Source organism: Phyllobates terribilis, unplaced genomic scaffold (assembly GCF_046119375.1).
Source record: "Phyllobates terribilis strain yellow unplaced genomic scaffold, ASM4611937v1 Scaffold_4__5_contigs__length_816908805, whole genome shotgun sequence".
In the NCBI taxonomy this organism is placed as follows: Eukaryota; Metazoa; Chordata; class Amphibia; order Anura; family Dendrobatidae; genus Phyllobates; species Phyllobates terribilis.
The window spans coordinates 12,625,508-12,697,596 of NW_027362764.1; the positions used below are offsets into that span (position 1 = coordinate 12,625,508).

The 72,089-nt window shown below is 43.1% G+C and overlaps 1 protein-coding gene across 1 annotated transcript; it reads left to right on the forward strand.

The window, feature by feature from the left end:
• The first annotated feature begins 31,492 nt into the window (after window positions 1-31,492).
• LOC141264813 (7-alpha-hydroxycholest-4-en-3-one 12-alpha-hydroxylase-like) lies at window positions 31,493-49,685 on the forward strand. The gene is made up of 2 exons (XM_073677154.1): window positions 31,493-31,596; window positions 47,404-49,685. Exon 2 carries the CDS (start codon window positions 47,412-47,414, stop codon window positions 48,945-48,947), a length of 1,536 nt encoding a protein of 511 aa, XP_073533255.1. The 5' UTR covers window positions 31,493-31,596; window positions 47,404-47,411; the 3' UTR covers window positions 48,948-49,685.
• The last annotated feature ends 22,404 nt before the right edge of the window (window positions 49,686-72,089 follow it).

Sequence of the window (72,089 nt, forward strand, 5' to 3'; positions counted from 1 at the left end):
TACACTGTATCTAACCTCACATACACTGTATCTAACCTCACATTCACTGTATCTAACCTCACATGTACTGTATCTATCCTCACATACACTGTATCTAACCTCACATTCACTGTATCTAACCTCACATGTACTGTATCTAACCTCACATGTACTGTATCTAACCTCACATTCACTGTATCTAACCTCACATTCACTGTATCTAACCTAACATACACTGTATCTAACCTCACATACACTGTATCTATCCTCACATGTACTGTATCTAACCTCACATGTACTGTATCTAACCTCACATTCACTGTATCTAACCTCACATTCACTGTATCTAACCTAACATACACTGTATCTAACCTCACATACACTGTATCTAACCTCACATACACTGTATCTAACCTCACATACAATGTATCTAACCTCACATGTACTGTATCTAACCTCACATACACTGTATCTAACCTCACATACACTGTATCTAACCTCACATTCACTGTATCTAACCTCACATGTACTGTATCTATCCTCACATACAATGTATCTAACCTCACATACACTGTATCTAACCTCATATGTACTGTATCTAACCTCACATTCACTGTATCTATCCTCACATGTACTGTATCTAACCTCACATACACTGTATCTAACCTAACATACACTGTATCTAACCTCACATACACTGTATCTAACCTCACATGTACTGTATCTATCCTCACATACAATGTATCTAACCTCACATACACTGTATCTAACCTCACATACACTGTATCTATCCTCACATGTACTGTATCTAACCTCACATACACTGTATCTAACCTCACATACACTGTATCTAACCTCACATTCACTGTATCTAACCTCACATGTACTGTATCTATCCTCACATACAATGTATCTAACCTCACATACACTGTATCTAACCTCACATACACTGTATCTAACCTCACATACAATGTATCTAACCTCACATGTACTGTATCTAACCTCACATACACTGAATCTAACCTCACATACACTGTATCTAACCTCACATTCACTGTATATAACCTCACATGTACTGTATCTATCCTCACATACAATGTATCTAACCTCACATACACTGTATCTAACCTCACATACACTGTATCTATCCTCACATGTACTGTATCTAACCTCACATACACTGTATCTAACCTCACATACAATGTATCTAACCTCACATGTACTGTATCTAACCTCACATACACTGTATCTAACCTCACATACACTGTATCTAACCTCACATACACTGTATCTATCCTCACATGTACTGTATCTAACCTCACATACACTGTATCTAACCTCACATACACTGTATCTAACCTCACATGTACTGTATCTAACCTCACATTCACTGTATCTATCCTCACATGTACTGTATCTAACCTCACATACACTGTATCTAACCTCACATACACTGTATCTAACCTCACATTCACTGTATCTAACCTCACATGTACTGTATCTATCCTCACATACAATGTATCTAACCTCACATACACTGTATCTATCCTGACATGTACTGTATCTAACCTCACATACACTGTATCTAACCTCACATACACTGTATCTAACCTCACATACACTGTATCTATCCTCACATGTACTGTATCTAACCTCACATACACTGTATCTAACCTCACATACACTGTATCTAACCTCACATACAATGTATCTAACCTAACATACACTGTATCTAACCTCACATACACTGTATCTATCCTCACATGTACTGTATCTAACCTCACATACACTGTATCTAACCTCACATACAATGTATCTAACCTCACATACACTGTATCTAACCTCACATGTACTGTATCTAACCTCACATACACTGTATCTAACCTCACATACACTGTATCTATCCTCACATGTACTGTATCTAACCTCACATACACTGTATCTAACCTCACATACACTGTATCTAACCTCACATACAATGTATCTAACCTCACATACACTGTATCTAACCTCACATACAATGTATCTATCCTCACATACAATGTATCTAACCTCACATGTACTGTATTTAACCTCACATACAAAGTATCTAACCTCACATACACTGTATCTAACCTCACATACAATGTATCTAACCTCACATACACTGTATCTAACCTCACATACAATGTATCTAACCTCACATGTACTGTATCTAACCTCACATACACTGTATCTAACCTCACATACACTGTATCTAACCTCACATACACTGTATCTATCCTCACATGTACTGTATCTAACCTCACATACACTGTATCTAACCTCACATACACTGTATCTAACCTCACATACACTGTATCTATCCTCACATACACTGTATCTATCCTCACATGTACTGTATCTAACCTCACATACACTGTATCTATCCTCACATACACTGTATCTAACCTCACATACACTGTATCTATCCTCACATGTACTGTATCTAACCTCACATACACTGTATCTAACCTCACATACACTGTATCTATCCTCACATACACTGTATCTATCCTCACATGTATTGTATCTAACCTCACATACACTGTATCTAACCTCACATACACTGTATCTATCCTCACATACACTGTATCTAACCTCACATACACTGTATCTATCCTCACATGTACTGTATCTAACCTCACATACACTGTATCTAACCTCACATACACTGTATCTATCCTCACATACACTGTATCTATCCTCACATGTACTGTATCTAACCTCACATACACTGTATCTAACCTCACATACACTGTATCTAACCTCACATACACTGTATCTAACCTCACATACACTGTATCTATCCTCACATACACTGTATCTAACCTCACATACACTGTATCTAACCTCACATACACTGTATCTATCCTCACATACACTGTATCTATCCTCACATACACTGTATCTAACCTCACATACACTGTATCTAACCTCACATACACTGTATCTAACCTCACATACACTGTATCTATCCTCACATGTACTGTATCTAACCTCACATACACTGTATCTAACCTCACATACACTGTATCTAACCTCACATACACTGTATCTATCCTCACATACACTGTATCTAACCTCACATACAATGTATCTAACCTCACATGTACTGTATCTAACCTCACATACACTGTATCTATCCTCACATGTACTGTATCTAACCTCACATACACTGTATCTAACCTCACATGTACTGTATCTAACCTCACATGTACTGTATCTATCCTCACATACAATGTATCTAACCTCACATACACTGTATCTAACCTCACATGTACTGTATCTAACCTCACATACAATGTATCTAACCTAACATACACTGTATCTAACCTCACATACACTGTATCTAACCTCACATACTCTGTATCTAACCTCACATTCACTGTATCTAACCTCACATGTACTGTATCTATCCTCACATACAATGTATCTAACCTCACATACACTGTATCTAACCTCACATTCACTGTATCTAACCTCACATGTACTGTATCTATCCTCACATACAATGTATCTAACCTCACATACACTGTATCTAACCTCACATACACTGTATCTAACCTCACATACACTGTATCTAACCTCACATACAATGTATCTAACCTAACATACACTGTATCTAACCTCACATACACTGTATCTATCCTCACATGTACTGTATCTAACCTCACATACACTGTATCTAACCTCACATACAATGTATCTAACCTCACATGTACTGTATCTAACCTCACATACACTGTATCTAACCTCACATTCACTGTATCTAACCTCACATGTACTGTATCTATCCTCACATACAATGTATCTAACCTCACATACACTGTATCTAACCTCACATACACTGTATCTATCCTCACATGTACTGTATCTAACCTCACATACACTGTATCTAACCTAACATACACTGTATCTAACCTCACATACACTGTATCTAACCTCACATGTACTGTATCTATCCTCACATACAATGTATCTAACCTCACATACACTGTATCTAACCTCACATGTACTGTATCTAACCTCACATACACTGTATCTAACCTCACATACAATGTATCTAACCTCACATGTACTGTATCTAACCTCACATACACTGTATCTAACCTCACATTCACTGTATATAACCTCACATGTACTGTATCTATCCTCACATACAATGTATCTAACCTAACATACACTGTATCTAACCTCACATACACTGTATCTATCCTCACATGTACTGTATCTAACCTCACATACACTGTATCTAACCTCACATACAATGTATCTAACCTCACATGTACTGTATCTAACCTCACATACACTGTATCTAACCTCACATACACTGTATCTAACCTCACATACACTGTATCTATCCTCACATGTACTGTATCTAACCTCACATACACTGTATCTAACCTCACATACACTGTATCTAACCTCACATTCACTGTATCTAACCTCACATGTACTGTATCTATCCTCACATACAATGTATCTATCCTCACATACACTGTATCTAACCTCACATTCACTGTATCTAACCTCACATGTACTGTATCTAACCTCACATACACTGTATCTAACCTCACATACACTGTATCTAACCTCACATTCACTGTATCTAACCTCACATGTACTGTATCTAACCTCACATACACTGTATCTATCCTCACATGTACTGTATCTAACCTCACATACACTGTATCTAACCTCACATACAATGTATCTAACCTAACATACACTGTATCTAACCTCACATACACTGTATCTATCCTCACATACAATGTATCTAACCTCACATGTACTGTATCTAACCTCACATACACTGTATCTAACCTCACATACACTGTATCTATCCTCACATGTACTGTATCTAACCTCACATACACTGTATCTAACCTCACATACACTGTATCTATCCTCACATACACTGTATCTATCCTCACATACACTGTATCTAACCTCACATGTACTGTATCTAACCTCACATACAATGTATCTAACCTCACATACACTGTATCTAACCTCACATACAATGTATCTAACCTCACATACACTGTATCTAACTTCACATACAATGTATCTAACCTCACATGTACTGTATCTAACCTCACATACACTGTATCTAACCTCACATACACTGTATCTATCCTCACATGTACTGTATCTAACCTCACATACACTGTATCTAACCTCACATACACTGTATCTATCCTCACATACACTGTATCTATCCTCACATACACTGTATCTAACCTCACATGTACTGTATCTAACCTCACATACAATGTATCTAACCTCACATACACTGTATCTAACCTCACATACAATGTATCTAACCTCACATACACTGTATCTAACCTCACATACAATGTATCTAACCTCACATGTACTGTATCTAACCTCACATACAATGTATCTAACCTCACATACACTGTATCTATCCTCACATACAATGTATCTAACCTCACATGTACTGTATCTAACCTCACATACACTGTATCTAACCTCACATACACTGTATCTATCCTCACATGTACTGTATCTAACCTCACATACAATGTATCTAACCTCACATACACTGTATCTAACCTCACATACAATGTATCTAACCTCACATACACTGTATCTATCCTCACATACAATGTATCTAACCTCACATGTACTGTATCTAACCTCACATACACTGTATCTAACCTCACATACACTGTATCTATCCTCACATGTACTGTATCTAACCTCACATACACTGTATCTATCCTCACATACACTGTATCTATCCTCACATACACTGTATCTAACCTCACATGTACTGTATCTAACCTCACATACAATGTATCTAACCTCACATACACTGTATCTAACCTCACATACAATGTATCTAACCTCACATACACTGTATCTAACCTCACATACAATGTATCTAACCTCACATGTACTGTATCTAACCTCACATACACTGTATCTAACCTCACATACACTGTATCTATCCTCACATACACTGTATCTATCCTCACATGTACTGTATCTAACCTCACATACACTGTATCTAACCTCACATACACTGTATCTATCCTCACATACACTGTATCTAACCTCACATACAATGTATCTAACCTCACATGTACTGTATCTAACCTCACATACACTGTATCTAACCTCACATACACTGTATCTAACCTCACATGTACTGTATCTAACCTCACATACACTGTATCTATCCTCACATGTACTGTATCTAACCTCACATACACTGTATCTAACCTCACATACACTGTATCTAACCTCACATGTACTGTATCTAACCTCACATACAATGTATCTAACCTCACATGTACTGTATCTAACCTCACATACACTGTATCTAACCTCACATACACTGTATCTAACCTCACATGTACTGTATCTATCCTCACATACACTGTATCTATCCTCACATGTACTGTATCTAACCTCACATACACTGTATCTAACCTCACATGTACTGTATCTATCCTCACATACAATGTATCTAACCTCACATACACTGTATCTAACCTCACATGTACTGTATCTAACCTCACATGTACTGTATCTATCCTCACATACAATGTATCTAACCTCACATACACTGTATCTAACCTCACATGTACTGTATCTAACCTCACATACAATGTATCTAACCTAACATACACTGTATCTATCCTCACATACACTGTATCTAACCTCACATACACTGTATCTAACCTCACATTCACTGTATCTAACCTCACATGTACTGTATCTATCCTCACATACAATGTATCTAACCTCACATACACTGTATCTAACCTCACATTCACTGTATCTAACCTCACATGTACTGTATCTAACCTCACATACAATGTATCTAACCTCACATACACTGTATCTAACCTCACATACACTGTATCTATCCTCACATGTACTGTATCTAACCTCACATACACTGTATCTAACCTCACATACACTGTATCTAACCTCACATACACTGTATCTAACCTCACATACAATGTATCTAACCTAACATACACTGTATCTAACCTCACATACACTGTATCTATCCTCACATGTACTGTATCTAACCTCACATACACTGTATCTAACCTCACATACAATGTATCTAACCTCACATGTACTGTATCTAACCTCACATACACTGTATCTAACCTCACATACACTGTATCTAACCTCACATACACTGTATCTATCCTCACATACACTGTATCTATCCTCACATACACTGTATCTAACCTCACATACACTGTATCTAACCTCACATACACTGTATCTAACCTCACATACACTGTATCTATCCTCACATGTACTGTATCTAACCTCACATACACTGTATCTAACCTCACATACACTGTATCTATCCTCACATACACTGTATCTATCCTCACATACACTGTATCTAACCTCACATGTACTGTATCTAACCTCACATACAATGTATCTAACCTCACATACACTGTATCTAACCTCACATACAATGTATCTAACCTCACATACACTGTATCTAACCTCACATACAATGTATCTAACCTCACATGTACTGTATCTAACCTCACATACACTGTATCTAACCTCACATACACTGTATCTATCCTCACATACAATGTATCTAACCTCACATACACTGTATCTAACCTCACATACACTGTATCTATCCTCACATACACTGTATCTAACCTCACATACAATGTATCTAACCTCACATGTACTGTATCTAACCTCACATACACTGTATCTAACCTCACATACACTGTATCTAACCTCACATACACTGTATCTATCCTCACATGTACTGTATCTAACCTCACATACACTGTATCTAACCTCACATGTACTGTATCTATCCTCACATACAATGTATCTAACCTCACATACACTGTATCTAACCTCACATGTACTGTATCTAACCTCACATGTACTGTATCTATCCTCACATACAATGTATCTAACCTCACATACACTGTATCTAACCTCACATGTACTGTATCTAACCTCACATACACTGTATCTAACCTAACATACACTGTATCTAACCTCACATACACTGTATCTAACCTCACATACACTGTATCTAACCTCACATTCACTGTATCTAACCTCACATGTACTGTATCTATCCTCACATACAATGTATCTAACCTCACATACACTGTATCTAACCTCACATTCACTGTATCTAACCTCACATGTACTGTATCTAACCTCACATACAATGTATCTAACCTCACATACACTGTATCTAACCTCACATACACTGTATCTATCCTCACATGTACTGTATCTAACCTCACATACACTGTATCTAACCTCACATACAATGTATCTAACCTCACATGTACTGTATCTAACCTCACATACACTGTATCTAACCTCACATTCACTGTATCTAACCTCACATGTACTGTATCTAACCTCACATTCACTGTATCTAACCTCACAAACACTGTATCTAACCTCACATACACTGTATCTAACCTCACATACACTGTATCTAACCTCACATACACTGTATCTAACCTCACATTCACTGTATCTAACCTCACATGTACTGTATCTAACCTCACATACACTGTATCTAACCTCACATTCACTGTATCTAACCTCACATGTACTGTATCTAACCTCACATACACTGTATCTAACCTCACATACACTGTATCTAACCTCACATACACTGTATCTAACCTCACATTCACTGTATCTAACCTCACATGTACTGTATCTAACCTCACATGTACTGTATCTAACCTCACATACACTGTATCTAACCTCACATACAATGTATCTAACCTCACATACACTGTATCTAACCTCACATACACTGTATCTAACCTCACATTCACTGTATCTAACCTCACATATACTGTATCTAACCTCACATACAATGTATCTAACCTCACATTCACTGTATCTAACCTCACATACGCTGTATCCAACCTCACATGTACTGTATCTAACCTCACATTCACTGTATCTAACCTCACATGTACTGTATCTAACCTCACATGTACTGTATCTAACCTCACATACACTGTATCTAACCTCACATACAATGTATCTAACCTCACATACACTGTATCTAACCTCACATACACTGTATCTAACCTCACATTCACTGTATCTAACCTCACATACAATGTATCTAACCTCACATACACTGTATCTAACCTCACATACACTGTATCTAACCTCACATACACTGTATCTATCCTCACATACACTGTATCTAACCTCACATACACTGTATCTAACCTCACATACACTGTATCTATCCTCACATACACTGTATCTAACCTCACATACACTGTATCTAACCTCACATACACTGTATCTAACCTCACATTCACTGTATCTAACCTCACATATACTGTATCTAACCTCACATACAATGTATCTAACCTCACATACACTGTATCTAACCTCACATACACTGTATCTAACCTCACATACACTGTATCTATCCTCACATACACTGTATCTAACCTCACATACACTGTATCTAACCTCACATACACTGTATCTAACCTCACATACACTGTATCTAACCTCACATACACTGTATCTAACCTCACATACACTGTATCTATCCTCACATACACTGTATCTAACCTCACATATACTGTATCTAACCTCACATACACTGTATCTAACCTCACATACACTGTATCTATCCTCACATACACTGTATATAACCTCACATGTATTGTATCTAACCTCACATACACTGTATCTAACCTCACATACACTGTATCTAACCTCACATACACTGTATCTAACCTCACATGTACTGTATCTAACCTCACATACACTGTATCTAACCTCACATACACTGTATCTATCCTCACATACACTGTATCTAACCTCACATACACTGTATCTAACCTCACATACACTGTATCTATCCTCACATACACTGTATCTAACCTCACATACACTGTATATAACCTCACATGTATTGTATCTAACCTCACATACACTGTATCTAACCTCACATACACTGTATCTATCCTCACATACACTGTATCTAACCTCACATGTACTGTATCTAACCTCACATACACTGTATCTAACCTCACATGTACTGTATCTAACCTCACATACACTGTATCTATCCTCACATACACTGTATCTAACCTCACATGTACTGTATCTAACCTCACATACACTGTATCTAACCTCACATGTACTGTATCTAACCTCACATACACTGTATCTAACCTCTCATACAATGTATCTAACCTCACATTCACTGTATCTAACCTCACATGTACTGTATCTAACCTCACATACACTGTATCTAACCTCACATACACTGTATCTAACCTCACATACACTGTATCTAACCTCACATACACTGTATCTAACCTCACATGTACTGTATCTAACCTCACATACACTATATCTAACCTTACATACACTGTATCTAACCTCACATACACTGTATCTAACCTCACATGTACTGTATCTAACCTCACATACACTATATCTAACCTCACATACACTGTATCTAACCTCACATACACTGTATCTAACCTCACATACACTGTATCTATCCTCACATACACTGTATCTATCCTCACATACACTGTATCTAACCTCACATGTACTGTATCTAACCTCACATATACTGTATCTAACCTCACTTACACTGTATCTATCCTCACATACACTGTATCTAACCTCACATACACTGTATCTATCCTCACATACACTGTATCTAACCTCACATGTACTGTATCTAACCTCACATACACTGTATCTAACCTCACATACACTGTATCTAACCTCACATACAATGTATCTAACCTCACATACACTGTATCTAACCTCACATACACTGTATCTAACCTCACATACACTGTATCTATCCTCACATACACTGTATCTAACCTCACATACAATGTATCTAACCTCACATACACTGTATCTATCCTCACATACACTGTATCTAACCTCACATACACTGTATCTATCCTCACATACACTGTATCTAACCTCACATGTACTGTATCTAACCTCACATACAATGTATCTAACCTCACATACACTGTATCTAACCTCACATACACTGTATCTAACCTCACATACACTGTATCTAACCTCACATACAATGTATCTAACCTCACATACACTGTATCTATCCTCACATACACTGTATCTAACCTCACATACACTGTATCTATCCTCACATACACTGTATCTAACCTCACATGTACTGTATCTAACCTCACATACAATGTATCTAACCTCACATACACTGTATCTAACCTCACATACACTGTATCTAACCTCACATACACTGTATCTAATCTCACATACACTGTATCTATCCTCACATACACTGTATCTAACCTCACATACACTGTATCTAACCTCACATACACTGTATCTAACCTCACATGTACTGTATCTAACCTCACATACACTATATCTAACCTCACATACACTGTATCTAACCTCACATACACTGTATCTAACCTCACATACACTGTATCTATCCTCACATACACTGTATCTAACCTCACATACACTGTATCTATCCTCACATACACTGTATCTAACCTCACATGTACTGTATCTAACCTCACATATACTGTATCTAACCTCACATACAATGTATCTAACCTCACATACACTGTATCTATCCTCACATACACTGTATCTAACCTCACATACACTGTATCTAACCTCACATACACTGTATCTATCCTCACATACACTGTATCTAACCTCACATACACTGTATCTAACCTCACATACACTGTATCTAACCTCACATGTACTGTATCTAACCTCACATACACTATATCTAACCTCACATACACTGTATCTAACCTCACATGTACTGTATCTAACCTCACATACACTATATCTAACCTCACATACACTGTATCTAACCTCACATACACTGTATCTAACCTCACATACACTGTATCTATCCTCACATACACTGTATCTATCCTCACATACACTGTATCTAACCTCACATGTACTGTATCTAACCTCACATATACTGTATCTAACCTCACTTACACTGTATCTAACCTCACATACACTGTATCTATCCTCACATACACTGTATCTATCCTCACATACACTGTATCTATCCTCACATACACTGTATCTAACCTCACATGTACTGTATCTAACCTCACATACACTATATCTAACCTCACATGTACTGTATCTAACCTCACATGTACTGTATCTAACCTCACATACACTGTATCTAACCTCACATACACTGTATCTATCCTCACATACACTGTATCTATCCTCACATACACTGTATCTAACCTCACATGTACTGTATCTAACCTCACATATACTGTATCTAACCTCACTTACACTGTATCTAACCTCACATACACTGTATCTATCCTCACATACACTGTATCTAACCTCACATACACTGTATCTAACCTCACATACACTGTATCTATCCTCACATACACTGTATCTATCCTCACATACACTGTATCTAACCTCACATACACTGTGTCTAACCTCACATACACTGTATCTAACCTCACATACACTGTATCTATCCTCACATACACTGTATCTGACCTCACATACAATGTATCTAACCTCACATACACTGTATCTATCCTCACATACACTGTATCTAACCTCACATACACTGTATCTAACCTCACATGTACTGTATCTAACCTCACATATACTGTATCTAACCTCACTTACACTGTATCTAACCTCACATACACTGTATCTATCCTCACATACACTGTATCTAACCTCACATACACTGTATCTATCCTCACATACACTGTATCTAACCTCACATACACTGTATCTAACCTCACATACACTGTATCTATCCTCACATACACTGTATCTAACCTCACATACAATGTATCTAACCTCACATACACTGTATCTATCCTCACATACACTGTATCTAACCTCACATACACTGTATCTAACCTCACATGTACTGTATCTAACCTCACATGTACTGTATCTAACCTCACATACACTGTATCTATCCTCACATACACTGTATCTATCCTCACATACACTGTATCTAACCTCACATGTATTGTATCTAACCTCACATACACTGTATCTAACCTCACATACAATGTATCTAACCTCACATGTACTGTATCTAACCTCACATACACTGTATCTAACCTCACATACACTGTATCTAACCTCACATACACTGTATCTATCCTCACATACACTGTATCTAACCACACATACACTGTATCTATCCTCACATACACTGTATCTAACCTCACATGTATTGTATCTAACCTCACATACACTGTATCTAACCTCACATACAATGTATCTAACCTCACATGTACTGTATCTAACCTCACATACACTGTATCTAACCTCACATACACTGTATCTAACCTCACATACACTGTATCTATCCTCACATACACTGTATCTAACCTCACATACACTGTATCTAACCTCACATACACTGTATCTAACCTCACATACACTGTATCTATCCTCACATACACTGTATCTAACCTCACATACACTGTATCTAACCTCACATACACTGTATCTAACCTCACATACACTGTATCTATCCTCACATACACTGTATCTAACCTCACATACACTGTATCTAACCTCACATACACTGTATCTAACCTCACATACACTGTATCTAACCTCACATGTACTGTATCTAACCTCACATACACTGTATCTAACCTCACATACACTGTATCTAACCTCACATACACTGTATCTATCCTCACATACACTGTATCTAACCTCACATACACTGTATCTAACCTCACATACAATGTATCTAACCTCACATACACTGTATCTAACCTCACATACACTGTATCTAACCTCACATACACTGTATCTAACCTCACATGTACTGTACCTAACCTCACATACACTGTATCTAACCTCACATACACTGTATCTAACCTCACATACACTGTATCTAACCTCACATACACTGTATCTATCCTCACATACACTGTATCTAACCTCACATACACTGTATCTAACCTCACATGTACTGTATCTAACCTCACATACACTGTATCTAACCTCACATACACTGTATCTAACCTCACATACACTGTATCTATCCTCACATACACTGTATCTAACCTCACATACACTGTATCTAACCTCACATGTACTGTATCTAACCTCACATACACTGTATCTAACCTCACATACACTGTATCTAACCTCACATACACTGTATCTAACCTCACATACACTGTATCTATCCTCACATACACTGTATCTAACCTCACATACACTGTATCTAACCTCACATACACTGTATCTAACCTCACATGTACTGTATCTAACCTCACATACACTGTATCTAACCTCACATACACTGTATCTAACCTCACATACACTGTATCTATCCTCACATACACTGTATCTAACCTCACATACACTGTATCTAACCTCACATACACTGTATCTATCCTCACATACACTGTATCTAACCTCACATACACTGTATCTAACCTCACATACACTGTATCTAACCTCACATACACTGTATCTAACCTCACATACACTGTATCTATCCTCACATACACTGTATCTATCCTCACATACACTGTATCTAACCTCACATACACTGTATCTATCCTCACATACACTGTATCTAACCTCACATACACTGTATCTATCCTCACATACACTGTATCTAACCTCACATACACTGTATCTATCCTCACATACACTGTATCTAACCTCACATACACTGTATCTATCCTCACATACAATGTATCTAACCTCACATACACTGTATCTAACCTCACATGTACTGTATCTATCCTCACATACACTGTATCTAACCTCACATGTACTGTATCTAACCTCACATGTACTGTATCTAACCTCACATACACTGTATCTATCCTCACATACAATGTATCTAACCTCACATACACTGTATCTATCCTCACATACAATGTATCTAACCTCACATACACTGTATCTATCCTCACATACAATGTATCTAACCTCACATACACTGTATCTAACCTCACATGTACTGTATCTATCCTCACATACACTGTATCTATCCTCACATACAATGTATCTAACCTCACATACACTGTATCTAACCTCACATGTACTGTATCTAACCTCACATGTACTGTATCTATCCTCACATACACTGTATCTATCCTCACATACACTGTATCTATCCTCACATGTACTGTATCTAACCTCACATGTACTGTATCTAACCTCACATACACTGTATCTGACCTCACATACACTGTATCTATCCTCACATACACTGTATCTATCCTCACATGTACTGTATCTAACCTCACATGTACTGTATCTAACCTCACATACACTGTATCTAACCTCACATGTACTGTATCTAACCTCACATGTACTGTATCTAACCTCACATACACTGTATCTAACCTCACATGTACTGTATCTAACCTCACATGTACTGTATCTAACCTCACATACACTGTATCTAACCTCACATGTACTGTATCTAACCTCACATGTACTGTATCTAACCTCACATACACTGTATCTAACCTCACATACAATGTATCTAACCTCACATGTACTGTATCTAACCTCACATACAATGTATCTAACCTCACATACACTGTATCTAACCTCACATACACTGTATCTAACCTCACATACACTGTATCTAACCTCACATGTACTGTATCTAACCTCACATACACTGTATCTAACCTCACATGTACTGTATCTAACCTCACATACACTGTATCTAACCTTACATACAATGTATCTAACCTCACATACACTGTATCTATCCTCACATACAATGTATCTAACCTCACATACACTGTATCTAACCTCACATACACTGTATCTAACCTCACATACAATGTATCTAACCTCACATACACTGTATCTAACCTCACATACACTGTATCTAACCTCACATGTACTGTATCTAACCTCACATACACTGTATCTAACCTCACATGTACTGTATCTAACCTCACATACACTGTATCTAACCTCACATACAATGTATCTGACCTCACATACACTGTATCTAACCTCACATACACTGTATCTAACCTCATATACACTGTATCTAACCTCACATACACTGTATCTAACCTCACATGTACTGTATCTAACCTCACATACAATGTATCTGACCTCACATACACTGTATCTAACCTCACATGTACTGTATCTAACCTCACATACACTGTATCTAACCTCACATACACTGTATCTAACCTCACATGTACTGTATCTAACCTCACATACAATGTATCTGACCTCACATACACTGTATCTAACCTCACATGTACTGTATCTAACCTCACATACACTGTATCTAACCTCACATGTACTGTATCTAACCTCACATACAATGTATCTGACCTCACATACACTGTATCTAACCTCACATACACTGTATCTAACCTCACATACACTGTATCTATCCTCACATGTACTGTATCTAACCTCACATACACTGTATCTAACCTCACATACAATGTATCTAACCTCACATACACTGTATCTATCCTCACATACACTGTATCTAACCTCATATTCACTGTATCTAACCTCACATACACTGTATCTAACCTCACATGTACTGTATCTAACCTCACATACAATGTATCTATCCTCACATACACTGTATCTAACCTCACATACAATGTATCTGACCTCACATACACTGTATCTAACCTCACATACACTGTATCTAACCTCACATGTATTGTATCTAACCTCACATACACTGTATCTAACCTCACATGTACTGTATCTAACCTCACATACACTGCATCTAACCTCACATGTATTGTATCTAACCTCACATACACTGTATCTAACCTCACATGTACTGTATCTAACCTCACATACACTGTATCTAACCTCACATGTACTGTATCTAACCTCACATACACTGTATCTAACCTCACATACACTGTATCTATCCTCACATACAATGTATCTAACCTCACATGTACTGTATCTATCCTCACATACACTGTATCTAACCTCACATGTACTGTATCTATCCTCACATACACTGTATCTAACCTCACATACACTGTATCTATCCTCACATACAATGTATCTAACCTCACATACACTGTATCTATCCTCACATACAATGTATCTAACCTCACATACACTGTATCTAACCTCACATGTACTGTATCTAACCTCACATGTACTGTATCTAACCTCACATACACTGTATCTAACCTCACATACACTGTATCTATCCTCACATACAATGTATCTAACCTCACATACACTGTATCTATCCTCACATACAATGTATCTAACCTCACATACACTGTATCTAACCTCACATGTACTGTATCTAACCTCACATACAATGTATCTAACCTCACATACACTGTATCTAACCTCACATGTACTGTATCTAACCTCACATGCACTGTATCTAACCTCACATGTACTGTATCTAACCTCACATACACTGTATCTAACCTCACATTCACTGTATCTAACCTCACATGTACTGTATCTAACCTCACATACACTGTATCTATCCTCACATACACTGTATCTATCCTCACATACAATGTATCTAACCTCACATGTACTGTATCTAACCTCACATGTACTGTATCTAACCTCACATACACTGTATCTGACCTCACATACAATGTATCTAACCTCACATACACTGTATCTAACCTCACATACACTGTATCTAACCTCACATGTACTGTATCTAACCTCACATGTACTGTATCTAACCTCACATACACTGTATCTAACCTCACATACACTGTATCTAACCTCACATACAATGTATCTAACCTCACATACACTGTATCTAACCTCACATACACTGTATCTAACCTCACATGCACTGTATCTAACCTCACATGTACTGTATCTAACCTCACATACACTGTATCTAACCTCACATTCACTGTATCTAACCTCACATGTACTGTATCTAACCTCACATACACTGTATCTATCCTCACATACACTGTATCTATCCTCACATACAATGTATCTAACCTCACATACACTGTATCTAACCTCACATGTACTGTATCTAACCTCACATACACTGTATCTAACCTCACATACAATGTATCTAACCTCACATACACTGTATCTAACCTCACATACACTGTATCTAACCTCACATACACTGTATCTATCCTCACATGTACTGTATCTAACCTCACATACACTGTATCTATCCTCACATACAATGTATCTAACCTCACATACACTGTATCTAACCTCACATACACTGTATCTAACCTCACATACACTGTATCTAACCTCACATGTACTGTATCTAACCTCACATACACTGTATCTATCCTCACATACAATGTATCTAACCTCACATACACTGCATCTAACCTCACATACACTGTATCTAACCTCACATGTACTGTATCTAACCTCACATACACTGTATCTAACCTCACATACAATGTATCTAACCTCACATACACTGTATCTATCCTCACATACACTGTATCTAACCTCACATACACTGTATCTATCCTCACATACACTGTATCTATCCTCACATACACTGTATCTAACCTCACATAAACTGTATCTATCCTCACATACACTGTATCTAACCTCACATACACTGTATCTAACCTCACATACACTGTATCTATCCTCACATACGATGTATCTAACCTCACATACACTGTATCTATCCTCACATACAATGTATCTAACCTCACATACACTGTATCTAACCTCACATGTACTGTATCTATCCTCACATACACTGTATCTAACCTCACATACACTGTATCTAACCTCACATACAATGTATCTAACCTCACATGTACTGTATCTAACCTCACATACACTGTATCTAACCTCACATACACTGTATCTATCCTCACATACACTGTATCTAACCTCACATACACTGTATCTATCCTCACATACACTGTATCTAACCTCACATGTACTGTATCTAACCTCACATACAATGTATCTAACCTCACATGTATTGTATCTAACCTCACATACACTGTATCTAACCTCACATACACTGTATCTATCCTCACATACACTGTATCTAACCTCACATACACTGTATCTATCCTCACATACACTGTATCTAACCTCACATGTACTGTATCTAACCTCACATACACTGTATCTAACCTCACATGTACTGTATCTAACCTCACATACACTGTATCTAACCTCACATACACTGTATCTAACCTCACATACACTGTATCTATCCTCACATACACTGTATCTAACCTCACATACACTGTATCTAACCTCACATACACTGTATCTAACCTCACATACACTGTATCTATCCTCACATACACTGTATCTAACCTCAGATACACTGTATCTATCCTCACATACACTGTATCTATCCTCACATACACTGTATCTATCCTCACATACAATGTATCTATCCTCACATACACTGTATCTATCCTCACATACAATGTATCTATCCTCACATACACTGTATCTAACCTCACATACACTGTATCTAACCTCACATGTACTGTATCTATCCTCACATACACTGTATCCAACCTCACATACACTGTATCTAACCTCACATACAATGTATCTAACCTCACATACACTGTATCTATCCTCACATACACTGTATCTAACCTCACATACAATGTATCTAACCTCACATACACTGTATCTATCCTCACATACACTGTATCTAACCTCACATACACTGTATCTATCCTCACATACAATGTATCTAACCTCACATACACTGTATCTAACCTCACATGTACTGTATCTAACCTCACATGTACTGTATCTATCCTCACATACACTGTATCTATCCTCACATACACTGTATCTAACCTCACATGTACTGTATCTAACCTCACATGTACTGTATCTAACCTCACATACACTGTATCTAACCTCACATACACTGTATCTAACCTCACATACAATGTATCTGACCTCACATACACTGTATCTAACCTCACATACACTGTATCTAACCTCACATGTACTGTATCTAACCTCACATACACTGTATCTATCCTCACATACACTGTATCTAACCTCACATACACTGTATCTATCCTCACATACACTGTATCTATCCTCACATACACTGTATCTAACCTCACATACACTGTATCTAACCTCACATGTACTGTATCTAACCTCACATACACTGTATCTAACCTCACATGTACTGTATCTAACCTCACATGTACTGTATCTAACCTCACATACACTGTATCTAACCTCACATACAATGTATCTAACCTCACATGTACTGTATCTAACCTCACATACAATGTATCTAAGCTCACATACACTGTATCTAACCTCACATACACTGTATCTAACCTCACATGTACTGTATCTAACCTCACATACACTGTATCTAACCTCACATGTACTGTATCTAACCTCACATACACTGTATCTAACCTTACATACAATGTATCTAACCTCACATACACTGTATCTATCCTCACATACAATATATCTAACCTCACATACACTGTATCTAACCTCACATACACTGTATCTAACCTCACATACAATGTATCTAACCTCACATACACTGTATCTAACCTCACATACACTGTATCTAACCTCACATACACTGTATCTATCCTCACATACACTGTATCTAACCTCACATGTACTGTATCTAACCTTACATACAATGTATCTAACCTCACATACACTGTATCTATCCTCACATACAATATATCTAACCTCACAAACACTGTATCTAACCTCACATACAATGTATCTAACCTCACATACACTGTATCTAACCTCACGTACACTGTATCTAACCTCACATACACTGTATCTAACCTCACATGTACTGTATCTAACCTCACATACACTGTATCTAACCTCACATGTACTGTATCTAACCTCACATACACTGTATCTAACCTCACATACAATGTATCTGACCTCACATACACTGTATCTAACCTCACATACACTGTATCTAACCTCACATACACTGTATCTAACCTCACATGTACTGTATCTAACCTCACATACAATGTATCTGACCTCACATACACTGTATCTAACCTCACATACACTGTATCTATCCTCACATACACTGTATCTAACCTCACATACAATGTATCTGACCTCACATACACTGTATATAACCTCACATGTACTGTATCTAACCTCACATACACTGTATCTAACCTCACATACACTGTATCTAACCTCACATGTACTGTATCTAACCTCACATACAATGTATCTGACCTCACATACACTGTATCTAACCTCACATGTACTGTATCTAACCTCACATGCACTGTATCTAACCTCACATGTACTGTATCTAACCTCACATACAATGTATCTGACCTCACATACACTGTATCTAACCTCACATGTACTGTATCTAACCTCACATACACTGTATCTAACCTCACATACACTGTATCTAACCTCACATGTACTGTATCTAACCTCACATGTACTGTATCTAACCTCACATACACTGTATCTAACCTCACATTCACTGTATCTAACCTCACATACACTGTATCTAACCTCACATGTACTGTATCTTACCTCACATACACTGTATCTAACCTCACATACACTGTATCTAACCTCACATGTACTGTATCTAACCTCACATACTATGTATCTATCCTCACATACACTGTATCTAACCTCACATACACTGTATCTAACCTCACATACAATGTATCTGACCTCACATACACTGTATCTAACCTCACATACACTGTATCTAACCTCACATGTATTGTATCTAACCTCACATACACTGTATCTAACCTCACATGTACTGTATCTAACCTCACATACACTGTATCTATCCACACATACACTGCATCTAACCTCACATGTACTGTATCTAACCTCACATACACTGTATCTAACCTCACATGTACTGTATCTAACCTCACATACAATGTATCTAACCTCACATACACTGTATCTAACCTCACATACACTGTATCTAACCTCACATACACTGTATCTATCCTCACATACACTGTATCTAACCTCACATACACTGTATCTAACCTCACATACACTGTATCTAACCTCACATGTACTGTATCTAACCTCACATACACTGTATCTAACCTCACATACAATGTATCTAACCTCACATACACTGTATCTATCCTCACATACACTGTATCTAACCTCACATACACTGTATCTATCCTCACATACACTGTATCTATCCTCACATACACTGTATCTAACCTCACATACACTGTATCTATCCTCACATACACTGTATCTAACCTCACATACACTGTATCTAACCTCACATACACTGTATCTATCCTCACATACAATGTATCTAACCTCACATACACTGTATCTAACCTCACATGTACTGTATCTATCCTCACATACACTGTATCTAACCTCACATACAATGTATCTAACCTCACATACACTGTATCTATCCTCACATACACTGTATCTAACCTCACATACACTGTATCTATCCTCACATACAATGTATCTAACCTCACATACACTGTATCTAACCTCACATGTACTGTATCTAACCTCACATGTACTGTATCTATCCTCACATACACTGTATCTATCCTCACATACACTGTATCTAACCTCACATGTACTGTATCTAACCTCACATGTACTGTATCTAACCTCACATACACTGTATCTAACCTCACATACACTGTATCTATCCTCACATGTACTGTATCTAACCTCACATACACTGTATCTAACCTCACATACACTGTATCTATCCTCACATACACTGTATCTATCCTCACATACACTGTATCTAACCTCACATACACTGTATCTAACCTCACATACACTGTATCTATCCTCACATACACTGTATCTATCCTCACATACACTGTATCTATCCTCACATACACTGTATCTATCCTCACATACAATGTATCTATCCTCACATACACTGTATCTAACCTCACATACACTGTATCTAACCTCACATACACTGTATCTATCCTCACATACACTGTATCTAACCTCACATACACTGTATCTATCCTCACATACACTGTATCTATCCTCACATACACTGTATCTAACCTCACATACACTGTATCTATCCTCACATACAATGTATCTAACCTCACATACACTGTATCTATCCTCACATGTACTGTATCTAACCTCACATACACTGTATCTAACCTCACATACACTGTATCTAACCTCACATACACTGTATCTATCCTCACATACACTGTATCTAACCTCACATACACTGTATCTAACCTCACATACACTGTATCTATCCTCACATACAATGTATCTAACCTCACATACACTGTATCTAACCTCACATACACTGTATCTATCCTCACATACACTGTATCTATCCTCACATACACTGTATCTAACCTCACATGTACTGTATCTAACCTCACATACACTGTATCTAACCTCACATGTACTGTATCTAACCTCACATGTACTGTATCTAACCTCACATACACTGTATCTAACCTCACAGGTACTGTATCTAACCTCACATGTACTGTATCTAACCTCACATACACTGTATCTAACCTCACATACAATGTATCTAACCTCACATGTACTGTATCTAACCTCACATACAATGTATCTAAGCTCACATACACTGTATCTAACCTCACATACACTGTATCTAACCTCACATGTACTGTATCTAACCTCACATACACTGTATCTAACCTCACATGTACTGTATCTAACCTCACATACACTGTATCTAACCTTACATACAATGTATCTAACCTCACATACACTGTATCTATCCTCACATACAATATATCTAACCTCACATACACTGTATCTAACCTCACATACAATGTATCTAACCTCACAGACACTGTATCTAACCTCACATACACTGTATCTATCCTCACATGTACTGTATCTAACCTCACATGTACTGTATCTAACCTTACATACAATGTATCTAACCTCACATACACTGTATCTATCCTCACATACAATATATCTAACCTCACATGTACTGTATCTAACCTTACATACAATGTATCTATCCTCACATACACTGTATCTAACCTTACATACAATGTATCTAACCTCACATACACTGTATCTATCCTCACATACAATATATCTAACCTCACATGTACTGTATCTAACCTTACATACAATGTATCTAACCTCACATGTACTGTATCTAACCTCACATACACTGTATCTAACCTCACATACACTGTATCTATCCTCACATACAATATATCTAACCTCACATACACTGTATCTAACCTCACATACACTGTATCTAACCTCACATACACTGTATCTATCCTCACATACACTGTATCTATCCTCACATACAATGTATCTAACCTCACATGTACTGTATCTAACCTCACATACACTGTATCTAACCTCACATACACTGTATCTATCCTCACATACAATGTATCTAACCTCACATACACTGTATCTAACCTCACATGTACTGTATCTATCCTCACATACAATGTATCTAACCTCACATACACTGTATCTAACCTCACATACACTGTATCTAACCTCACATACACTGTATCTATCCTCACATACACTGTATCTAACCTCACATACACTGTATCTATCCTCACATACAATGTATCTAACCTCACATACACTGTATCTATCCTCACATACAATGTATCTAACCTCACATACACTGTATCTAACCTCACATGTACTGTATCTAACCTCACATACACTGTATCTAACCTCACATACAATGTATCTAACCTCACATACACTGTATCTATCCTCACATACAATGTATCTAACCTCACATACACTGTATCTAACCTCACATGTACTGTATCTAACCTCACATACACTGTATCTAACCTCACATACACTGTATCTATCCTCACATGTACTGTATCTATCCTCACATACAATGTATCTAACCTCACATGTACTGTATCTAACCTCACATACACTGTATCTATCCTCACATACAATGTATCTAACCTCACATACAATGTATCTATCCTCACATACAATGTATCTAACCTCACATACACTGTATCTAACCTCACATGTACTGTATCTAACCTCACATACACTGTATCTATCCTCACATACACTGTATCTATCCTCACATACACTGTATCTAACCTCACATACACTGTATCTAACCTCACATACACTGTATCTAACCTCACATACACTGTATCTATCCTCACATACACTGTATCTAACCTCACATACACTGTATCTATCCTCACATACACTGTATCTAACCTCACATACACTGTATCTAACCTCACATACACTGTATCTATCCTCACATACACTGTATCTAACCTCACATACACTGTATCTATCCTCACATACACTGTATCTAACCTCACATACACTGTATCTAACCTCACATACACTGTATCTATCCTCACATACACTGTATCTAACCTCACATGTACTGTATCTATCCTCACATGTACTGTATCTAACCTCACATACACTGTATCTAACCTCACATGTACTGTATCTATCCTCACATGTACTGTATCTAACCTCACATTCACTGTATCTAACCTCACATACACTGTATCTAACCTCACATACACTGTATCTAACCTCACATACACTGTATCTAACCTCACATGTACTGTATCTAACCTCACATACACTGTATCTAACCTCACATACACTGTATCTAACCTCACATACAATGTATCTAACCTCACATACACTGTATCTATCCTCACATACACTGTATCTAACCTCACATACAATGTATCTAACCTCACATACACTGTATCTAACCTCACATGTACTGTATCTATCCTCACATACACTGTATCTATCCTCACATACACTGTATCTAACCTCACATACACTGTATCTATCCTCACATGTACTGTATCTAACCTCACATGTACTGTATCTATCCTCACATACACTGTATCTATCCTCACATACACTGTATCTAACCTCACATACACTGTATCTAACCTCACATACACTGTATCTATCCTCACATACACTGTATCTAACCTCACATGTACTGTATCTAACCTCACATACACTGTATCTATCCTCACATACACTGTATCTAACCTCACATACACTGTATCTATCCTCACATACAATGTATCTATCCTCACATACACTGTATCTATCCTCACATACACTGTATCTAACCTCACATACACTGTATCTATCCTCACATACACTGTATCTAACCTCACATGTACTGTATCTAACCTCACATACACTGTATCTATCCTCACATACACTGTATCTAACCTCACATACACTGTATCTATCCTCACATACAATGTATCTATCCTCACATACACTGTATCTAACCTCACATACACTGTATCTATCCTCACATACACTGTATCTAACCTCACATGTACTGTATCTATCCTCACATACACTGTATCTAACCTCACATGTACTGTATCTAACCTCACATACACTGTATCTAACCTCACATACACTGTATCTAACCTCACATGTACTGTATCTAACCTCACATACAATGTATCTATCCTCACATACACTGTATCTAACCTCACATACACTGTATCTAACCTCACATGTACTGTATCTAATCTCACATACACTGTATCTATCCTCACATACACTGTATCTAACCTCACATACACTGTATCTATCCTCACATACAATGTATCTATCCTCACATACACTGTATCTAACCTCACATACACTGTATCTATCCTCACATACACTGTATCTAACCTCACATGTACTGTATCTATCCTCACATACACTGTATCTAACCTCACATGTACTGTATCTAACCTCACATACACTGTATCTAACCTCACATACACTGTATCTAACCTCACATGTACTGTATCTAACCTCACATACACTGTATCTATCCTCACATACACTGTATCTAACCTCACATACACTGTATCTATCCTCACATACACTGTATCTAACCTCACATACAATGTATCTATCCTCACATACACTGTATCTAACCTCACATGTACTGTATCTAACCTCACATACACTGTATCTATCCTCACATACACTGTATCTAACCTCACATACACTGTATCTAACCTCACATGTACTGTATCTATCCTCACATACAATGTATCTATCCTCACATACACTGTATCTAACCTCACATGTACTGTATCTAACCTCACATACACTGTATCTAACCTCACATACACTGTATCTATCCTCACATACACTGTATCTAACCTCACATACACTGTATCTAACCTCACATACACTGTATCTAACCTCACATGTACTGTATCTAACCTCACATACACTGTATCTGACCTCACATGTACTGTATCTATCCTCACATGTCCTGTATCTATCCTCACATACACTGTATCTAACCTCACATACACTGTATCTATCCTCACATGTACTGTATCTAACCTCACATGTACTGTATCTAACCTCACATACACTGTATCTAACCTCACATGTACTGTATCTAACCTCACATACACTGTATCTATCCTCACATGTACTGTATCTATCCTCACATACACTGTATCTAAACTCACATACACTGTATCTATCCTCACATGTACTGTATCTAACCTCACATACACTGTATCTAACCTCACATACACTGTATCTAACCTCACATACACTGTATCTAAACTCACATACACTGTATCTATCCTCACATGTACTGTATCTATCCTCACATACACTGTATCTAAACTCACATACACTGTATCTATCCTCACATGTACTGTATCTATCCTCACATACACTGTATCTAACCTCACATGCACTGTATCTATCCTCACATGTACTGTATCTAACCTCACATGTACTGTATCTATCCTCACATACACTGTATCTATCCTCACATACACTGTATCTATCCTCACATGTACTGTATCTATCCTCACATACACTGTATCTAACCTCACATGCACTGTATCTATCCTCACATGTACTGTATCTATCCTCACATACACTGTATCTAACCTCACATGCACTGTATCTAACCTCACATGTACTGTATCTATCCTCACATACACTGTATCTATCCTCACATACACTGTATCTATCCTCACATGTACTGTATCTATCCTCACATACACTGTATCTAACCTCACATGCACTGTATCTAACCTCACATGTACTGTATCTATCCTCACATACACTGTATCTAACCTCACATGCACTGTATCTATCCTCACATGTACTGTATCTATCCTCACATACACTGTATCTAACCTCACATACACTGTATCTATCCTCACATGTACTGTATCTAACCTCACATGTACTGTATCTATCCTCACATGTACTGTATCTAACCTCACATACACTGTATCTAACCTCACATGTACTGTATCTATCCTCACATGTACTGTATCTATCCTCACATACACTGTATCTAACCTCACATACACTGTATCTATCCTCACATGTACTGTATCTAACCTCACATGTACTGTATCTATCCTCACATGTACTGTATCTAACCTCACATACACTGTATCTCACCTCACATACACTGTATCTATCCTCACATACACTGTATCTATCCTCACATGTACTGTATCTATCCTCACATGTACTGTATCTATCCTCACATACACTGTATCTATCCTCACATACACTGTATCTATCCTCACATGTACTGTATCTATCCTCACATACACTGTATCTATCCTTACATACACTGTATCTAACCTCACATACACTGTATCTATCCTCACATACACTGTATCTAACCTCACATACACTGTATCTATCCTCACATACACTGTATCTAACCTCACATGTACTGTATCTATCCTCACATACACTGTATCTATCCTCACATACACTGTATCTAACCTCACATACACTGTATCTAACCTCACATGTACTGTATCTAACCTCACATACAATGTATCTAACCTCACATGTACTGTATCTATCCTCACATACACTGTATCTATCCTCACATACACTGTATCTATCCTCACATGTACTGTATCTAACCTCACATACACTGTATCTATCCTCACATACACTGTATCTAACCTCACATGTACTGTATCTATCCTCACATACACTGTATCTAACCTCACATGTACTGTATCTAACCTCACATGTACTGTATCTAACCTCACATACACTGTATCTAACCTCACATACACTGTATCTAACCTCACATGTACTGTATCTATCCTCACATACACTGTATCTAACCTCACATGTACTGTATCTAACCTCACATGTACTGTATCTATCCTCACATACACTGTATCTAACCTCACATACACTGTATCTAACCTCACATGTACTGTATCTATCCTCACATACACTGTATCTAACCTCACATGTACTGTATCTAACCTCACATGTACTGTATCTATCCTCACATGTACTGTATCTATCCTCACATACACTGTATCTATCCTCACATACACTGTATCTAACCTCACATACACTGTATCTAACCTCACATGTACTGTATCTAACCTCACATACACTGTATCTATCCTCACATACACTGTATCTAACCTCACATACACTGTATCTATCCTCACATGTACTGTATCTAACCTCACATACACTGTATCTATCCTCACATTCACTGTATCTAACCTCACATGTACTGTATCTAACCTCACATACACTGTATCTAACCTCACATACACTGTATCTATCCTCACATGTACTGTATCTAACCTCACATGTACTGTATCTAACCTCACATACACTGTATCTAACCTCACATACACTGTATCTATCCTCACATACACTGTATCTAATCTCACATACACTGTATCTAACCTCACATGTACTGTATCTAACCTCACATGTACTGTATCTAACCTCACATACACTGTATCTATCCTCACATACACTGTATCTAACCTCACATACACTGTATCTAACCTCACATGTACTGTATCTATCCTCACATACACTGTATCTAACCTCACATACACTGTATCTAACCTCACATACACTGTATCTAACCTCACATACACTGTATCTAACCTCACATGTACTGTATCTATCCTCACATACACTGTATCTAACCTCACATGTACTGTATCTAACCTCACATGTACTGTATCTAACCTCACATACACTGTATCTAACCTCACATACACTGTATCTATCCTCACATACACTGTATCTAATCTCACATACACTGTATCTAACCTCACATGTACTGTATCTAACCTCACATGTACTGTATCTAACCTCACATACACTGTATCTAACCTCACATGTACTGTATATAACCTCACATGTACTGTATCTAACCTCACATACACTGTATCTATCCTCACATACACTGTATCTATCCTCACATGTACTGTATCTAACCTCACATACACTGTATCTAACCTCACATGTACTGTATCTAACCTCACATACACTGTATCTAACCTCACATACACTGTATCTAACCTCACATGTACTGTATCTGACCTCACATACACTGTATCTAACCTCACATACACTGTATCTAACCTCACATGTACTGTATATAACCTCACATGTACTGTATCTAACCTCACATACACTGTATCTATCCTCACATACACTGTATCTAACCTCACATTCACTGTATCTAACCTCACATGTACTGTATCTGACCTCACATACACTGTATCTAACCTCACATACACTGTATCTAACCTCACATGTACTGTATCTAACCTCACATACACTGTATCTAACCTCACATGTACTGTATCTAACCTCACATACACTGTATCTAACCTCACATGTACTGTATCTATCCTCACATACACTGTATCTAACCTCACATGTACTGTATCTAACCTCACATGTACTGTATCTAACCTCACATACACTGTATCTAACCTCACATGTACTGTATCTAACCTCACATACACTGTATCTAACCTCACATGTACTGTATCTAACCTCACATACAATGTATCTGACCTCACATGTACTGTATCTATCCTCACATACACTGTATCTATCCTCACATACACTGTATCTAACCTCACATACACTGTATCTAACCTCACATACACTGTATCTAACCTCACATGTACTGTATCTAACCTCACATACACTGTATCTAACCTCACATACACTGTATCTAACCTCACATGTACTGTATCTATCCTCACATACACTGTATCTAACCTCACATACACTGTATCTAACCTCACATGTACTGTATCTAACCTCACATACACTGTATCTAACCTCACATGTACTGTATCTAACCTCACATACACTGTATCTAACCTCACATACAATGTATCTGACCTCACATACACTGTATCTAACCTCACATACACTGTATCTATCCTCACATACACTGTATCTAACCTCACATGTACTGTATCTAACCTCACATACACTGTATCTATCCTCACATACACTGTATCTAACCTCACATACACTGTATCTAACCTCACATACACTGTATCTAACCTCACATACACTGTATCTAACCTCGCATACAATGTATCTAACAGGTTCTTTGCTGCCATGTGACGTGGCGGTGCAAGGGTTAATCTCACAGAGGAGGAGGGACTGGGCTGAAATACAGGAGCTGCTGCCCCAGAGGGAAGAGTCAGTGCAGAGGAGAGAGCAGAGGTGAGAGCCTGACACTGTACAGCAGGGAGACAGTCAGCAGTGACAGCGGGGAGACAGTCAGCAGTGACAGCAGAGAGACAGTCAGCACTGACAGCAGAGAGACAGTCAGCAGTGACAGCAGGGAGACAGCAGTGACAGCAGGGAGACCGTCAGCAGTGACAGCAGGGAGACAGTCAGCAGTGACAGCAGAGAGACAGTCAGCAGTGACAGCAGGGAGACCGTCTGCAGTGACAGCAGGGAGACAGTCAGCAGTGACAGCAGGGAGACCGTCAGCAGTGACAGCAGGGAGACAGTCAGCAGTGGCATCAGGGAGACAGTCAGCAGTGACAGCAGAGAGACAGTCAGCAGTGACAGCAGGGAGACCGTGTGCAGTGACAGCAGGGAGACAGTCAGCAGTGGCATCAGGGAGACAGTCAGCAGAGACAGTCAGCAGTGACAGCAGAGAGACAGTCAGCAGTGACAGCAGGGAGACCGTCAGCAGTGACAGCGGGGAGACAGTCAGCAGTGACAGCGGGGAGACAGTCAGCAGTGACAGCAGGGAGACCGTCAGCAGTGACAGCGGGGAGACAGTCAGCAGTGACAGCGGGGAGACCGTCAGCAGTGACAGCGGGGAGACCGTCAGCAGTGACAGCGGGGAGACAGTCAGCAGTGACAGCAGGGAGACAGTCAGCAGTGACAGCGGGGAGACAGTCAGCAGTGACAGCAGGGAGACAGTCAGCAGTGACAGCGGGGAGACAGTCAGCAGTGACAGCAGGGAGACAGTCAGCAGTGACAGCAGGGAGACAGTCAGCAGTGACAGCGGGGAGACAGTCAGCAGTGACAGCTAGGAGACAGTCAGCAGTGACAGCAGGGAGACCGTCAGCAGTGACAGCGGGGAGACAGTCAGCAGTGACAGCAGGGAGACCGTCAGCAGTGACAGCGGGGAGACAGTCAGCAGTGACAGCAGGGAGACAGTCAGCAGTGACAGCGGGGAGACAGTCAGCTGGTAGACTTTTTGGCGGTATTATTTCAGCACTATATGCAGCCGTTATTTCTGGGTTACATGGACGGCGCTGCACTTGCTCCGTATTATGTCGGTTGTGTGCACGGTATGGGAGCACTATTTGGTGGTACTTAAGGCACTGTTACATATAGGCATTGTGGTGTTCCTGTTGTGTATGATGTAGACCCTCTATAGCGGGATTATTTATGCACTGTCTGGTGATACAGGTGTATACGGCTCTGTGGTAGCGCCACCTGCTGGTTTGGGGGGGTTTTAGCTCTGGTATTTGGGCAGTTTACTATGTGGCCACGGTTTGGTGGTGTTATTTGTTGGCGATGCTGGGGTCTCTGGATTCCAGGGGGCCGATGTGGGGCAGTTACCCACGCTCCGTGCACAGGAGGCCACTTAATACTGACCTGTTAGGGGGGTGCACTGTATAATGGGGGAGACGGCGCTCAGGAAAGCTTCCCCCTTACATCGCTGTCATCCAGCCAAATCAGACTGCGCCGACCCCGAAACATGGAGTCTGCAAAAGGAGGGTCCGGTGTGTCCTCTTATCCTATGCAAAGACGTCTATGCCCAAAAAGACAAAAGTCTTCTGGGAGTGATTCCTTTATTACATTCTAGGAGTGATCTCTTTATTATATTCCAGGAGTGATCCCTTTATTACATTCTAGGAGTGATCCCTTTATTATATTCCAGGAGTGATCCCTTTATTATATTCCAGGAGTGATCTATTATATTCCAGGAGTGATCCCTTTATTATATTCCAGGAGTGATCTATTATATTCCAGGAGTGATCCCTTTATTATATTCTAGGAGTGATCTATTATATTCCAGGAGTGATCCCTTTATTATATTCCAGGAGTGATCTATTATATTCCAGGAGTGATCCCTTTATTATATTCCAGGAGTGATCCCTTTATTATATTCTAGGAGTGATCCCTTTATTATATTCTAGGAGTGATCTATTATATTCCAGGACTGATCCCTTTATTATATTCCAGGAGTGATCTATTATATTCCAGGAGTGATCCGTTTATTATATTCCAGGAGTGATCCCTTTATTATATTCCAGGAGTGATCCCTTTATTATATTCCAGGAGTGATCCCTTTATTATATTCTAGGAGTGATCCCTTTATTACATTCTAGGAGTGATCCCTTTATTATATTCTAGGAGTGATCCCTTTATTACATTCTAGGAGTGATCCTTTTATTATATTCCAGGAGTGATCCCTTTATTATATTCTAGAAGTGATCTATTATATTCCAGGAGTGATCCCTTTATTATATTCTAGGAGTGATCTATTATATTCCAGGGGTGATCCCTTTATTATATTGTAGGAGTGATCCCTTTATTACATTCTAGGAGTGATCCCTTTATTATATTCCAGGAGTGATCCCTTTATTATATTCCAGGAGTGATCTATTATATTCCAGGAGTGATCCCTTTATTATATTCCAGGAGTGATCCCTTTATTATATTCTAGGAGTGATCCCTTTATTACATTCTAGGAGTGATCCCTTTATTATATTCTAGGAGTGATCCCTTTATTACATTCTAGGAGTGATCCCTTTATTATATTCTACGAGTGATCCCTTTATTACATTCTAGGAGTGATCCTTTTATTATATTCCAGGAGTGATCCCTTTATTATATTCTAGAAGTGATCTATTATATTCCAGGAGTGATCCCTTTATTATATTCTAGGAGTGATCTATTATATTCCAGGGGTGATCCCTTTATTATATTCCAGGAGTGATCCCTTTATTATATTCCAAGAGTGATCCCTTTATTATATTCCTGGAGTGATCTTGGTATTATATTCTAGGAGTGATTCCTTTATTATATTCTAGGAGTGATCTATTATATTCTAGGAGTGATCTCTTTATTATATTCTAGGAGTGATCCCTTTATTATATTCTAGGAATGATCTCTTTATTATATTCCAGGAGTGATCTCTTTATTATATTCTAGGAGTGATCCCTTTATTATATTCTAGGAGTGATCCCTTTATTATATTCTAGGAGTGATCTCTTTATTATATTCTAGGAGTGATCCCTTTATTATATTCTAGGAATGATCTCTTTATTATATTCCAGGAGTGATCTCTTTATTATATTCTAGGAGTGATCCCTTTATTATATTCCAGGAGTGATCCCTTTATTATATTCCAAGAGTGATCCCTTTATTATATTCCTGGAGTGATCTTGTTATTATATTCTAGGAGTGATCTATTATATTCTAGGAGTGATCTCTTTATTATATTCCAGGAGTGATCTCTTTATTATATTCTAGGAGTGATCCCTTTAATATATTCTAGGAGTGGTCCCTTTATTATATTCCAGGAGTGATCCCTTTATTATATTCCAAGAGTGATCCCTTTATTATATTCCTGGAGTGATCTTGTTATTATATTCTAGGAGTGATCTATTATATTCTAGGAATGATCTCTTTATTATATTCCAGGAGTGATCTCTTTATTATATTCTAGGAATGATCTCTTTATTATATTCCAGGAGTGGTCTCTTTATTATATTCTAGGAGTGATCCCTTTATTATATTCCAGGAGTGATCTCTTTATTATATTTTAGGAGTGATCCCTTTATTATATTCCAGGAGTGATCCCTTTATTATATTCTAGGAGTGATCTCTTTATTATATTCTAGGAGTGATCCCTTTATTATATTCTAGGAGTGATCAATTATATTCTAGGAGTGATCCCTTCATTACAGTCTATGAGTGATCTCTTTATTATATTCTAAGAATGATCTCTTTATTATATTCCAGGAGTGATCTCTTTATTATATTCTAGGAATGATCTCTTTATTATATTCCAGGAGTGATCTCTTTATTATATTCTAGGAGTGATCCCTTTATTATATTCCAGGAGTGATCTCTTTATTATATTCTAGGAGTGATCCCTTTATTATATTCTAGAAGTGATCTATTATATTCCAGGAGTGATCCCTTTATTATATTCTAGAAGTGATCTATTATATTTCAGGAGTGATCCCTTTATTATATTCTAGGAGTGACTATTATATTCCAGGGGTGATCCCGTTATTATATTGTAGGAGTGATCCCTTTATTACATTCTAGGAGTGATCCCTTTATTATATTCCAGGAGTGATCCCTTTATTACATTCTAGGAGTGATCTTGTTATTATATTCTAGGAGTGATCCCTTTATTATATTCCAGGAGTGATCTTGGTATTATATTCTAGGAGTGATTCCTTTATTATATTCTAGGAGTGATCTATTATATTCTAGGAGTGATCTCTTTATTATATTCTAGGAGTGATCCCTTTATTATATTCTAGGAATGATCTCTTTATTATATTCCAGGAGTGATCTCTTTATTATATTCTAGGAGTGATCCCTTTATTATATTCCAGGAGTGATCTCTTTATTATATTCTAGGAGTGATCCCTTTATTATATTCTAGGAGTGATCCCTTTATTAGATTCTAGGAGTGATCTCTTTATTATATTCTAGGAGTGATCCCTTTATTATATTCTAGGAATGATCTCTTTATTATATTCCAGGAGTGATTTCTTTATTATATTCTAGGAGTGATCCCTTTATTATATTCCAGGAGTGATCCCTTTATTATATTCCAAGAGTGATCCCTTTATTATATTCCTGGAGTGATCTTGTTATTATATTCTAGGAGTGATTCCTTTATTATATTCCAGGAGTGATCCCTTTATTATATTCCAAGAGTGATCCCTTTATTATATTCCTGGAGTGATCTTGTTATTACATTCTAGGAGTGATCTTGTTATTATATTCTAGGAGTGATCCCTTTATTATATTCCTGGAGTGATCTTGGTATTATATTCTAGGAGTGATTCCTTTATTATATTCTAGGAGTGATCTATTATATTCTAGGAGTGATCTCTTTATTATATTCTAGGAGTGATCCCTTTATTATATTCTAGGAATGATCTCTTTATTATATTCCAGGAGTGATCTCTTTATTATATTCTAGGAGTGATCCCTTTATTATATTCCAGGAGTGATCTCTTTATTATATTCTAGGAGTGATCCCTTTATTATATTCTAGGAGTGATCCCTTTATTAGATTCTAGGAGTGATCTCTTTATTATATTCTAGGAGTGATCCCTTTATTATATTCTAGGAATGATCTCTTTATTATATTCCAGGAGTGATTTCTTTATTATATTCTAGGAGTGATCCCTTTATTATATTCCAGGAGTGATCCCTTTATTATATTCCAAGAGTGATCCCTTTATTATATTCCTGGAGTGATCTTGTTATTATATTCTAGGAGTGATTCCTTTATTATATTCCAGGAGTGATCCCTTTATTATATTCCAAGAGTGATCCCTTTATTATATTCCTGGAGTGATCTTGTTATTATATTCTAGGAGTGATTCCTTTATTATATTCTAGGAGTGATCTCTTTATTATATTCTAGGAGTGATCCCTTTAATATATTCTAGGAGTGATCCCTTTATTATATTCTAGGAATGATCTCTTTATTATATTCCAGGAGTGATCTCTTTATTATATTCTAGGAGAGATCCCTTTATTATATTCCAGGAGTGATCTCTTTATTATATTCTAGGAGTGATCCCTTTATTATATTCTAGGAGTGATCCCTTTATTAGATTCTAGGAGTGATCTCTTTATTATATTCAAGGAGTGATCCCTTTATTATATTCTAGGAATGATCTCTTTATTATATTCCAGGAGTGATCTCTTTATTATATTCTAGGAGTGATCCCTTTATTATATTCCAGGAGTGATCCCTTTATTATATTCCAAGAGTGATCCCTTTATTATATTCCTGGAGTGATCTTGTTATTATATTCTAGGAGTGATCTATTATATTCTAGGAGTGATCTCTTTATTATATTCTAGGAGTGATCCCTTTAATATATTCTAGTAGTGATCCCTTTATTATATTCTAGGAATGATCTCTTTATTATATTCCAGGAGTGGTCTCTTTATTATATTCTAGGAGTGATCCCTTTATTATATTCCAGGAGTGATCTCTTTATTATATTTTAGGAGTGATCCCTTTATTATATTCCAGGAGTGATCCCTTTATTATATTCTAGGAGTGATCTCTTTATTATATTCTAGGAGTGATCCCTTTATTATATTCTAGGAGTGATCAATTATATTCTAGGAGTGATCCCTTCATTACAGTCTATGAGTGATCTCTTTATTATATTCTAAGAATGATCTCTTTATTATATTCCAGGAGTGATCTCTTTATTATATTCTAGGAATGATCTCTTTATTATATTCCAGGAGTGATCTCTTTATTATATTCTAGGAGTGATCCCTTTATTATATTCCAGGAGTGATCTCTTTATTATATTCTAGGAGTGATCCCTTTATTATATTCTAGGAGTGATCCCTTTATTATATTCTAGAAGTGATCTATTATATTCCAGGAGTGATCCCTTTATTATATTCTAGAAGTGATCTATTATATTCCAGGAGTGATCCCTTTATTATATTCTAGGAGTGACTATTATATTCCAGGGGTGATCCCGTTATTATATTGTAGGAGTGATCCCTTTATTACATTCTAAGAGTGATCCCTTTATTATATTCCAGGAGTGATCCCTTTATTACATTCTAGGAGTGATCTTGTTATTATATTCTAGGAGTGATCCCTTTATTATATTCCAGGAGTGATCCCTTTATTATATTCCAAGAGTGATCCCTTTATTATATTCCTGGAGTGATCTTGGTATTATATTCTAGGAGTGATTCCTTTATTATATTCTAGGAGTGATCTATTATATTCTAGGAGTGATCTCTTTATTATATTCTAGGAGTGATCTCTTTATTATATTCTAGGAATGATCTCTTTATTATATTCCAGGAGTGATCTCTTTATTATATTCTAGGAGTGATCCCTTTATTATATTCCAGGAGTGATCTCTTTATTATATTCTAGGAGTGATCCCTTTATTATATTCTAGGAGTGATCCCTTTATTAGATTCTAGGAGTGATCTCTTTATTATATTCTAGGAGTGATCCCTTTATTATATTCTAGGAATGATCTCTTTATTATATTCCAGGAGTGATTTCTTTATTATATTCTAGGAGTGATCCCTTTATTATATTCCAGGAGTGATCCCTTTATTATATTCCAAGAGTGATCCCTTTATTATATTCCTGGAGTGATCTTGTTATTATATTCTAGGAGTGATTCCTTTATTATATTCCAGGAGTGATCCCTTTATTATATTCCAAGAGTGATCCCTTTATTATATTCCTGGAGTGATCTTGTTATTATATTCTAGGAGTGATTCCTTTATTATATTCTAGGAGTGATCTCTTTATTATATTCTAGGAGTGATCCCTTTAATATATTCTAGGAGTGATCCCTTTATTATATTCTAGGAATGATCTCTTTATTATATTCCAGGAGTGATCTCTTTATTATATTCTAGGAGTGATCCCTTTATTATATTCCAGGAGTGATCTCTTTATTATATTTTAGGAGTGATCCCTTTATTATCATAGAATCATAGAATCATAGAATGGTAGAGTTGGAAGGGACCTCCTGGGTCATCTGGTCCAACCCCCTGCTCAAAGCAGGATTCACTAGATCATCTCAGACAGATGTCTGTCCAGCCTCTGTTTGAAGACGTCCATTGAAGGGGAACTCACCACCTCTCGTGGCAGCCTGTTCCACTCATTGATCACCCTAACTGTCAAAAAGTTTTTTCTAATATCTAATCTGTGTCTCCTCCCATTTAGTTTCATCCCATTGCTTCTAGTCTTTCCTTGTGCAAATGAGAATAAAGATGATCCTTCTACAATGTGACAGCCCTTGACATATTTGTAGACAGCTATTAAGTCTCCTCTCAGTCTTCTTTTTTGCAGCTAAACATTCCCAGATCCTGCAACCGTTCCTCATAGGACATGGTTTGCAGACCAGTCACCATTCTGGTCGCTCTTCTCTGAACTTGCTCCAGTTTGTCTATGTCTTTTTTAAAATGTGGTGCCCAAAACTGTACACCGTATTCCAGATGAGGTCTGACCAAAGAGGAGTAAAGACCGATAATGACTTCACGTGATCTAGACTGTATGCTTCTGTTAATACATCCCAGAATTGTATTTGCCTTTTTTGCTGCTGCATAACACTGTTGACTCATGTTCAGTCTATGATCTATTAGTATACCTAAGTCTTTTTCACATGTACTGTTGCTTAGCTCTCTTCCTCCCATTCTGTATATGTTTTTTTCATTTTTATTGCCCAGATGTAGGACTTTGCATTTTTCCCTGTTAAAAACCATTCTGTTGGTTGCTGCCCACTGCTCCAGTTTATTTAGGTCTTTTTGAATCCTCTCTCTCTCTTCTCTAGTATTAGCTATCCCTCCTAGCTTTGTGTCATCAGCAAATTTAATCAGTTTACCCTCAATTCCTTCATCTAAATCATTGATAAAGATGTTGAACAATACAGGTCCCAGGACGGAGCCCTGTGGTACCCTACTTGAGACATTCATCCAGCTGGATGTGAAGCCATTTACAACCACCCTTTGAGTCCGATCACTAAGCCAGTTATGAATCCACCTAACAGTTGCCTGGTCCATTGCATACTTGGTCATTTTTTCAATAAGGATGATGTGAGATACTTTGTCAAATGCTTTGCTGAAGTCAAGATATACTATATCTACAGCATTTCCCTGATCCACCCAGTCAGTGATTCTGTCATAGAAGGAAATTAAGTTAGTCTGACATGGCTTGTTAGTTACAAACCCATGCTGACTCTGGTTAATCACTTCATTCTTATCCATGTACTTACATACATGTTGTTTAATAATTTGTTCAAAGATCTTTCCTGGTATAGAAGTCAGACTCACCGGCCTATAGTTCCCTGGGTCCACCTTCTTCCCCTTTTTGAAGATAGGAACAACATTTGCTCTTCTCCAGTCTTCTGGGACTTCTCCTGTTCTCCAAGAATTTTCAAAGATTATGGAGAGTGGTTCTAAAATTTCTTCTACAATCTCCTTCAGTACTCTGGGGTGTAATTCATCTGGACCTGGAGACTTGAACTCATTTATGTTAGCTAAATATTCCCTCACAATCTTTCTGTTTACTGATAACTTGGATTCCTCTATTCCTTTAAAAGGACAGTGAAGATCAGTTGATGTTACATTTTCTTTCTGAGAGAAAACAGATGCAAAATAGGAATTAAAAAGTTCGGCCTTCTCAACATCCTGTCTTACCATTTCTCCATTTTCATCCTGTAAAAATCCTATAGCATCTTTGACTTTTCTTTTACTTTTGACATACCCCCAAAATCCTTTTTTATTGCTTTTGACATCTCTTGCAAGCCTTAATTCATTGTCAGCTTTAGCTAACCTGATACGTGCCCTGCAGGATCTGCAGACTGCATTATAATCTTCTTTAGATATGCCTCCCTCTTTCCATTTAATAAACATTTCTTTCTTTCTTTTTAGCATGTGTTTAAGTTCTGTGTTCATCCATCCTGGTTTCCTTAAATGCTTCCCATTCTTCCTACTTTTCGGGATTGTTAACGATTGTGCTTTGAGAATCTCATTTTTAAAAATTTCCCATCCTTCCTGGACATTTTTGTCCTTAAGGACATCCAGCCATTGGATCCCTCCTATTCTCTTTCTGAGTCTCTTAAAATCTGCCTTTCTAAAATCTAACCTTGAAGTTTGAGTCTTCACATGTCTTCCTCCTCTAGTTATCCAAAATTCTATAATAGCATGATCGCTGCCTCCTAGGGTCCCAGCCACCTTTACCTCCTCAACCATTTCCTCCCTGTTTATAAGGATTAGATCCAAAGTAGCAGATCCCCTTGTTTTCTCCCCTACCTTTTGGAAGATAAAGTTGTCAGCAAGAGAGGATAAGAATTTGCTTGACCTGTTAGTTTTACTTGAGAGAGATTCCCAACAAATGTCTGGATAGTTGAAATCTCCCATGACCACTACGTCATATTTTTTGGAGAACTTGGTCATTTGATACATAAAGAGTTCATCCATATCTTCAGCTTGCCCAGGTGGCCTGTAGTAAATGCCTACAATGGTGTCCTTTCCGTTGTTCTCTCCTTGTATTCTTACCCAAACAGTTTCCACAGAACTCCCAGTCTCTGAAGCTTCAATCTCTGTGCAGATATTCGCTTTTCTAACATACAATGCAACACCTCCTCCTCGTTTATCAATTCTGTTTCTTGCAAATAAGTTGTATCCTTTTAGCCTTTTATTCCAATCATGTGTATCGTCCCACCAAGTTTCAGTGATTCCAATGACATCATATTCCTTTTCCTGCATTAGTAGTTCCAATTCTCCTTGTTTGTTGCCCATGCTTTGTGCATTTGTATAAAAACATTTTAGTTTGTGATTGGTTTCTCTTCCTCCCATATTTTTATTATTTAAATTGTTTTGTCTTTGTTCTTCCTTTCCACTTCCAGTAGCAGAGATCTCAATAGTATTTGTCAGCTGTATGGCTTTTTCTGGCCTTTTGCTTCCCTTCCCACATTGTTCTGGTATAAAGCTCTTCTGATGAGTGTAGCAAGGCGACTTCCAAATACATGTTTTCCAGTCTTCGTAAGGTGCACCCCATCTCTAGCAAGTAGTCCATCGTATAGGTAATTCATTCCGTGATCCAGAAATCCAAATCCTTGTTGACGGCACCATCGACGTAGCCAGTTGTTCACCTGTAGAATCTTATTCCACCTCATTGTTCCATGGCCATCCACTGGGAGGATGGATGAGAAGACCACCTGCGCTCCCAATTCTTTCACTTTCTTGCCTAAGTCTTCAAAGTCACTGCAGATGGTTTCCAGGTCCTTTCTTGCGGTGTCATTTGTCCCCACATGTATTAGCAGGAATGGGTAGTGATCTGTAGGTCTGAAGAGTCTTGATATCCTGTCAGACACATCTTTAATTTTTGCTCCTGGAAGACAGCACATTTCTCTTGAGGTTATGTCTGGTCTGCAGATAGCGGCCTCTGTTCCTCTTAACAGGGAATCCCCCATGACCACCACTCTCCGTTTTTTCTTCACAACATTCTTCTTTCTCCATCCAGGAGGATTCTGAGGGCTTACAAGGTTATTCATTGCTGGCAAAGTCTTATCTTGCTGTATTTCTTCCTGGTTCTCCTGCGTGAGAGCCTGGTACTGGTTCCTGAGCAGTATGGGTGCTGACTGCCTCTCGATCCTCCGGCTTCTGTGGGTCACATGCTTCCATTCCTCTGTTTCGTCAGGTGCAGTTCGAATTTCTTCTCTTTCTGAATCATGAAGAGATAATTCTGCTCTGTCTAAGAACTCTTCACCTTCCTTAATGATTTTCAAGGTAGTTAACCTCTCTTCTAGATTTCCCAACTTTTCCTCCAACAGGGACACAAGCTGCATTTCTGGCATGTGAAGTTTGGCTTTTCCACTGGCAAGTCTGTGAACATGTAGCAGGATATGCAGCTCACCACATGGCTCCTGGACTCTTCCATGTTCTTATTGTTAATGTTCTGAAAACAGTGAAAAAAGCTTAAAAAAAAAGCTTCAAAATGCGCGCGCCTACCGATGTCCTCTTTTCAGCTCCAACAGCCAAAATCCAGTGTTCTTTGAGCTTGCGGAGACTCTTCACTTACCCCAAAATGCAGTGGGAATATGCAAATTATCTCCTCAGGACTCCTCCCCTGGTTTACCGATGTCCTCTTTTCAGCTCCAACAGCCAAAATCCAGTGTTCTTTGAGCTCGCGGAGACTCTTCACTTACCCCAAAATGCAGTGGGAATATGCAAATTATCTCCTCAGGACTCCTCCCCTCCCCTGGTTATATTCCAGGAGTGATCCCTTTATTATATTCTAGGAGTGATCTCTTTATTATATTCTAGGAGTGATCCCTTTATTATATTCCAGGAGTGATCCCTTTATTATATTCTAGGAGTGATCTCTTTATTATATTCTAGGAGTGATCCCTTTATTATATTCTAGGAGTGATCCCTTTATTATATTCTAGGAGTGATCAATTATATTCTAGGAGTGATCCCTTCATTACAGTCTATGAGTGATCTCTTTATTATATTCTAGGCGTGATCCCTTTATTATATTCTAGGAGTGATCTTGTTATTATATTCTAGGAGTGATCCCTTTATTACATTCTATGAGTGATCTTGTTATTATATTCCAGGAGTGATCCCTTTATTACATTCTAGGAGTGATCCCTTTATTATATTCTAGGAGTGATCCCTTTATTACATTCTAGTAGTGATCTGTTTATTATATCCTAGGAGTGATCCCTTTATTACATTCTAGGAATGATCCCTTTATTACATTCTAGGAGTGATCCCTTTATTACATTCTAGGAGTGATCTCTTTATTATATCCTAGGAGTGATACCTTTATTACATTCTAGGAGTGATCTCTTTATTATATCCTAGGAGTGATCCCTTTATTACATTCTAGGAGTGATCCCTTTATTACATTCTAGGAGTGATCCCTTTATTATATCCTAGGAGTGATCTCTTTATTATATTCCATGAGTGATCCCTTTATTACATTCTAGAAGTGATCTCATTATTATATTCTAGGAGTGATCTCTTTATTATATCCTAGGTCTGATCCCTTATTATATCCTAGGAGTGATCCCTTTATTGGCTGACCAGGAAAATATAGATATTTGCAGGATTGGGAGCACAGGGGCTTGTTCTTCATCAGTGAGATAGCAAGAGCAGGACATGTAGGAGATGTTACAGGACACTTGTGCAGGGAGCGGATGGGGTGAGGCCTCCTAAAGAGAAGCCATAAGATGAAGAATTATGTTACAGATCAAGCATGGTGGAGCGATGTCTCAGTGACCTGGAGTCAGTATGGTGGAGGTGGTGGAGTGATGTCTCAGTGACCTGGAGTCGGTATGGTGGAGTGATGGCTCAGTGACCTGGAGTCAGTATGGTGGAGGTGGTGGAGTGATGGCTCAGTGACTTGGAGTCAGTATGGTGGAGGTGGTGGAGTGATGGCTCAGTGACCTGGAGTCAGTATGGTGGAGGTGGTGGAGTGATGGCTCAGTGACCTGGAGTCAGTATGGTGGAGGTGGTGGAGTGATGTCTCAGTGACCTGGAGTCAGTATGGTGGAGGTGGTGGAGTGATGGCTCAGTGACCTGGAGTCAGTATGGTGGAGGTGGTGGAGTGATGGCTCAGTGACCTGGAGTCAGTATGGTGGAGGTGGTGGAGTGATGGCTCAGTGACCTGGAGTCAGTATGGTGGAGGTGGTGGAGTGATGTCTCAGTGACCTGGAGTCAGTATGTTGGAGGTGGTGGAGTGATGTCTCAGTGACCTGGAGTCAGTATGGTGGAGGTGGTGGAGTGATGGCTCAGTGACCTGGAGTCAGTATGGTGGAGGTGGTGGAGTGATGTCTCAGTGACCTGGAGTCAGTATGGTGGAGGTGGTGGAGTGATGGCTCAGTGACCTGGAGTCAGTATGTTGGAGGTGGTGGAGTGATGTCTCAGTGACCTGGAGTCAGTATGGTGCAGGTGGTGAAGTGATGTCTCAGTGACCTGGAGTCAGTATGGTGGAGGTGGTGGAGTGATGTCTCAGTGACCTGGAGTCAGTATGGTGGAGGTTGTGGAACAATGCCTCAGTGACCTGGAGTCAGCATGGTGGAGGTGGTGGAGTGATGTCTCAGTGACCTGGAGTCAGTATGGTGGAGGTGGTGGAGTGATGTCTCAGTGACCTGGAGTCAGTATGGTGGAGTTGGTGGAGCGATGGCTCAGTGACCTGGAGTCAGTATGTTGGAGGTGGTGGAGTGATCTCAGTGACCTGGAGTCAGTATGGTGGAGTTGGTGGAGCGATGGCTCAGTCATCTGGAGTCAGTATGTTGGAGGTGGTGGAGTGATGTTTCAGTGACCTGGAGTCAGTATGGTGGAGGTGGTGGAGTGATGTCTCAGTGACCTGGAGTCAGTATGTTGGAGGTGGTGGAGTGATGTCTCAGTGATCTGGAGTCGGTACGGTGAAGGTCATGGAGCGATGTCTCAGGGATCTGGAGTCAGTATGGTGAAGGTGGTGGAGAGAGGGCTCAGTGACCTAGAGTTAGTATGGTGGAGCGATGTCTCAGTGATCTGGGGGCAGTACAGTGGAGGTCATGGCGCAATGGTACAGGGACCTGGCGTCAGTATGGTGGAGGTGGTAGAGCGATGGCTCAGTGACCTGGAGTCAGTATGGTGGAGGAGGTGGAGCGATGTCTCAATGACCTGGAGTCAGTACGGTGGAGGTCATGGCGCGATGGCTCAGGGATCTGGCATCAGTATGGTGGAGGTGGTAGAGTGAGGGCTCAGTGACCTGGAGTCAGTATGATGGAGGCGGTGGAGCGATGTCTCAGTGACCTGGAGTCAGTATGGTGGAGGTCATGGCGCGATGGCTGAGGGATCTGGCATCAGTATGGTGGAGGTGGTAGAGTGAAGGCTCAGTGACCTGGACTCAGTATTGTGGAGGTCATGGCGCGATGGCTGAGGGATCTGGAGTCAGTATGGTGAAGGTGGTGGAGAGAGGGCTCAGTGACCTAGAGATAGTATGATGGAGCGATGTCTCAGTGATCTGGGGGCAGTATGGTGGATCGATGGCTCAGTGACCTGGAGTCAGTATGGTGGAGGTGGTGGAGCGATGTCTCAGTGACCTGGAGTCAGTGCGGTGGAGGTCATGGCGCGATGGCTTAGGGATCTGGCATCAGTATGGTGGAGGTGGTAGAGCGAAGGCTCAGTGACCTGGATCCAGTATTGTGGAGGTCATGGCGTGATGGCTCAGGGATCTGGAGTCAGTATGGTGAAGGTGGTGGAGAGAGGGCTCAGTGACCTAGAGTTAGTATGGTTGAGCGATGTCTCAGTGATCTGGGGGCAGTATGGTGAAGGTGGTGGAGCAATGTCTCAGTGATCTGGAGTCAGTATGGTGAAAGTGGTGGAGCAATGTCTCAGTGATCTGGAGGCAGTATGGTGAAGGTGGTGGAGCGATGTCTCAGTGATCTGAAGTCAGTATGGTGAAAGTGGTGAAGTGATGTCTCAGTGATCTGGAGTCTGTATGGTGAAGGTGGTGGAACGATGGCTCAGTGATCTGGAGGCAGTATGGTGAAGGTGGTGGAACAATGTCTCAGTGATCTGGAGGCAGTATGGTGAAGGTGGTGGAACAATGTTTCAGTGATCTGGAGGCAGTATGGTGAAGGTGGTGGAGCGATGGCTTAGTGATCTGGAGGCAGTATGGTGAAGGTGGTGGAACAATGTCTCAGTGATATGGAGGTGATGAAGCGATTTCTCAGGGATCTGGAGTCAGTCTGGTGGAAGTGTGAAGTGTCCATGTAGGGAGTCATACATTCAGGTGTTAGATTGAGTCCTATTGTCAAAGAAGTCTTCTTACTCTAAATCATGTGCTACTGACTGGTAGGATTGCCACATTCAAAAGGTAGAGATAAAGTTCTAGTCCTCTCTGTAGAGAACCTTTACATGTGTATAACAAGACATGATTCACAGGAAAACAGTGACTGCAGCTCTGGTTGTGACTGGAGGATAAGACATGATGTGACAGCAAAGTAGTGACCACAGCTCTTGAGTTGACTGGAGTATAATACAAGATGTATCGGCAGCATAGTGACTGCAGCTCTGGAGCCGATTGGGATAGGACATATTAACTGGAGAAGTGGATTTGCACAGTTCAGCGTCTCAGCATTGATCAATCGCTGATCGTCTGAGCACCTCCCTGATGCCGAATGTATTAGAGAATTTTTAGATACTTCCAGTCTCTTATTATGCTTGTCGCTCGGATATTCTGGATCTTTCTTATTGTGCCTCATCCCTACATTGATTTCTTTCCCGTTGCAGTACTGGACATGGCTCTGTTGCTCCCGATACTCCTGGCCGTGTTGGCTTCAGTTCTTGGAGGTCTCTACATGTTGGGGATGTTCCGGAAGAGAAGACCCAACGAGCCCCCTCTAGATAAAGGCACCATCCCATGGCTCGGATACGCTCTCGACTTCCGGAAAAACACTGCAGGGTTTTTAAAAAAGATGCAGAAAAAGCATGGAGACATCTTCACCGTCCAGATCGGAGGCTATTACTTCACCTTCGTAACTGACCCATTGTCATTTGGTCCCATTGTGAAAGAGGCCAGGTCCAGGCTGGACTTTGAGCAATTTGCTATGGAGTTGGTGGCTAGAGTGTTCGGCTACCATTCTGGAACCAATGATCACAAATTGCTGGAGAAGGCAAGTACGAAGCACCTTATGGGAGATGGTCTAGTGCTCATGACCCAGGCCATGATGGACAACCTTCAGAACTTGATGCTTCATAGTGTTGGCTCTGTGGACAGTGAGAAAAAGTGGCAGCAGGATGGACTATTCAACTACAGCTACAACATAGTCTTCCGGGCAGGGTATCTTGCCTTATTCGGGAATGAGTCTACAAAAAGTCAAGGAAACTCAGAAAAAGCCAAGAAACATGACAGAGACCACTCAGAGGAGTTGTTCGGTGAGTTTAGAAAGTACGATAAACTGTTCCCACGCCTGGCCTATGCCGTACTCCCACCAAAAGACAAGCTGGAGGCCGAGAGACTAAAGAGGCTTTTCTGGAACATGTTGTCTATAAAGAAAACCCTACAAAAAGAAAACATCAGTGGCTGGATTATTGAACAGTTCCAGTACCGAGCAGAGAATGGGATGCCAGAATACATGCAGGACAGGTTCATGTTTCTGCTTCTGTGGGCCTCTCAAGGTAACACTGGACCTGCCTGCTTCTGGCTCCTGCTCTACTTAATGAAGCATCCAGAGGCCATAAAGGCCGTCAGGGAAGAGGTCGATAGAGTTCTGAAGGAAAATGGACAAGAGGTAAAACCAGGAGGTGCCCTGATCAACCTGACCAGAGATATGCTGCTGAAGACGCCTGTTCTGGACAGTGTCGTAGAAGAGACCTTGAGGCTGACCGCTGCCCCAGTGCTGATCAGAGCCGTCAAGGAGAACATGAACCTCAAAATGTCATCTGGAAAGGAATATGCCATACGTAAAGGAGACCGCGTTGCCCTTTTCCCATACACTGCCGTTCAGATGGATCCAGAAGTTCATCCAGAACCCGAAAAGTTCAAATACAACAGATTCCTGAATGAAGACGGCACCAAAAAGTCTGAGTTCTTCAAGAATGGGAAGCGGCTGAAGTATTTCACCATGCCTTGGGGGGCCGGCACCACCATATGCCCTGGTCGCTTTTTTGCTGTCAATGAACTGAAACAGTTTGTCTTCCTGATGCTGAGCTACTTCGAATTTGAGCTGGTCAATCCGAAAGAAGAGATTCCAGACATTGATCCGAACCGGTGGGGATTTGGCACCATGCAGCCCACCCATGACGTCCCATTCAAATACCGGTTGCGTTACTAGCTCCACAAGAGACGGTCCAGGTGCAAAAAGAAACCACCTACTGATGATTCCAGAATACCTGACACCCTGGATCAGGCGACTCTGCAGGAGGCGCCCTTTCTAAAGAAGGGCCTACTGGGAGAAATGGGATTTTATAATATTTATTTGGTGTTAAATTTCAGGCATATTTCAGTATCATGCAATTCCTCCATGATGACCCATCCTTCAATTTCTATTACTAGCTATGGTTACTTGAGATTCTTGTATTGTATATATCGAGTCTAAGGCCATGGCCCTTCTATCAGTATTTGGTCAGTATTTTTTCTCAGGAGTGGGAGCCAAAACCAGGTGAGGAACAATCAGAGAAAAGGTCTAATAGAAACAAGTCACCAATTCTGCATTTATCACCCACTCCTGGTTTTGGCTCCCACTCCTGAGAAAAAAATACTGACCAAATACTGATAGTGGATAGCTACGTCATGGATGGATTGAGTAGATGTCTTCAGTGTAGTCTGTGAGCTTGGACCGCCATTGATGCCTAGAGCACAGGTCCTCTATTGATGGGTATGGTGGAGTTCCAGGTCGCACACTACACTAATGGGATCTTCTCACCTGACCCTATGGTATATAGGAGTCTATTTGTGGTGGAGCTCCCCTCTATATACAGTATAGCAGCGTTATGTTCTCACTCCTCCCATCTCTCCATGAAACATGAGCTATGATTATAATGTTATCTCTAATAAACCTAATTTAGATACATTTTTAGTTGTCTTTGTGTTTTGTGCCTGAAGAGGAAAACAGGAATATGGAGGAGACAGAGGGGTCTGGAAGAGGACAGAGGGGTCTGGAAGAGGACAGAGGGGTCTGGAAGAGAACAGAGGGGTCTGGAAGAGGACAGATGGGTCTGGAAGAGGACAGATGGGTCTGGAAGAGAACAGATGGGTCTGGAAGAGGACAGATGGGTCTGGAAGAGGACAGAGGGGTCTGGAAGAGGACAGATGGGTCTGGAAGAGAACAGAGGGGTCTGGAAGAGGACAGAGGGGTCTGGAAGAGGACAGATGGGTCTGGAAGAGGACAGAGGGGTCTGGAAGAGGACAGATGGGTCTGGAAGAGAACAGAGGGGTCTGGAAGAGGACAGATGGGTCTGGAAGAGGACAGAGGGGTCTGGAAGAGGACAGATGGGTCTGGAAGAGGACAGAGGGGTCTGGAAGAGGACAGATGGGTCTGGGGAATGAAGATTTAGAGGTCTGTTGGAGGACCGAGGACTCTGGAAGGGACAGATATACATAACTTATAGCAACATGGAAGCGAAAGCCATCTTGATAAAAATAATACAACAATCTTTATTGATCAAAATTCAACATATAAAAACATATTAAAAGAGGGGAAACATACCAAAATTTACCCCATCAACTGTGTCACAAACCGATCGGAGCCACGTGCCCCTGATCCTTCCTCACAACTTCCGTGAGTTCCGGGTTTAGGATAATGTGAAGCGAGCTTATAAATGTTCTATATTTATTTACTCAAAAGAGCGATGCTAGGTACAGTATATACAAGCGGTTACAAGATATATATACAGTAGTCAGACAAATACAGTAAGGAAGCAGTAATACGATACAGTAAAATTAAAAGGAATAAAAGTGAATATACCACACTTTCATCTAAGGTCTCTGGACACGGCAGGAAGGGTGCTGTCATGGGTCCAGGGCAGTTCCTTGTGTCTTTCTGCCCATCTGTAGCGACAGGTGACCCTCAACAGAAGACCCCTCCTCTCTCACAGAGGGACACATTTATATGTAACTTGGGCAGGGCAGAAAATAGGCGATTTACATGTAATCTCCTCTTCCCTTCTATCAGACATTTCATAATCCATTTCCCAGCAATATTCTCATTGTAAGGTGCGCATGGTAATTGATCTAACACAGGAGCTTCCCCTGACTTCAGAGGTAATTCAATTAGCTATTTCTCATTGCCATGATTCAATTAGCTCCCCCATACTCTTTTCAGGAATAGGTGTTTGCACTACAAAGGTATATATCCTAGCTGACCTGTATTCAATTCTCTCCTGGCTTGTCACCCTGGTGTGAGCGGAGGCTCCCAGGGGTTGATGTATTGAAAGGAAACAAATGCTGATGTAAATACTTTTGTCGTGTCCCTGTGAACGCCATCCTGGGCAATAGCATCCTTTTGGTAATTGCCTTTTGGAGCCGGCATAGTAACGTAAGAGTAATTAAGTCATATCCTGACTGTGGGGAATACACCATTTCCCCTGGGGTCCTTTGAAGTCAGACAGACTAGCATTCCTGCTGAGACTTTCATAACTGTGAATATGAATTTCCAGTCCCTGGCCTCACCACAAACTGGTTATACCAGATCGTTCCTCAGGAGGGAGCTGAAGCTCCGTAGACTAAAATGCAATTAACGCAGAAACTATCAGGACAAAAAACTTTTAGCAGCTACCAAAAAGCATATAAAAGGTAATCCTCAATATAATTGCACCCTTGATGAGGTGAGGATATTGATAAGGTGCATATATGCCAAATTACAAATAATAGGTGTATGATATTCGTCCAAATGTGAAAAGCGCTATTACCTAAAAAGAGTGTATAGTATAAGGTAGAACAGTGCCCAATTAAGTTTACACACTGTATTTATAAAATGGGAACATAGTACATGATGCTTACGTGGACAGTAAGTTCTGCTATCCAGTAAAGTATACTTGATTATGCATCATTAAATCCCACAGTTCAATTAGATATAGAATAAAGTTCCCAGCATAGTGCAAAGGTGTATAGGATAACATGCAGAGTGTATACCATTTAGGTAGCCATGGAAAGCAAAGTGCTGGGAATAAAGGCTACGACCTGTAGATGTGTTACTGGCCCCGACGCGCGTTTTGCGGTAAGCTTCTTTCTGGGGGATGAGACCTACAAAGTATATACTCTGCATGTTAACCTATATGCCTTTTCACTATGCTAGGACAGAGAATTCTGAAAGAGGAGGACAGAGTAGTTTGGAGAAAGACAGAGGAGACTGGGGGAAGAAGAGTCACAAGTGAGAGACATGGCTAGAGGTGACAGATGTTTCAAGCATGACAAAGAAGTTTGGAAGACAGAGGAGTTTGGAGAAAAACAGAAGAGTCTGGAGTGTTACGGGTCCGGGTGGTGGAACCTCTGTGCTTTGATGCAAGGAAGGACCAGAGCGGTGTAACTAAGTGCCTACACGGACTGACTCAGGCTGTACGTCGGCTTAGTCGACTCCGTGAACCAAGAAGGGACCAGGCAGGTGAACCAGGCGCCACTCTGGGACCGACCTTGTGTGAAAGCAGGAGACTCCCAGGGGTCAGATGACAGGAGCTGATCGGTACAGCGGATGAGCACGGCAGGTAGGCTGGCGGGTGATCCGGGTCGACAGGCAGGCGGGTACGGCGGATAGCCAGACAGGTACTCCGGTAAACGAGCAGGCGGGTACGGCAGGTAACTGGCTGGTGCTCCGGGTTGGCAGGCTGGCGAGCATGGCAGGTAATCTGGCAGGTGCTCCGGGTACGCAGGCTGGCGAGCACGGCAGGTAACCTGGCAGGTGTGTAATAGTGAGGAAGGATGTAATCTTCCTTTGGCACTGAAGTAGTTAAAGAGGGTGTTCCTGTAGTTAGACCTCTCTGAACTGTTGGTAGGCCAAGCTAAGGGGTTAGCTTTAGTGGTCCAGTCAGTAGAGTAGAGGGGGAACTTAGTGCCCTGATCAAGCCTTGAGAGTTATAGAGCTTGTTCCTGGCATAATTCCTTGTGGGCTGCAGTACCTGTAATCAGCCACAAGATGCCACTGTCCTGGGTGCAGATGTTAGGTTGAGTCTGCTAGCAGTGTTACAGTGATGGGGTTAATGTTGTGTGATGACAGTCCACAGAGGGTGGGCACATTAGGAAAATCTCTGCTTTGTTTCCAGAAGCAGGAAGTGATGAGTAGTAAGAGATAGGACAGTGAACTGTGGGGCAGCCTGACTATATGGTGGCTGCTAAGGTAGACGGGAGCTCCATACCCTCAGACAGTGGGATCACCAGTGTAAAAGTCTCCCTACGCAAGAGTCCTGTTAGCCGGCCGGAGAAACTCAACAGAGGTATTGAGGACCCGGGGCACTTCTAGTCTGCAGGAAGCAGAGGAAGGTAAATAGGACTCCAGGCTAAGAAGTGGGGGAGATATTGGATCCGGAACACTGTTGGTATTGCAGAAGAGTCTCTTGGGCTAGAGATAGAGTCACAGAGATGCTTCACTTAAAGAGGGAACCAGGGATGAAGATGTTGCCAGCGCCTGTGAGGGAGATAATAACCTGTCGGGCCTTATCCATTATATCTGCCTGTAAATATTGTACATATTCTTCTTCCCTAAGTAAAGTCCAAGTTCTGGTTAAGAACCTCGTGTCCTCTGAATTTATTACTGCCGTGGTCCCAGAAGAGAAATGCCTGGAGACAGCCGCGATCGGATGGTTGGAAGTAAGTGGAGCGCACCACATACACAGCCACACATCAGAGGGAGGACACGTATTGTCTGTAGGGTGCCAGAGCGAGCAGGGGCTACAGCTCGCCCACGACTACCTCGCTGGGGCACCTTATAGGTGCTCTGGGTAGGCAGGCTGGCGAGCATGGCAGGTAATCTGCAGGTGTTCCGGGTTGGCAGGTTGGCAGGCACGGTAGGTAATCTGGCAGGTGCTCCAGGTAGGCAGGCTGGCGGGCACGGCAGGTAATCTGGCAGGTGCTCCGGGTAGGCAGGCTGGAGATCACGGCTGATAGACAGACTGGCGGGCAGGACTGTTAGACAGACTGGCGGGCAGGGAACCTGAGGGCTGAGGAGAGTGTTAGCACACAAACAAGAACCTTGTACAGGCACCTCCATTTTGGTGCTAAATATAGGGGCAGCCCTCCGGCCATTGGCCAGTGACTCTTTAGGATGGCGCGCACAGCCCCTTTAAGAGGGAGGGAGCGCGCCCTAAGCACAGTGCCCGGGAAGCTGCGTGCAGTGCGCACCTTAGCAGCAGGGGAACATGAAGACGCCGGACCGGGACTGCGGCGGTGAGGGGAATGACGTCTCTGCCTGGCAGGAGGCAGAGGCGCCTATGCTACATGGAGGAGGAGGACAGAGGTATTTGGAGAAGGACAAACATGCTAATCTAACGGGCCGGGTACATAAGCTTCTTGGGTTGAAGGATGGGTTGTGGTGAAGGCCGCACTGTCGTTCTGAGTAGTGAAGGTCTCAGAGCATCGTGTTTCGGGCTGTTGGCCATCATCAGTGCAAAGTATGAGAACTGATCTGGCTGCATGAGAGGCTCTGGACTGAGGTAAATTTACGATTTTCTGTTGTGATGGAGAAGTCGGCTACATAACACACGTCCTCGTATCACGGTGTAAGATCACGGGCACAAGAGAAAAGCTCCATCAGCGAGTCCGGTAAGAAAACACTCCTGGCACTCACCCATCTCACTCGCCTGGCACTCGCCCATGGTAGGTATGGCAGTCGCCCATGTCAGGTCTGGTACTAGTCCATGTCAGGTCTGGTGCTCACCCATGTCAGGTCTGGTGCTCGCCCATGTCAGGTCTATTACTCGCCCATGTCAGGTGTATTATTCGCCCATGTCAGGTCTGGTGGTGGCCCATGTCAGGTCTGGTGCTCGCCCATGTCAGGTCTGGTACTCGCCCATGTCAGGCCTATTACTCGCCCATGTCAGGTCTATTACTCGCCCATGTCAGGTCTGGTACTCGCCCATGTCAGGTCTGGTACTCGCCCATATCAGGTCTGGTACTCGCCCATGTCAGGTCTGGTACTCGCCCATATCAGGTCTGGTACTCGCCCATGTCAGGTCTGGTACTCGCCCATGTCAGGCCTATTACTCGCCCATGTCAGGTATGGTACTCGCCCATGTCAGGTCTGGTACTCGCCCATGTCAGATATGGTACTCGCCCATGTCAGGCCTATTACTCGCCCATGTCAGGTCTATTACTCGCCCATGTCAGGTCTGGTATTCGCCCGTGTCAGGTCTATTACTCGCCCATGTCAGGTATGGTACTCGCCCATGTCAGGTATGGTACTCGCCCATGTCAGGCCTATTACTCGCCCATGTCAGGTCTATTACTCGCCCATGTCAGGTCTGGTACTCGCCCATGTCAGGCCTATTACTCGCCCATGTCAGGTCTATTACTCGCCCATGTCAGGTCTGGTACTCGCCCATGTCAGGTCTATTACTCGCCCATGTCAGGTCTATTACTCGCCCATGTCAGGTCTATTACTCGCCCGTGTCAGGTCTGGTACTTGCCCATGTCAGGTCAGCTGCCTTCTGCTGGTGCCGCCTGGTGTTCAGCTTCCTCCAGCTCATCCACAGCGGGCAACACGCTGACGGCATCAACGCTGCTAATCTAATGGGCCGGGTACATAAGCTTCTTGGGTTGAAGGATGGGTTGTGGTGAAGGCCGCACTGTCGTTCTGAGTAGTGGAGGTCTCAGAGCATGTGCCTTGGGTGCCGCCCTATACTGCGGCCCGGGACCTGCCCAGCACATACTGGACTTATCGTTGCTCCATTCCCGACTATCAGTCACAATTACCGGATAATTTACATGTAACAGCCAGAGCTCCACAGCGGCATCTGGTGTCCACAGGAGTTACTACATCCAATAGGGACTATTAGAAATAACAGCAGCAAGGACCTCTAGTGGTGGCCACATCAGAACTGCAGCACCCACATCTCACAACAGTTTCAGGGGTGCAGTGCCCCATGTTATTTGTCTTTTACCCCTTGGTGTCACTGCCGGTTTTGGACTTTTTTCCGGACCAATTATTGTCACTTTTCTATTGTGACGTTCCCGGAGACAGAACCTTTTACGTTTTTAGTGACAAGGTCTCAGGGCGGCTCCAGGTTTTCGTGGGGGGGTCTATTACTTGACCATGTCAGGTCTATTACTCGCCCATATCAGGTCTATTACTCGCCCATGTCAGGTCTGGCACTCGCCCATGTCAGGTCTGGCGCTCGCCCATGTCAGGTCTGGTACTTGTCCATGTCAGGTCTATTACTCGCCCATGTCGGGTCTGGTACTCGCCCATGTCAGGTCTGGCACTCGCCCATGTCAGGTCTGGCGCTCGCCCATGTCAGGTCTGGCGCTTGCCCATGTCAGGTCTATTACTCGCCCATGTCAGGTCTGGTACTCGCCCATGTCAGGTCTGGCAGTCGCCCATGTCAGGTCTGGTGTACTCCCATGTCAGGTCTATTACTCGCCCATGTCAGGTCTGGCGCTCGCCCATGTCAGGTCTGGCACTCGCCCATGTCAGGTCTGGTACTCGTCCATGTCAGGTCTGACACTCGCCCATGTCAGGTCTGGCACTCGACCATGTCAGGTCTGGCACTCGCCCATGTCAGGTCTGGCGCTCGCCTATGTCAGGTCTGGTACTCACCCATGTAAGGTCTGGTACTCGCCCATGTCAGATCTGGCACTCGCCCATGTCAGGTCTGGCGCTTGCCCATGTCAGGTCTATTACTCGCCAATGTCAGGTCTGGTACTCGCCCATCTCAGGTCTGGTACTCGCCCATGTCAGGTCTGGTACTCGCTCATGTCAGGTGTATTATTCGCCCATGTCAGGTCTGGTGGTCGCCCATGTTAGGTCTATTACTCGCCCATGTCAGGTCTGGTGCTTGCCCATGTCAGGTCTGGTACTCGCCCATGTCAGGTCTATTACTCGCCCATGTCAGGTCTATTACTCGCCCATGTCAGGTCTGGTGCTTGCCCATGTCAGGTCTGGTGCTCGCCCATGTCAGGTCTATTAATCGCCCATGTCAGGTCTATTACTCGCCCATGTCAGGTCTGGTGTTCGACCATGTCAGGTGTATTATTCGCCCATGTCAGGTCTGGTGGTCGCCCATGTCAGGTCTGGTGCTTGCCCATGTCAGGTCTGGTGCTCGCCCATGTCAGGTCTATTACTCGCCCATGTCAGGTCTGGTGCTCGCCCACATCAGGTGTATTATTCAACCATGTCAGGTCTGGTGGTCACCCATGTCAGGTCTGGTGCTCGCACATGTCAGGTCTGGTGCTCGCCCATGTCAAGTCTATTACGCGCTCATGTCAGGTCTGGCGCTCGCCCATGTCAGGTCTGGTGCTCACCCATGTCAGCTCTATTACTCGCCCATGTCAGGTCAATTACTTGCCCATATCAGGTCTGGCGCTCGCCCATGTCAGGTCTGGTGCTTGCCCATGTCAGGTCTATTACTCGCCCATGTCAGGCCTATTACACGCTCATGTCAGGTCTGGCGCTCGCCCATGTCAGGTCTGGCACTTGCCCATGTCAGGTCTGGTGCTCGCCCATGTCAGGTCTATTACTCGCCCATGTCAGGTCTGGTGCTCGCCCATGTCAGGTCTATTACTCGCCCATGTTAGTTCTGGTGCTCGCCCATGTCAGGTCTATTGCTCGCCCATATCAGGTCTATTACTCGCCCATGTCAGGTCTATTACTCGCCCATGTCAGGTCTGGTACTCGCCCATGTCAGGTCTGGTACTCGCCCATGTCAGGTCTGGCACTCGCCCATGTCAGGTCTATTACTCGCCCATGTCAGGTCTGGTACTCGCCCATGTCAGGTCTATTACTCGCCCATGTCAGGTCTGGTACTCGCCCATGTCAGGTCTATTACTCGCCCATGTCAGGTCTATTACTCGCCCATGTCAGGTCTGGTACTCGCCCATGTCAGGTCTGGAACTAGCCCATGTCAGGTCTATTACTCGCCCATGTCAGGTCTATTACTCGCCCATGTCAGGTCTATTACTCGCCTGTGTCAGGTCTATTACTCGCCCATGTCAGGTCTGGTACTCGCCCATGTCAGGTCTATTACTCGCCCATGTCAGGTCTGGTACTCGCCCATGTCAGGTCTATTACTCGCCCATGTCAGGTCTACTACTCGCCCATGTCAGGTCTGGTGCTTGCCCATGTCAGGTCTGGTGCTCGCCCATGTCAGGTCTATTAATCGCCCATGTCAGGTCTATTACTCGCCCATGTCAGGTCTGGTGTTCGACCATGTCAGGTCTATTACTCGCCCATGTCAGGTCTATTACGCGCCCATGTCAGGTCTGGTGCTAGCCCACATCAGGTGTATTATTCAACCATGTCAGGTCTGGTGGTCACCCATGTCAGGTCTGGTGCTCGCACATGTCAGGTCTGGTGCTCGCCCATGTCAAGTCTATTACGCGCTCATGTCAGGTCTGGCGCTCGCCCATGTCAGGTCTGGTGCTCACCCATGTCAGCTCTATTACTCGCCCATGTCAGGTCAATTACTTGCCCATATCAGGTCTGGCGCTCGCCCATGTCAGGTCTGGTGCTCGCCCATGTCAGGTCTATTACTCGCCCATGTCAGGTCTATTACTCGCCCATGTCAGGTCTGGTGCTAGCCCACATCAGGTGTATTATTCAACCATGTCAGGTCTGGTGGTCACCCATGTCAGGTCTGGTGCTCGCACATGTCAGGTCTGGTGCTCGCCCATGTCAAGTCTATTACGCGCTCATGTCAGGTCTGGCGCTCGCCCATGTCAGGTCTGGTGCTCACCCATGTCAGCTCTATTACTCGCCCATGTCAGGTCAATTACTTGCCCATATCAGGTCTGGCGCTCGCCCATGTCAGGTCTGGTGCTTGCCCATGTCAGGTCTATTACTCGCCCATGTCAGGCCTATTACACGCTCATGTCAGGTCTGGCGCTCGCCCATGTCAGGTCTGGCACTTGCCCATGTCAGGTCTGGTGCTCGCACATGTCAGATCTGGTGCTCGCACATGTCAGGTCTATTACTCGCCCATGTTAGTTCTGGTGCTCGCCCATGTCAGGTCTATTGCTCGCCCATATCAGGTCTATTACTCGCCCATGTCAGGTCTATTACTCGCCCATGTCAGATCTGGTACTCGCCCATGTCAGGTCTGGTACTCGCCCATGTCAGGTCTGGCACTCGCCCATGTCAGGTCTATTACTCGCCCATGTAAGGTCTGGTACTCGCCCATGTCAGGTCTATTACTCGCCCATGTCAGGTCTGGTACTCGCCCATGTCAGGTCTATTACTCGCCCATGTCAGGTCTATTACTCGCCCATGTCAGGTCTGGTACTCGCCCATGTCAGGTCTGGAACTAGCCCATGTCAGGTCTATTACTCGCCCATGTCAGGTCTATTACTCGCCCATGTCAGGTCTATTACTCGCCCATGTCAGGTCTATTACTCGCCCATGTCAGGTCTGGTACTCGCCCATGTCAGGTCTATTACTCGCCCATGTCAGGTCTGGTACTCGCCCATGTCAGGTCTATTACTCGCCCATGTCAGGTCTATTACTCGCCCATGTCAGGTCTGGTACTCGCCCATGTCAGGTCTATTACTCGCCCATGTCAGGTCTGGTACTCGCCCATGTCAGGTCTATTACTCTTCCATGTCAGGTCTGGTACTCGCCCATGTCAGGTCTATTACTCGCCCATGTCAGGTCTATTACTCGCCCGTGTCAGGTCTGGTACTTGCCCATGTCAGGTCTATTACTCGCCCGTGTCAGGTCTGGTACTTGCCCATGTCAGGTCAGCTGCCTTCTGCTGGTGCCGCCTGGTGTTCAGCTTCCTCCAGCTCATCCACAGTGGGCAACACGCTGACGGCATCAACGCTGCTAATCTAATGGGCCGGGTACATAAGCTTCTTGGGTTGAAGGATGGGTTGTGGTGAAGGCCGCACTGTCGTTCTGAGTAGTGGAGGTCTCAGAGCATGTGCCTTGGGTGCCGCCCTATACTGCGGCCCGGTACCTGCCAAGCACATACTGGACTTATGCTTGCTCCATTCCTGACTATCAGTCACAATTACCGGATAATTTACATGTAACAGCCAGAGCTCCACAGCGGCATCTGGTGTCCACAGGAGTTACTACATCCAATAGGGACTATTAGAAATAACAGCAGCAAGGACCTCTAGTGGTGGCCACATCAGAACTGCAGCACCCACATCTCACAACAGTTTCAGGGGTGCAGTGCCCCATGTTATTTGTCTTTAACCCCTCGGTGTGACTGCTGGTTTTGGACTTTATTCCGGACCATGTCAGGACTGACGCTCACCCATGTCAGGTCTATTACTTGCCCATGTCAGGTCTGGCGCTCACCCATGTCAGGTCTGGTGTTCACCCATGTCAAATCTGGTACTCGCCCATGTCAGGTCTATTACTCGCCCATGTCAGGTCTATTACTCGCCCATGTCAGGTTTGGCGCTCGCCCTTGTCATGTCTGGCGCTCGCCCATGTCAGGTCTGATGCTCACCCATGTCAGGTCTACTACTTGCCCATGTCAGGTCTGGCGCTCGCCCATGTCAGGTCTGATGCTTACCCATGTCAGGTCTGGTGTTCACTCATGTCAAATCTGGTACTCGCCCATGTCAGGTCTATTACTCGCCCATGTCAGCTCTGGTGCACTCCCATGTCAGGTCTATTACTCGCCAATCTCAGGTCTATTACTCGCCCATGTCAGGTCTATTACTCGCCCATGTCAGGTTTGGCGCTCGCCCTTGTCATGTGTGGCGCTCGCTCATGTCAGGTCTGGCGCTCGCCCATGTCAGGTCTGATGCTCACCCATGTCAGGTCTACTACTTGCCCATGTCAGGTCTGGCGCTCGCCCATGTCAGGTCTGATGCTTACCCATGTCAGGTCTGGTGTTCACTCATGTCAAATCTGGTACTCGCCCATGTCAGGTCTATTACTCGCCCATGTCAGCTCTGGTGCACTCCCATGTCAGGTCTATTACTCGCCAATCTCAGGTCTATTACTTGCCCATGTCAGGTTTGGCGCTCGCCCTTGTCATGTGTGGCGCTCGCTCATGTCAGGTCTGGCGCTCGCCCATGTCAGGTCTATTACTTGCCCATGTCAGGTCAGCTGCCTTCTGCTGGTGCCGCCTGGTGTTCAGCTTCCTCCAGCTCATCCACAGTGGGCAACACGCTGACGGCATCAACACTGCTAATCTAATGGGCCGGGTACATAAGCTTCTTGGGTTGAAGGATGGGTTGTGGTGAAGGCCGCACTGTCGTTCTGAGTAGTGCAGGTCTCAGAGCATGTGCCTTGGGTGCCGCCCTATACTGCGGCCCGGGACCTGCCCAGCACATACTGGACTTATCGTTGCTCCATTCCCGACTATCAGTCACAATTACCGGATAATTTACATGTAACAGCCAGAGCTCCACAGCGGCATCTGGTGTCCACAGGAGTTACTACATCCAATAGGGACTATTAGAAACAACAGCAGCAAGGACCTCTAGTGGTGGCCACATCAGAACTGCAGCACCCACATCTCACAACAGTTTCAGGGGTGCAGTGCCCCATGTTATTTGTCTTTAACCCCTCGGTGTCACTGCCGGTTTTGGACTTTATTCCGGACCATTTATTGTCACTTTTCTTTTGTGACGTTCCCGGAGACAGAACCTTTTATGCAGGGGTGGATTAAGAGTAGCAAGGACCCCCCCACACACACACACACCTGATTTATCACGTGACATGTCACATGATCCCCTGTGATAGATCATGTGATAGTTCACGTGAAATTAATTTGGCACAATATTAATTATAACAATTTTTTTTTAGGCTGTGTGCCCACGATGCGGTTTTTAAGCATTTCCACAGGGGCAATTCCGCTGCAGAAACGCTTAAAAACCGCATGATAGAAGGTCTGCTATGTTCCCCAATGATAATCCGCTGTGCTGTGCACATGCTGCGGAAATTTCCGCTGTGGATTATCATTGCGGAAAAAAACGCAGCATTACCAATTATTTTGCGGAAGCGCGGAGTTTTCGCCGCCATTGACTTGCATTGGAACGCATGGAATCCGCATCACTACATCTGTACATGCAGAATCCATGCGTTTCAATGTGCGGATGGTACCTGGGTGTGGAGGACAGGAGACTCTCATCCAGACCCGGGTACCATACAACCTGTAAAAAAAGAATAAAATAAAAAATATACATTATACTCACCTTCTGATGGCCCCGCTGTCTTTATCCGATGCATCCTGGCTGCCGGCAGCTCGCGATGTGACGGGTCACGCAACCGCTGACGTCGGCAGGCCATCAGAAGGTAAGTATATATTTTTTACCATTCTCTCGGGTCACACTATATCTGCCGTTTGCCGGTTGCATGGATTTATATAGTGTGAGCAAGTTGTCAAGCACTTTCCAAGTGATGCTAAAATCACAACCCGCATGTACAATCCGCACGCACAATCCGCACGTACAATCCGCACGTACAATCCGCATGTACAATCCGCACAAACAATCCGCACGTACAATCCGCACGTACAATCCGCACGTACAATCCGCACGTACAATCCGCATGTACAATCCGCAAGTACAATCCGCATGTACAATCCGCACGTACAATCCACACGTACAATCCGCACGTACAATCCGCACGTACAATCGGCACGTACAATCCGCATGTACAATCCGCACGTACAATCCGCACAAACAATCCGCACGTACAATCCGCACGTACAATCCGCACGTACAATCCGCACGTACAATCCGCACGTACAATCCGCATGTACAATCCGCATGTACAATCCGCACGCACATTCCGCATGTACAATCCGCACGTACAATCCGCACGTACAATCCGCACGCACAATCCGCATGTACAATCCGCATGTACAATCCGCATGTACAATCCGCACGTACAATCCGCACGTACAATCCGCATGTACAATCCGCACGTACAATCCGCATGTACAATCCGCACGTACAATCCTCATGTACAATCCGCACGCACATTCCGCACGTACAATCCGCACGTACAATCCGCACGTACAATCCGCACGTACAATCCGCACGCACAATCCGCACGTACAATCCGCACGCACAATCCGCACGTACAATCCGCACGCACAATCCGCACGTACAATCCGCACAAACAATCCGCACGTACAATCTGCATGTACAATCCGCACGTACAATCCGCACGTACAATCCGCACAAACAATCCGCACGTACAATCTGCATGTACAATCCGCATGTACAATCCGCACGTACAATTCGCACGTACAATCCGCATGTACAATCCGCATGTACGATCCGCATGTACGATCCGCACGTACAATCCGCATGTACAATCCGCACGTACAATCCGCACGTACAATCCGCACGCACAATCCGCACGCACAATCCGCACGTACAATCCGCACGTACAATCCGCACGCACATTCCGCACGTACAATCCGCACGCAAAATCTGCACGTACAATCCGCACGCACAATCCGCACGTACAATCCGCACGTACAATCCGCACAAACAATCCGCATGTACAATCTGCATGTACAATCCGCACGTACAATCCGCACGTACAATCCGCACAAACAATCCGCACGTACAATCCGCACGTACAATCCGCATGTACAATCCGCACGTACAATCCGCATGTACGATCCGCATGTACAATCCGCATGTACAATCCGCACGTACAATCCGCATGTACAATCCGCACGTACAATCCGCACGTACAATCCGCATGTACAATTCGCATGTACAATCCGCACGCACAATCCGCACGTACAATCCGCACGCACAATCCGCACGTACAATCCGCACGTACAATCCGCATGTACAATCCGCACAAACAATCCGCACGTACAATCCGCACGTACAATCCGCACGTACAATCCGCACGTACAATCCGCATGTACAATCCGCAAGTACAATCCGCATGTACAATCCGCACGTACAATCCACACGTACAATCCGCACGTACAATCCGCACGTACAATCGGCACGTACAATCCGCATGTACAATCCGCACGTACAATCCGCACAAACAATCCGCACGTACAATCCGCACGTACAATCCGCACGTACAATCCGCACGTACAATCCGCACGTACAATCCGCATGTACAATCCGCATGTACAATCCGCACGCACATTCCGCATGTACAATCCGCACGTACAATCCGCACGTACAATCCGCACGCACAATCCGCATGTACAATCCGCATGTACAATCCGCATGTACAATCCGCACGTACAATCCGCACGTACAATCCGCATGTACAATCCGCACGTACAATCCGCATGTACAATCCGCACGTACAATCCTCATGTACAATCCGCACGCACATTCCGCACGTACAATCCGCACGTACAATCCGCACGTACAATCCGCACGTACAATCCGCACGCACAATCCGCACGTACAATCCGCACGCACAATCCGCACGTACAATCCGCACGCACAATCCGCACGTACAATCCGCACAAACAATCCGCACGTACAATCTGCATGTACAATCCGCACGTACAATCCGCACGTACAATCCGCACAAACAATCCGCACGTACAATCTGCATGTACAATCCGCATGTACAATCCGCACGTACAATTCGCACGTACAATCCGCATGTACAATCCGCATGTACGATCCGCATGTACGATCCGCACGTACAATCCGCATGTACAATCCGCACGTACAATCCGCACGTACAATCCGCACGCACAATCCGCACGCACAATCCGCACGTACAATCCGCACGTACAATCCGCACGCACATTCCGCACGTACAATCCGCACGCAAAATCTGCACGTACAATCCGCACGCACAATCCGCACGTACAATCCGCACGTACAATCCGCACAAACAATCCGCATGTACAATCTGCATGTACAATCCGCACGTACAATCCGCACGTACAATCCGCACAAACAATCCGCACGTACAATCCGCACGTACAATCCGCATGTACAATCCGCACGTACAATCCGCATGTACGATCCGCATGTACAATCCGCATGTACAATCCGCACGTACAATCCGCATGTACAATCCGCACGTACAATCCGCACGTACAATCCGCATGTACAATTCGCATGTACAATCCGCACGCACAATCCGCACGTACAATCCGCACGCACAATCCGCACGTACAATCCGCACGTACAATCCGCACGTACAATCCGCACGTACAATCCGCACAAACAATCCGCATGTACAATCCGCACGTACAATCCGCACGTACAATCCGCACGTACAATCCGCACGTACAATCCGCACGTACAATCCGCACGTACAATCCGCACGTACAATCCGCACAAACAATCCGCACGTACAATCCGCACGTACAATCCGCATGTACAATCCGCACGTACGATCCGCATGTACGATCCGCATGTACAATCCGCATGTACAATCCGCACGTACAATCCGCATGTACAATCCGCACGTACAATCCGCACGTACAATCCGCATGTACAATCCGCATGTACAATCCGCACGCACATTCCGCATGTACAATCCGCACGTACAATCCGCATGTACAATCCGCACGTACAATCCGCACGTACAATCCGCACGTACAATCCGCACGCACAATCCGCACGTACAATCCGCACGTACAATCCGCACGTACAATCCGCATGTACAATCCGCACGTACAATCCGCATGTACAATCCGCACGTACAATCCGCACGTACAATCCGCACGTACAATCCGCACGTACAATCCGCACGCACAATCCGCACGTACAATCCGCACGCACAATCCGCACGTACAATCCGCACGCACAATCCGCACGTACAATCCGCACGCACAATCCGCATGTACAATCCGCACGTACAATCCGCACGTACAATCCGCACGTACAATCCGCACGTACAATCCGCATGCACAATCCGCACGTACAATCCGCACGTACAATCCGCACGCACAATCCGCACGTACAATCCGCACGCACAATCCGCACGTACAATCCGCACGCACAATCCGCATGTACAATCCGCACGTACAATCCGCATGTACAATCCGCACGTACAATCCGCACGTACAATCCGCACGCACAATCCGCATGTACAATCCGCACGCACAATCCGCACGTACAATCCGCATGTACAATCCGCACAAACAATCCGCACGTACAATCCGCATGTACAATCCGCAAGTACAATCCGCATGTACAATCCGCACGTACAATCCGCACGTACAATCCGCACGTACAATCCGCATGTACAATCCGCACAAACAATCCGCATGTACAATCTGTACGTACAATCCGCACGTACAATCCGCACGTACAATCCGCACGTACAATCCGCATGTACAATCCGCACGTACAATCCGCACGTACAATCCGCACGTACAATCCGCACGTACAATCCGCACGTACAATCCGCATGTACAATCCGCACGTACAATCCGCATGTACAATCCGCACGCACAATCCACACGCACATTCCGCATGTACAATCCGCACGTACAATCCGCACGCACAATCCGCATGTACAATCCGCATGTACAATCCACATGTACAATCCGCATGTACAATCCGCACGTACAATCCGCACAAACAATCCGCACGTACAATCCGCATGTACAATCCGCATGTACGATCCGCATGTACGATCCGCGCGTACGATCCGCACGTACAATCCGCACGTACAATCCGCACGTACAATCCGCACGTACAATCCGCATGTACAATCCGCACGTACAATCCGCACGTACAATCCGCATGTACAATCCGCATGTACAATCCGCATGTACAATCCGCACGCACATTCCGCATGTACAATCCGCACGTACAATCCGCACGTACAATCCGCATGTACAATCCGCATGTACAATCCACATGTACAATCCGCATGTACAATCCGCACGTACAATCCGCACGTACAATCCGCACGTACAATCCGCACGTACAATCCGCACGTACAATCCGCACGTACAATCCGCACGTACAATCCGCACGTACAATCCGCATGTACAATCCGCATGTACAATCCGCATGTACAATCCGCACGCACATTCCGCACGTACAATCCGCACGTACAATCCGCACGTACAATCCGCACGTACAATCCGCACGCACAATCCGCACGTACAATCCGCACGCACAATCCGCACGTACAATCCGCACGTACAATCCGCACGCACAATCCGCACGTACAATCCGCACGTACAATCCGCACGTACAATCCGCACGCATAATCCGCACGTACAATCCGCACGCACAATCCGCACGTACAATCCGCACAAACAATCCGCATGTACAATCTGCATGTACAATCCGCACGTACAATCCGCACGTACAATCCGCACGTACAATCCACACAAACAATCCGCACGTACAATCCGCATGTACAATCCGCATGTACAATCCGCACGTACAATTCGCACGTACAATCCGCATGTACAATCCGCATGTACGATCCGCATGTACGATCCGCACGTACAATCCGCATGTACGATCCGCACGTACAATCCGCATGTACGATCCGCACGTACAATCCGCACGTACAATCCGCACGTACAATCCGCACGCACAATCCGCACGCGCAATCCGCACGTACAATCCGCACGTACAATCCGCACGCACATTCCGCACGTACAATCCGCACGTACAATCCGCACGCACAATCTGCACGTACAATCCGCACGCACAATTCGCACGTACAATCCGCATGTAGAATCCGCACGTACAATCCGCATGTACAATCCGCACGTACAATCCGCACGTACAATCCGCACGTACAATCCGCACAAACAATCCGCACGTACAATCCGCACGTACAATCCGCATGTACAATCCGCACGTACAATCCGCATGTACGATCCGCATGTACGATCCGCACGTACAATCCGCATGTACAATCCGCATGTACAATCCGCACGTACATTCCGCACGTACAATCCGCATGTACAATCCGCATGTACAATCCGCATGTACAATCCGCACGCACATTCCGCATGTACAATCTGCACGTACAATCCGCACGTACAATCCGCACGTACAATCCGCACGTACAATCCGCACGCACAATCCGCATGTACAATCCGCACGTACAATCCGCACGTACAATCCGCACGCACAATCCGCATGTACAATCCGCACGTACAATCCGCATGTACAATCCGCATGTACAATCCGCATGTACAATCCGCACGCACAATCCGCACGTACAATCCGCACGCACAATCCGCATGTACAATCCGCACGTACAATCCGCACGTACAATCCGCACGTACAACCCGCATGTACAATCCGCATGTACAATCCACACGTACAATCCGCACGTACAATCCGCGCGTACAATCCGCACGTACAATCCTCACGTACAATCCGCACGTACAATCCGCACGTACAATCCGCACGTACAATCCGCACGTACAATCCGCACGTACAATCCGCACGTACAATTCGCACGTACAATCCGCATGTACAATCCGCACGTACAATCCGCACGTACGATCCACATGTACGATCCGCATGTACGATCCGCATGTACGATCCGCATGTACGATCCGCATGTACAATCCGCACGTACAATCCGCACGTACAATCCGCACGTACAATCCGCATGTACAATCCGCAAGTACAATCCGCACGTACAATCCGCACGTACAATCCGCACGTACAATCCGCACGTACAATCCGCACGTACAATCCGCACGTACAATCCGCATGTACAATCCGCACGTACAATCCGCACAAACAATCCGCACGTACAATCCGCACGTACAATCCGCACGTACAATCCGCACGTACAATCCGCACGTACAATCCGCACGTACAATCCGCATGTACAATCCGCATGTACAATCCGCACGCACATTCCGCATGTACAATCCGCACGTACAATCCGCACGTACAATCCGCACGCACAATCCGCATGTACAATCCGCATGTACAATCCACATGTACAATCCGCATGTACAATCCGCACGTACAATCCGCACGTACAATCCGCATGTACAATCCGCACGTACAATCCGCATGTACAATCCGCACGTACAATCCTCATGTACAATCCGCACGCACATTCCGCACGTACAATCCGCACGTACAATCCGCACGTACAATCCGCACGCACAATCCGCACGTACAATCCGCACGCACAATCCGCACGTACAATCCGCACGCACAATCCGCACGTACAATCCGCACAAACAATCCGCATGTACAATCTGCATGTACAATCCGCACGTACAATCCGCACGTACAATCCGCACAAACAATCCGCACGTACAATCCGCATGTACAATCCGCATGTACAATCCGCACGTACAATTCGCACGTACAATCCGCATGTACAATCCGCATGTACGATCCGCATGTACGATCCGCACGTACAATCCGCACGTACAATCCGCATGTACAATCCGCACGTACAATCCGCACGTACAATCCGCACGCACAATCCGCACGCACAATCCGCACGTACAATCCGCACGTACAATCCGCACGCACATTCCGCACGTACAATCCGCACGCACAATCTGCACGTACAATCCGCACGCACAATCCGCACGTACAATCCGCATGTACAATCCGCACGTACAATCCGCATGTACAATCCGCACGGACAATCCGCACAAACAATCCGCATGTACAATCTGCATGTACAATCCGCACGTACAATCCGCACGTACAATCCGCACAAACAATCCGCACGTACAGTCCGCACGCACAATCCGCATGTACAATCCGCATGTACAATCTGCATGTACAATCCGCACGTACAATCCGCACGTACAATCCGCACAAACAATCCGCACGTACAATCCGCATGTACAATCCGCACGTACAATCCGCATGTACGATCTGCATGTACAATCCGCATGTACAATCCGCACGTACAATCCGCATGTACAATCCGCACGTACAATCCGCACGTACAATCCGCACGTACAATCCGCATGTACAATCCGCACGCACATTCCGCACGTACAATCCGCACGTACAATCCGCATGTACAATCCGCACGTACAATCCGCACGTACAATCCGCACGTACAATCCGCACGCACAATCCGCACGTACAATCCGCACGCACAATCCGCACGTACAATCCGCACGTACAATCCGCACGTACAATCCGCACGTACAATCCGCACAAACAATCCGCACGTACAATCCGCACGTACAATCCGCATGTACAATCCGCACGTACAATCCGCATGTACGATCCGCATGTACAATCCGCATGTACAATCCGCACGTACAATCCGCATGTACAATCCGCACGTACAATCCGCACGTACAATCCGCATGTACAATCCGCACGTACAATCCGCACGCACATTCCGCATGTACAATCCGCACGTACAATCCGCACGTACAATCCGCACGTACAATCCGCACGTACAATCCGCACGCACAATCCGCACGTACAATCCGCACGTACAATCCGCACGTACAATCCGCATGTACAATCCGCACGTACAATCCGCACGTACAATCCGCACGTACAATCCGCACGTACAATCCGCACGTACAATCCGCACGCACAATCCGCACGTACAATCCGCACGCACAATCCGCACGTACAATCCGCACGCACAATCCGCACGTACAATCCGCACGCACAATCCGCATGTACAATCCGCACGTACAATCCGCACGTACAATCCGCACGTACAATCCGCACGTACAATCCGCATGCACAATCCGCACGTACAATCCGCACGTACAATCCGCACGCACAATCCGCACGTACAATCCGCACGCACAATCCGCACGTACAATCCGCACGCACAATCCGCATGTACAATCCGCACGCACATTCCGCACGTACAATCCGCACGTACAATCCGCATGTACAATCCGCACGTACAATCCGCACGTACAATCCGCACGTACAATCCGCACGCACAATCCGCACGTACAATCCGCACGCACAATCCGCACGTACAATCCGCACGTACAATCCGCACGTACAATCCGCACGTACAATCCGCACAAACAATCCGCACGTACAATCCGCACGTACAATCCGCATGTACAATCCGCACGTACAATCCGCATGTACGATCCGCATGTACAATCCGCATGTACAATCCGCACGTACAATCCGCATGTACAATCCGCACGTACAATCCGCATGTACAATCCGCACGTACAATCCGCACGCACATTCCGCACGTACAATCCGCACGTACAATCCGCACGTACAATCCGCACGTACAATCCGCACGTACAATCCGCACGTACAATCCGCACGCACAATCCGCACGTACAATCCGCACGTACAATCCGCACGTACAATCCGCATGTACAATCCGCACGTACAATCCGCACGTACAATCCGCACGTACAATCCGCACGTACAATCCGCACGCACAATCCGCACGTACAATCCGCACGCACAATCCGCACGTACAATCCGCACGCACAATCCGCACGTACAATCCGCACGCACAATCCGCATGTACAATCCGCACGTACAATCCGCACGTACAATCCGCACGTACAATCCGCACGTACAATCCGCATGCACAATCCGCACGTACAATCCGCACGTACAATCCGCACGCACAATCCGCACGTACAATCCGCACGCACAATCCGCACGTACAATCCGCACGCACAATCCGCATGTACAATCCGCACGTACAATCCGCATGTACAATCCGCACGTACAATCCGCACGTACAATCCGCACGCACAATCCGCATGTACAATCCGCACGCACAATCCGCACGTACAATCCGCATGTACAATCCGCACAAACAATCCGCACGTACAATCCGCATGTACAATCCGCATGTACAATCCGCAAGTACAATCCGCATGTACAATCCGCACGTACAATCCGCACGTACAATCCGCACGTACAATCCGCATGTACAATCCGCACAAACAATCCGCATGTACAATCTGTACGTACAATCCGCACGTACAATCCGCACGTACAATCCGCACAAACAATCCGCACGTACAATCCGCATGTACAATCCGCACGTACAATCCGCACGTACAATCCGCACGTACAATCCGCACGTACAATCCGCACGTACAATCCGCACGTACAATCCGCATGTACAATCCGCACGTACAATCCGCACGCACAATCCGCACGCACATTCCGCATGTACAATCCGCACGTACAATCCGCACGCACAATCCGCATGTACAATCCGCATGTACAATCCACATGTACAATCCGCATGTACAATCCGCACGTACAATCCGCACAAACAATCCGCACGTACAATCCGCATGTACAATCCGCATGTACGATCCGCACGTACGATCCGCACGTACGATCCGCACGTACAATCCGCACGTACAATCCGCACGTACAATCCGCATGTACAATCCGCACGTACAATCCGCACGTACAATCCGCATGTACAATCCGCATGTACAATCCGCATGTACAATCCGCACGCACA

What these genes read in the sequence shown, in the direction of transcription:
- LOC141264813 (XM_073677154.1), top strand. Translation starts at nt 47,412, where the DNA reads ATGGCTCTGTTGCTCCCGATACTCCTGGCCGTGTTGGCTTCAGTTCTT.